This window comes from Cryptomeria japonica, chromosome 8 (assembly GCF_030272615.1).
Source record: "Cryptomeria japonica chromosome 8, Sugi_1.0, whole genome shotgun sequence".
In the NCBI taxonomy this organism is placed as follows: Eukaryota; Viridiplantae; Streptophyta; class Pinopsida; order Cupressales; family Cupressaceae; genus Cryptomeria; species Cryptomeria japonica.
The window spans coordinates 531,403,452-531,475,540 of NC_081412.1; positions in this window are offsets into that span (position 1 = coordinate 531,403,452).

The window sequence follows — 72,089 nt, forward strand, 5'->3', positions numbered from 1 at the left end:
GTGGCTTACCCCAGGTATGTTTCGTGGTTTGGCAAGTGTAGTCTGGGATAACATGTGCTAACCGACAGAAAAGAGAAGTGCATGATATGAAGGTTAATTAGTTGGTGTATACCGGTAGTATGTTTGGTCGATGATCTAGTTTGAACTGACATGATCAAGTGAGTTGGATGCCGACAGAGATGTCACGTGGACTCCAGGTGGTGAACATGCAGTGGTAGGCGAATAGTGCATTGACGAGGTAGTTGCCGATTAGGTCGATATTAAATGAAGACTGCGAGAATCACATATCAATTGCAAAGAATTGTGACTCGAAGCAGATCAAAAGGAAACAATTGGATTATTTATTGTAATCAACAAAATCAAGGCTGATGAGCGGGATCCAGTTTTTTAAATATAGTGAATGTGTATTGGAAGGATAAAAAATGGTGGTGATGTTTGATTTATTGCAGGTTGTCAATCCAAGAAATGAGATCTGATTTGATTTGGTATGGATTGAGTCAGTGAAGAAAACCCTAGGTGTGTAAAGTTTGAATTTTTGTTTTTGTGGGAAAGCATGTGTATAAATGTGCAGATAAAAGACTTAGTATGATTGATGAGAAAGTGTGATTATGCTAGATGAGAGTTTATCAGTTTGAGTGTTGATAGAAAAATATTGAAGTGATTGAGTGTTAGAAGAAGAATCGGCAAGAGGGGTTTAACCGACAGGGTTTAAGGTAACTGGTAAATAGTTACAGAGTTTAATAGTCCATCAAACTAGCAGAGATTGAACTGGTGAGGTAGCAACAAAGAGTGAAGGAGAGAAGAGAGAGTGTGAGAGGAGATTCGACAAAGCAGAAGCTAAGTTGAAGATGATTCAGAAAGAGAGAACTGAGATTCGGTAGAGAAGAAGTAGTGTGATAGAAAAGAGTTCAACCGACAAAGTGAATTGTTTGCAGGTGTTACAAAACTCATTTGTAACAAGGTGCTTATAATTGTATTGATTTTATATCTCATTGGATTTCACTGAGTGGGTGCTCACTGTAGGAGTTGGTGCTTCTTGATTTGGTGCTTAGAATAGATTAGGGGTTGGTGCTCCTTTGGGTAGGTGCCCATAAATTGTTAGGGGTTGGTGCTCCTTGGGTTGGTGCCCTAAACATTGTAAAAGTGTTATTTCATTGTGAGGCTGGATTGTAGCAATAGATCTCCAACAACATTTCTCACCGAGTGATCCGAATTATGGATTCAGATGACAACACTTGAGTGAGAACCTGCGGTATTGTAAATTCTGTTTACATGAACAAGAAAGCATAGAATTGAAGCAAGCCAAAAAGTGATCTATTCAATTAAAAAATCTAATATATATCAGTCCAAGGGATTCCAAGGGTCACCAACAACTCCTTGAGAATTGAAACCCAACAGTCACATAATAAAATCTAAAACTATGAAATTTTCAAAAAAACTATATAAAATTTTGTCCTAACTTTAACTAGGCATAACTTTCTGCACATGAATCAAAATTATGAGCCGTTTAACTCATTGGAAAGGTCTCCAAGAGTTGGAGGTGAATTCCTAAAAGTACTACCTATGGCAACTTTCTAAAGGATAGGTCAAACTTTCAAGGGCTAAAAATGCTTCGAAGGCCTTCAAAAATGCCAATTACTAATGTATAGAAAAACTAAAAAAAATATAAAAATATTTTTCCACTATTTCATATTTGCTTCTGATCATTACTTGCCCCTTGGAAAGCAATGGGCCCCATTGCATCAACACTATGAAAGAGATGAGGAAAACATTCTTGAATCTTCTCCCTGGTAAACCATTTTCCTTGTTGAGCAATCTGCCCTGCTTGAACCACTTTGTACAAGTAAATCTGCTGCTGTTTGAGTGTTTTCACCATGGTGTCCACAATCTGATCGCATTGGAATGGGGTAGCTTCATTTGGATTTAATTCTGTAGTGGAGATTGTTTCTACCACATTTGCAACATCTAATATTGGAGGAAAATATGACTTCAAGAGTTCCACATTGAAGACTGGATGAAGACCGAGAAATGGAGGTAAATTAAGCTCAAAAGCATTATCACCAACTTGCTTGATGATGGTGTATGGCCCATAATGCAGAGGACAAAGCTTCCTATTGGCACCCTGCAATCATTCCTTCTGGATATGCAACCACACCTTGTCCCTGACTTGAAAATTATGAGGAGTACAATGCTCATCATGTCTCTCCTTATCTTTCTTATTTGTGTGCTCCAAGATTTCATGAACTTGTTGCTACAGATGATGAATTCTATCAATGAACTGGGATGCCTCATCTTCCTCCTTACCAACACGTGGAACTGGATCAAGTTGAATAAGTGGTATGGCAACATCCATGGGTGCAAGTGGCTGATAACCAAGACAAACCAAAAATGGGTTGTGGCCAGTTGAACTGTGAGTTGCCTTGTTGTAGCTATGCTGAACATATGGAAGACTTTCATCCCATGTGCGGGGATGTTTTGAGTGGTACATTCGTAGGATGTGTATGATCATCCGATTCACTACCTCTGTTTGGCCATCTGTTTGAGGGTGGAAAGCAGTAGACTTTGTTAATTTTGTGTCCATATTTTCCCATAGTGTAGACCAGAACTTACTAAGAAACTTGTTGTCCCTATCCAAAATAATGGTATTCGGCAGACCAAAATGAACCCAAATGTATTCAAAGAAGAGCTTTACAGTGTCCTCTATAGAAATTGTTTTTTTACATGCCACTATTACTGCCATTTTTGAGAACCTATCTACCACAACATACACACAATCATGGCCTCTTTTGGTGGTAGGAAGACCAGACATAAAGTCCATAGAAATTGAGTGCCAAGGTTTTGCAGGAACAGGAAGTGGTGAATACAACCCAGATTTACGATTGACAGGATTAGCAATAGCACATGCGGTACAAGCTTGAATATATGAAATAAGATTATTTCATGATTTTGGTCAATAGAAATACCTTTGAAGTATAGCAGTAGTCTTACCTATACCAAAATGACCAGCAACCTTACTATAGTGAGCTTCCCATATCAACGTTTTGCATTCTGCATTGGGCACACAAATTTTGCCAAGGTGACAAAGCATTCCATCCTTCAAATAGAATTCATTTGCTTGATATTCCTTCACCAATTGATTATAAATATTTGAAAATTCAACATCATTCTCATACAAGCAAGCCCAAGCTTCAGTTTGATGACCACATGAGTTCAAAACCATACTTATCGCTGCAATTGGAGGCCTACTCAAACAGTTTGCTACTTTGTTAGTGGTTCCCTTCTTGTAGCAAATATTGAGGTGAAATTATTGAAGATATGCTGACCATCATTGATGTCGATCATTCTGCAACTTCCCTTGTGTTTGCAAAAATTGAAGAGGTTTGTGATCTGTGTGGATGATAGTCTCCTTACCCAAAATGTAATGTTTCCAATGCTTACAGGCTTGAACAATTGCATACAGTTCCTTGTCGTAAGTGGCATATCGACGCACTGTATCAGAAAAAGTCTGACTGTGATATGCAATTGGATGACCATGTTGCATGAGGACTGCCCCTAGAGCATATTTTGATGCATCTGTTTGTATTTCAAATGACTGTTGCAGGTTAGGAAGAGATAAACTGGTGCAAAACATAACCTTCGTTTTAGCCCCTCGAAAGCTTCTTGTTGATCACTTGTCCATTTAAAATTTGCTTGTGTCCCCCCTCTCAAGGACTGATTTAAAGGCCAAGACAAATGGGAAAACCCCAACACAAATCTGTGATAAAAGTTTGCCATCCCGAGGAAACTTTGTAACTCTGTGAGATTTCTAGGAGATGACTAGTCCTTAATCACTTGTATCTTCTTCAGATCAACATGGACACCCTCACTATCAATAACATATCCTAAGTATCTGATATTCTACATACCGAAGGAGCACTTTTCTTTGTTTGCATAAAGCCCATGATCTTGTAAGTTTGAGAGAATTTTTTCCACATTTTGCAAATGTTCCTCCCAAGTTTTGCTGAGGATGAGTATGTCATCAAGATATGAGTGGTCTAAGTATATCATTCATCATTCTCATGAATGCCACTGGAGCATTTGTTAGACCGAAAGGCATCACTAGCCATTCAAACAATCCCTCTTTAGATTTGAAAGTTGTCTTCCCCACATCGGCTGATTCAATTGGTAGTTGATGGTACCCTGATTTCAAATCAATTTTGGTGAAGAATCAGGCCCCTCTAAGCTAGTCCAAGAGGTCATCTATCCGAGGAAGTGGATACCTATTTTTGACTGAGATTTTATTCAAGGTCCTATAGTCAATACAAAGTCTCCAAGTTCCATCCTTTTTCTTTGCTAGAACAATGGGGCTGGCACAAGGTGATGCACTTGGATGAATATGTCCCTTCTCAATCAATTCTTGTATTTGCCTCTTAATCTCATTATTCTCTAATAATGACCTATGGTAGACTAGTTCATTAGGTAATGGAGTTCCTGGTATCAAATCAATAGTGTGTCTCACTTGTAAGTGTGTAGGTACCCCAGTTGGTAACTTAAACAGATTTTCATATTTCATCAAAATTTGATCCATTGATCTTTTCTGCAGTGTTGTGGTGTTTGTGATGGCATGGGAATTATAGATTGATTTCCTTTATTCTTCAGAATGAATCATCAATAATATGAATGTTCCCATTTTGGCAACCAACCTCTTACATTACTTAGCACTAATCAAAGAGGTAGTGTATGCAGGGCTTACCTTTGGTATTCAGTATTTCTGCTCACCTAATATGATTGTCATGATGTGAGGCCTGGACTCATAAACACCATGTCGCTGATACATATATGGTTGTCCCAACAGAACATCACAAACATCTAAAGGAGCCACATCATAGATTACCTCATCTTTGAAAGGTTTTATGGATTATGAAAGGCGACACTACTGGTGCACCTAGATATCTCTCCCTTGACTTACCCATCCCATTGAATAGGGTTGCAGGTGGGTTGTTGTTTTCAGATTCAATCTCTTCATAGTCTCTACTGATATTAGGTTCTTTTGACTTCTGCTATCAACGATAAAGTGCAGGGCTTTTCCTCCAACCCACATCAGTGAATGGAACAATCTCTCCTCATCCTCCTGGGGCAATATCTTTGCAGTAGCTACCATGGCATATGGATCAACCTCAATGACCTGTTCATGACTTTCTTGCTGGTATTTTGGTATGGTTTTGTTATTGATGTCAACACCTACTCTCAAGATCCAGCAACATTCACCGACAAGCAAGTAAACTATGCAATAGTTACTGGTATATGGTTCACAAGCAGGATATATTGTTCATCGGTACCTGGAATGATATGGAAGACACTTGGTAATGTCGAAGAAATCGTGTGGCCACTTTGTTTTGAAGAATTAATCATTGGCATATTCATATTTGCATATTTGCTTTTACCGACAAATAGGTCCAGGTTATCTAGGGTTACACCGATAGGTTTATCTTTTTCCAGATCAGCATGGCACGCTATGGAGATAATTTATTATTGTTGTACATGCATTAAGACGACATGTTTAATCGGTTATTGCATCGGATATTATATTATTTGTAAAATGTTTTATTGTAATATCTTGTAGAGTCGACCTACTAAAATTGGTCTTAGGGTATGGTATAAATATAAGATCTTATTTCTAAGATCAAGTGTGGAATGCGAAAAAGAATTAAGTGAAGGTATATGCGAGATCAAGCAGGGATATACATGAAGACATCATTTGAAGGTGAAGTTAGGTTTTTGTGAAAGCATATCAGCATTACACCGGTACTGAATCTAGCATATGAAGATGCTATTTTGTGCAGTACATTCTTATTGGTTTTAACCATCCAACTGTAGTCAGTGTGACTCCCATTTTGTTATTGAGCAGTGAGTTCTAGGCTGTTGGCCTTTCTGCATGTGCAAACCCCATTTATGTACACTTACTATCTGCAGTAATATCATCTGATTGTGGGTAAGGTTTCCCACCATGGTTTTTCCCCTTACAGGGTTTCCACGTACAAATATTGGTGTCATGTGTTGTGGATGACTTTATGTTTATGTTTCATGCATTAATCCTTACCGATATATCAATTTACTATTAACATTGTCTACTGGCATACTTATCTAGTTTACCAGTATTAAGCATTAAGTTGGTTAATTAGTTTTTGGTTTGAATTTATTAGAAAACTGATTCACCCCTCCCTCTCAGTTGTCTCCAGGACCTAACAATTGGTATCAGAGCCTAGTCCTCTTTTGTAGAAGTTTAACAACTTGAGGAGATCCAATGTCTACTAATTATTTCAAGAAGGACAGTCCTAAACTTGATGGAACCAACTATGGGATATGGAAGATTAGAATGGAGACACATCTGAATTGCATTGGTAAAGACATCTGGGAAGTTACTAAGAATGGTTATACTGCTACTGTAGCTGGTCAGACTGCTCCAACTACCTTAGCTAAAGATGAAGAGAATGATTGCAAAGCAAGAGAAGCACTTTTGAGCGCATTATCAGATCAACAAATCATGGGATTATCAGATAGGTCTACTGCTAAAGCTATTTGGGATCACTTGGAAACACTGAATGAAGGAGATTCCACTGTCAAAATTGCAAAACTTGAAAGCTTCCGAGTCAGGTATGAACATCTGAAAATGGAAGAAGATGAAAGGATTTCTGCTTTTATGGAAAGAGTAAATGAAATTGTTTTGGGTATTAAATGTTGTGGAGGAACCTTGAGTGAGGATGAAATTGTTTCAAAAATCTTAAGAGGTTTTCCACCGGCATATAAGATGAAGGTTACTGCTATAAATGAGTTGAGAACAATGCCTAATACATTAGTAACTAGGGATACATTAATTGGAAAAGTTTTAGCCTTTGAAATTGAGAAATTTGGTCTTGTTGCTACTATAAAGACTAATTTGGCCTTGAAAGCATCAACATCATCTGCTCCATCATTTGACAAATCAGACTGGAGAGCCTTTTGTGCAAGAGAACTTGAATAATCCAGAAAGGAGAATGAAGAGCTTGAAGAACTTGAAGCACTATTTGCAGGGAAAAATGCCTAAAGGTCCAATTAGAAGTGAGTATGAAGGTAAAGCACCCTTTAAATGTTTTAACTACAATAAGATTGGTCACATGGCTTCAAGATGCCCTGATAGACATGCTAGACTAAGAGAAGAAGCTAGAAGAACATACAAGCCTAATCCTTAATATCAGAGATACATATTTAAAAAGAACAAAGATAAATCTTGTTACATTGCTGATGAAGCTGCGACTGATGATTCTGATGAGGATCCAACAGACAACGGATGGGTTTTTGTTGCTATAACAGAAGATCAACCGACACCTACTGCTCAACTGGTAGAACAAGCCCTAGCAGCTAAAGTTGAAACAAAGGATGAATGGATCATTGACTCGGGATGCTCACATCATATGACTGGAGACAAAGGCAAATTCTTGAACTTTCAAGAATACAATGGAGGTTTAGTAAGATTTGGAGATGACAAAGCCTGTTCAATCAAAGGTAAGGGTTCAATATATCTTGATGGTAAGCATAACACTGACAATGTCTACTATGTTGAAGGATTAAAGCATAATCTTTTAAGTTTTGGTCAATTAGTTGAGAAGGGATTTCAGTTACAATTTAAAAATGGAAAATGTAAAATCATGAATAGAATTGGTTTGGAAATTGCAACCAGAAATCAGGCTAGAGGCAATATCTTTCATTTGAATAATAGTGAAAAGGCATGCTTAATTGCACATATAGATGAAATTTGGTTATGGCATAAGAGATTATGTCATGTAAACTTTGATTGCATGGTAAAAATCAGTACTTCTAAGGCAGTTAGAGATCTACCTAAAATTATGAAACCTCAGAATACAATTTGTAAGGAATGTCAATTTGGAAAATAAGTTAGAGCTAGTTTCAAAAGTATTCCAGAAAAATCCAATAATGCTCTTGATTTAATTCACACTGATTTATGTGGTCCAACTAGAACTAGAAGGTTACAAGGTGATAGATATTTCATGCTAATTATTGATGATTATTCTAGAATGTGTTGGGTTACTTTTCTCAGAGAGAAATCAGAAGCACTTGGAAAGTTCAAACTATTCAAAGAAATGGTTGAAAATAAAACTGGTAAGAAAATCAAATGTTTAAGATCAGATCAAGGAGGAGAATTCACCTCTAAGGACTTTAATACATTCTGTGAAGTGCATGGAATCAGAAGACAGTTATCAACACCTTGGACACCACAACGGAATGGAGTTTTTGAAAGAAAAAATAGAACTATCTTGGATGCAGCTAGAAGTATGTTATCAGAAGCAAGTCTACCACATGTGTATTGTAGAGAGGCAGTTAGCACTACTATCTATACATTCAACAAAATTCACATCAAAGGTGAAACTGGTCAGATCCCTCATGAACTATGGTTTGGTAATACTCCTACTCTTAAGTATTTCAGAATTTTTAGAAGTAAATGTTATATTAGAAGAGATGAGTATATTGGCAAATTTGATCCTAGAAGTGATGAAGGAATATTTCTTGGTTATTCATCTAAGAGCAAGGCATATAGATGTTTTAATAAAAGATTGCAGAAAATTATTGAGAGTACAAATGTAAAGATTGATGAACAATTAAGAGGAACTTCAAGATATATAGACTTTGAACCGGCAACATAAATTGTGACAAATTAACCTATACTGAATCCACCAGTATAGAATGAAGATCTAGTTACCTCGGTATCATCAGAAGATTCCACAATAATTGAAGAACAACAACAAACTAAGACACCCCGGTATGTAAGATTGAATCATTCTGAAGATCAGATAATTGGAAACAAATTTAAAGGAGTTATGACAAGAGGAAGATTGGCAAATGAAGAGGTATGTCTTATTTCTCAAATTGAACCATCATCTACCAATGAGGCATGTGAAGATAAATTTTGGATTAAAGCTATGGAAGAAGAATTAGGACAAATTGAGAAAAATAATACTTGGACATTAGTTCCTCGGCCTAAAGATAAAAATGTAATTGGAACCAAGTGGGTATTTAGAAATAAACTTAATGAAGATGGTAAGGTTGTCAGAAATAAAGCAAGACTAGTGTGTAAGGGATATTCTCAGAAAGGAGTTGATTACAATGAAACCTTTGCATCGGTAGCCAGAATTGAGGCAGTTAGATTATTCTTGTCTTTTGCAGCTCACAAGGACTACAAAGTTTAACAAATGGATATTAAATGTGCATTTTTGAATGGAGATCTTGAAGAAGAATTATATATTGAACAACCTGATGGATTTTCTTTGATAGATAACACTGATATGGTTTGTAGGTTAAGAAAAGCTCTGTATGGATTGAAACAAGCCCCAAGAGCTTGGTATGCAAGGCTGGATAAGTATCTTTTGAAGATTGTTTTTACTAAAGGAAATGCATATAGCAATTTATATTACAAAATAACAAATGATGACATCTTGATTATTGAAGTATTTGTTGATGATATAATCTTTGGAGGAGAAGATGGATTATGTAAGGAATTTTCTCTTGAAATGCAACAAGAATTTGAAATGTCTATGATTGGAGAAATAAAATTCTTTTTAGGTTTGCAGATTTCTCAGACTGATAAAGGTATATTTTTTAGTCAATCCAAGTACTTGAAAGAATTACTAAAGAAATTTGGGATGGAGAACTCTAAACCGGTAAGCACACCTATGACTACATTTGACAAATTATATCAAAGGGATGGATCTACACCTGTTAATCAAACTAGATACAAATCTATGACAGGAGGTTTACTGTATTTAACACAAACCACGCCTGATATTATGAATGCAGTATGTATTGTTTCTAGATTTCAGAGTAATCCTAGGGAAAATCATGAATCAGTAGTAAAAAGGATTTTCTGGTACTTACAAGGCACAACAAATCTTGGATTATGGTATCCTAAAGATGAAAATTTTGACCTATGTGCATACACAAATGCAAATTGGGCAGGAGATGTAGATGATAGAAAAAGCACCACTGCAGAAGCATTCTTTCTTGGAAAGAGATTAGTTTCTTGGTTGAGTAAGAAATAGAGTTGTACATCTTTATCAACAGCAGAATTAGAATATGTTGCAGCAGCAACTAACTGTACACAAGTATTATGGCTTAAGCAAATGTTGAAAGACATAAAGGTAAAATGCAAGGAACCCATTACTATATACTGTGATAAAACTGCAGGAATTGATATATCTAAGAATCCAGTATTACATTCTAAAACAAAACATGTTTCTATCAAACTAAATTTTCTAAGGGAAAAAGTTGAAGAAAAGGAGATAAAACTGGTTTATGTGAATACTAAAGAACAGCTTGCAGATATTATCACAAAACCTTTGCCTAAGGAGACTTTTGAATATCTCAGAGATTAGCTTGGAGTGATAACACCACCGGTAGAGTCTTAGATAGTTGATGATTGTCATCAACCAACAGAATTAAAAAGACAAATCTTTTACTACGGTATTTGATGAGGAAGCTACTTCTCAGGGGGAGTAGTTGGTATTTTGTATGAACTTGACTTTTGTGACTTTGTCTTTTGATGTCAAAGGGGGAGAGATATCTATGGAAAAACACATTATCTATTTGGGAGAGATTTTGAAAAACACATTTAAGGAGGGATTGGTATTGAAAATAAATCTTTGGATAAACACATGTTACTCCCAGGGGGAGAAATGGAGATTGTTGGTTTTTGTATTTGACATTTCTGTTTTGGCACTTTGATGGTTTTTCCATCTTGTGTTGCCATCAATGCTAAAGGAGGAGATTGTTGGTATTTTGGTATGGTTTTATCATTGATGTCAACACCTACTCTGAAGATCCAACAACATTCACCGGCAAGCAAGTAAACTGTGCAACAGTTACTGGTATATGGTTCACCAACATGATATATTGTTCACCAATACTTGGAATGATATGGAAGACACTTGGTAATGTCGAAGAAATCATGTGGACACTTTGTTTTGAAGAATTAATCATTGGCATATTTGCTTTTACCGAAAAATAGGTCCAGGTTATCTAGGGTTACATCGGCAGGTTTATCTTTTCCAGATCAGCATGACACGCTATGGTGATGATTTATTATTGTTGTAAATGCATTAAGTCGACATGTTTAATCAGTTATTGCATCAGATATTATATTGTTTGTAAAATGTTTTATTGTAATATCTTGTAGAGCCGACCTATTAAAACTAGTCTTAGGGTATGGTATAAATGTAAGATCTTATTTGTAAGATCAAGTGTGGAATGCGAAAAAGAATTAAGTGAAGGTATATGTGAGATCAAACAGGGATATACATGAAGACATAATTTGAAGGTGAAGTTAGGTTTTTGTGAAAGCATATCAGCATTACACCAGTACTGAATCCAGCATATGAAGATGCTATTTTGTGCAGTACATTCTTATTGGATTTAACCATCCAACTGTAGTCAGTGTGACTCCCATTTTGTTATTGAGCAGTGAGCTCTAGGCTGTTGGCCTTTTTGCATGTGCAGGCCCCATTTATGTACACTTACTATCTGCAGTAGTATCATCTGATTGTGGGTAAGGTTTCCCATCGTGGTTTTTCCCCTTACAGGGTTTCCACATACAAATATTGGTGTCATGTGTTGTGGATGACTTTATGTTTATGTTTCATGCATTAATCCTTACCGGTATATCAATTTACTATTAACATTGTCTACCGACATACTTATCTAGTTTACCGGTATTAAGCATTAAGTTGGTTAATTAGTTTTTGGTTTGATTTTATTAGACAACTGATTCACCCCCCCCCCCCCCCCTCTCAGTTGTCTCCGGGACCTAACAATTGGTATCAGAGCCTAGTCCTATTTTGTAGAAGTTTAACAACTTGAGGAGATCCATGTCTACTAATTATTTCAGGAAGGACAGTCCTAAACTTGATGGAACCAACTATGGGATATGGAAGATTAGAATGGAGACACATCTGAATTGCATTGGTAAAGACATCTGGGAAGTTACTAAGAATGGTTATACTGCTACTGTAGCTGGTCAGACTGCTCCAACTACCTTAGCTAAAGATGAAGAGAATGATTGCAAAGCAAGAGAAGCACTTTTGAGCGCATTATCAGATCAACAAATCATGGGATTATCAGATAGGTCTACTGCTAAAGCTATTTGGGATCACTTGGAAACACTGAATGAAGGAGATTCCACTGTCAAAATTGCAAAACTTGAAAGCTTCCGAGTCAGGTATGAACATCTGAAAATGGAAGAAGATGAAAGGATTTCTGCTTTTATGGAAAGAGTAAATGAAATTGTTTTGGGTATTAAATGTTGTGGAGGAACCTTGAGTGAGGATGAAATTGTTTCAAAAATCTTAAGAGGTTTTCCACCGGCATATAAGATGAAGGTTACTGCTATAAATGAGTTGAGAACAATGCCTAATACATCAGTAACTAGGGATACATTGATTGGATAACTTTCAGCCTTTGAAATTGAGGAATTTGGTCCTATTGCTACTATAAAGACTGATTTGGCCTTGAAAGCATCAACATCATCTGCTCCATCATTTGACAAATTAGACTGGAAAGCCTTTTGTGCAAGAGAACTTGAAGAATCCAGAAAGGAGAATGAAGAGCTTGAAGAACTTGAAGCACTATTTGCAAGGAAAATGCCTAAAGGTCCAATTGGAAGTAAGTATGAAGGTAAAGCACCCTTTAAATGTTTTAACTACAATAAGATTGGTCATATGGCTTCAAGATGCCTTGATAGACATGCTAGACTAAGAGAAGAAGCTAGAAGAACATACAAGCCTAATCCTGAATATCAGAGATATAGATTTAAAAAGAACAAAGATAAATCTTGTTACATTGTTGATGAAGGTGTGACTGATGATTCTGATGAGGATCCAACAGACAACGGATGGGTTTTTGTTGCTATAACAGAAGATCGAATGGCACCTACTGCTCAACCAGTAGAACAAGCCCTAGCAGCTAAAGTTGAAACAAAGGATGAATGGATCATTGACTTAGGATGCTCACATCATATGACTGGAGACAAAGGCAAATTATTGAACTTTCAAGAATACAATGGAGGTTTAGTAAGATTTGGAGATGACAAAGCCTGTTCAATCAAAGGTAAGGGTTCAATATATCTTGATGGTAAGCATAACACTGACAATGTCTACTATGTTGAAGGATTAAAGCATAATCTTTTAAGTGTTGGTCAATTAGTTGAGAAGGGATTTTAGTTACAATTTAAAAATGGAAAATGTAAAATCATGAATAGAACTGGTTTGGAAATTGCAACCAGAAATCAGACTAGAGGCAATATCTTTCATTTGAATAACAGTGAAAAGGCATGCTTAATTGCACATGTAGATGAAATTTGGTTATGGCATAAGAGATTATGTCATGTAAAATTTGATTGCATGGTAAAAATCAGTACTTCTAAGGCAGTTAGAGATCTACCTAAAATTATGAAACCTCAGAATACAATTTGTAAGGAATGTCAATTTGGAAAAAAAGTTAGAGCTAGTTTCGAAAGTATTCCAGAAAAATCCAATAATGTTCTTGATTTAATTCACACTGATTTATGTGGTCTAGCTAGAACAGAAGCTTACAAGGTGATAGATATTTCATGCTAATTATTGATGATTATTCTAGAATGTGTTGGCTTACTTTTCTCAGAGAGAAATTAGAAGCACTGGGAAAGTTCAAACTATTCAATGCAATGGTTGAAAATGAAACCGGTAAGAAAATCAAATGTTTAAGATCAGATCAAGGAGGAGAATTCACATCTAAGGACTTTAATACATTGTATGAAGTGAATGGAATCAGAAGATAGTTATCAGCACCTCGGACACCACAGCAGAATGGAGTTGTTGAAAGGAAAAACAAAACTATCTTGGATTCAGCTAGAAGTATGTTATCAGAAGCAAATCTACCACATGTGTATTGGAGAGAGGCAGTTAGCACTGCTGTCTATACATTCAACAAAGTTCACATCAAAGGTGAAACCGGTAAGACCCCTCATGAACTATGGTTTGGTAATACTCCTACTCTTAAGTATTTCAAAATTTTTAGAAGTAAATGTTATATTAGAAGAGATGAGTATATTGGCAAATTTGATCCTAGAAGTGATGAAGGAATATTTCTTGGTTATTCATCTAAGAGCAAGGCATATAGATGTTTTAATAAAAGATTGCAGAAAATTATTGAGAGTACAAATGTAAAGATTGATGAACAATTAAGAGGAACTTCAAGATATATAGACTTTGAACCGGCAATAGATATTGTGACAAATGAACCTATACTGAATCCATCGATATAGAATGAAGATCCAGTTACTCAGGTATCATCAAAAGATTCCACAATAATTGAAGAACAACAACAAACTAAGACACCCTGGTATGTAAGATTGAATCATTTTGAAGATCAGATATTTGGAAACAAATTTAAAGGAGTTATGACAAGAGGAAGATTGGCAAATGAAGAGGTATGTCTTATTTCTCAAATTGAACCATCATCTATCAATGAGGCATGTGAAGATAAATTTTGGATTAAAGCTATGGAAGAAGAATTAGGACAAATTGAGAAAAATAATACTTGGACATTAGTTCCCCGACATAAAGATAAAAATGTAATTGGAACTAAATGGGTATTTAGAAACAAACTTAATGAAGATGGTAAGGTTGTCAGAAATAAAGCAAGACTAGTGTGTAAGGGATATTCTCAGAAAGAAGGAGTTGATTACAATGAAACCTTTGCACCGGTAGCCAGAATTGAGACAGTTATATTATTCTTGGCTTTTGCAGCGCACAAGGACTACAAAGTGTAAAGCGGAAAATCGCGAGCGAACCCTAAGTGCTCCCTCCACCACTCCCAAGGGGAAAGGGGGGTCACTTAGGATTGTTGGTTTTCACTTAGGAGGAACTTTACATTCAAAAGAGGGGTTGAAACCCACAAGATCCAATCCCACGCAATGCAAGATTGGATTCTATATGAGTTTCAAGGGTTAAGTCATCAAGGATACCCTCTTTTGTAAAGAATGTGGATAGAATGATTAAGCTAGGAATACATAGAAAGTGAGAAAGATTCTCTTATAAACTGAGATAGGGATATAGGATGAAGCTGCGGACCTGGAATTAGCAGTAAAATGTTGAGACGGTGCTGTTCTACAAATTTGAGTGAAAGTTGACGGGACGATGGCACCCGGCATGCACAGGGTCCTCCGAAAAATCCGCAAAACGAAGGGGGATCTGCTCGTCTCTGCACAAGGATTCCAGATCTTCAATTACAACCGCATACCTGCAACCTGCACACAGAAAAGAGAGGATGATTGGGGGGTTAGGGATGAGGGGTTTGCCTTTAGGTCAAACCCCAGTTTTGGAATTAACCAAGAAATGAGAATGCTGTAAATGTAAATGTTTGTAATGTAAACAAGTACTGATACCTTGTTGTAAGAATGTTTGTATTCTTACATGCGAAGGTGTAATGTATGTAGTATGTAATGTGTTGTAAGTGATCTCCTCTTCAATGGTTGAATCCTTGTCTTGAATGCAACACTTAGCCTTGAATGGAGACTTAGAATGCTCAATTGCTTGAAGGAATGCTTTAATGCTTGAATGTTTGAATGCTTGAATATTGCTTTCACCTTGCTCCCATATGTCCTCCTCCCTTTTTGAGAGAGGAAAATGTAGTTTATATACTTGCCAATTAGGGTTAAAAGACTGATTTTCCCGACCTTAGGCCAACTAGGAAATGTTATTTTCCAATTTGCAAACATAAAGACCCGAGACCCAAAAGAGACCGGGCCCAAAAATAGGGCCAGGGACCAGGGCGCTGGGCACCATGGTCCTGGGGCACCAGGGTGCTGGGCGCCCTAGTCCTGAAGGACCAGGGTGCTGGGCGCCATGGTCCCACCTCCAGGGACAGTGGGGTGCAAGGAGGATCAGGCCAGGGTGCTGAGAAATGCAGTTTTTGATGTCATGAACAAGTTTCGGGGTCTCCATTCAGGTTCTGTGTTGCATCGCCATCGTGAAGACCCAAATGCAGTCGAAATTGCAAGTGTCACAATTTTAGGACGCTACACAAAGTTTATCAAATGGATATTAAATGTGCATTTTTGAGTGGAGATCTTGAAGAAGAAGTATATATTAAACACCCTGATGGATTTTGTTTGACAGATAACACATCAATGAATGGAACAATCTCTCCTCATCCTCCTGGGGCAATATCTTTGCAGTAGCTACCATGGCATATGGATCAACCTCAATGAACTATTCATGACTTTCTTTTGTGCAAGTTTCTGCCACCTTAGATTCTGCCTTGTCCTCATGTGTCTCCATCATTAATATTTTTATGGTTCTACAATCTTTTGTGTTATGAGAGGGACTCTTATGGAATTCACACCACATACCATTCTGTTGTGTCTTCTTCATACTCCATGTTTTTTGTTGTTGGTGAATTGGGAGAGGGTTCCTTAGAGGTTTGTTTCCTTGTAGTTTTACCACCTTCACCCTTCCATCTGTTGTTTGTGAAATTATCCCTCCTTCCTTTCTGTTTGAATTTCTCCTCAATTTTGGTAGCAAATTTATATGCACTAGCTAAAGTCTCAATGTTAAGGAATTCCATTTTGGTTTGGATATACCTATGGAGTCCACTCTGATATTTCAAAACTCGATGCTTCTCACAATATTTGATGCCAAGCTTTGCTGCTAAGGCATGAAACATATTAGTATATTCCTAAACAGTTTGGTCCTTCTTCTATCGAAGCAATTGCCACCGCATATATTTCTGTTCATATGAATCAATAGGAAAATAATCTTCCTTTATGTGCTCCATGAATTCTCCCCATGTGGGTTTTTGATAAAAAATAAAAGTACTGCCATTTTTTACTGCCTTGGATGCTAACTTCTCCTCCCATGAATCTTTCACATGATTTTTAGCTTTGAGGAGAGTGAAAGTTATCTTCTCTTCATTTGAGAACTGATTGATAGAGAAATACCTTTCCATCTTTGAAACCCAATCATCAACAACATCTGCATCGATCTTTCCTTGAAATGTGGGTATATCGAAATTCACTTGCACCTTGAATGACATATACCCTATGAATGGTGGGTTTGTTTGTGACCCACAACTTTCTAGCATTTTCTTGAACTACTCCATCATTTCTTCACGTTGTTTTGTTAGTGCATCTGCAACTATTGCTTTAATGTCATCGTCGGTCTGCAACTTAGTCATTTGTGATCGGGTGCATCTCAAAGGAATGTAGTTTGAAGGAATCCTTGTTTCCAACCCCAATATTTGATATGTTGATCGTGTGTGATGACATATAGGAGCAAACTTTTTTTGATACCACTGATCCAAATTATGGATTCAGATGAAAATACCTGAGTGAGAACCTGCGGTATTGTAAATTCTATTTACATGAACAAGAAAGCATAGAATTGAAGCAAGCCAAAAAGTGATCTATTCAATTTGAAAATCCAACATATATCAGTCCAAGGGATTCCAAGGGTCACCAAGAAATCCTTGAGAATCGAAACCCAATAGTCACATCTTGTTTATTTACATAATAAAATCTAAAACTATGAAATTTAAAAAAAAAACTATATAAAATTTTGTCCTAACTTTAACTAGGCATAACTTTCTGCACAAGACTCGAAATTACGAGCCGTTTAACTCGTTGGAGGTGAAGTCCTGAAAGAACTGCCTACATCAATGTTTTAAAGGGTAGGCCAAACTTTCAAGGGCTAAAAATGCCCCGAAGGCCTTCAAAAATGCCAATTACTAATGTATAGAAAAACTAAAAAAAAAATATAAAAATATTTTTCCACTGTTTCAGATTTTCTTCTAATCACCAAGTTTTTTCCCACATTGGTTTTTCCTTGTATATACAAGATTATGTTATGGGCTCTTGTGTGTGATTGCTTGTTAGTATTTTCATTATTCTACCAGTTGCACACACTATTTGAAATTGTTTATAATCACTGATTCACCCCCCCGCTTCCCCCCCTTGCCCTCTCAGTGATATCTTGTGTTCTACAATCTTAGGCCCATGTTTTGTATAATTACCTTATCTTACTCAACCATCTTACAAAAAAATGAAATTGAAGATCTATATTCTTAAGTTATGAGAATGATATATGAGATTGTTTAGTAAATATATATCACACTAACTATAACAACTAATCCTCACTTTCTTACAATGAAAATATGTAAACACAACTATAACCAAACCACCTACTTATATGTATGTGTAGTAGGCGTATACTTGGATTTTATGATAGATAAAGCAACTATAAGTTTCCTCTTGCTTACCCAACTATCAACACCTCCAAAAAAGACCATAACCACCAGTGGACCTTTTTCTATCTAAAGCACCATCCCAATTTGAATCAACAAAGTCATGTATAATCAACATTTTTTTAGACTTTTAATTAGTTTCATAAAAACATAAAAAGAAATTAGAAGTTCCTTACAAATATATAAACATCCTCTTGACATAATTCTAATGTTATCAACTAGAATTCGATATAAACCTAATGAGAAATCCCACTACTTGGACAATATTCAATCTATTGCATACATAAATATACTTACAACACAAGCATAAAGAACATTATACATAAATTATTCTATTGAAAGGGTTACACATGTGTGTTTATTGGTAAATAGATTTGTCACTGCAGATTTCAAAGTGACTCACTCAATGAGCAATGACAAATGTTCGAGGAGAGATTGCTTATGGAATCAAAATCTTCCTTTGCATTTGAGAGGGGTAACTCCCTTGTATGATGGGGGTTTTTAGGAGATTTTATTCATGATCTCAATTCATCTATTGGTAAACAAATGTCACTACAAATTTCAAAGTTACTCACCAACAAGTAATGACAAATGTTCCAACAATTGGAGAGATTACCTATGGAATCACAATCTTCCTCTGCATTTGAGAAGGGCAACTTCCTCATATGATGGGGGTTTTCATGTACTTTTAATTTGAAACTACAAAAAGAGAAAGAACTAAACTAAATGAAGGTGAATAACAAAAAATCTGTTGGTAGACATACGAATACCAAATAGGACTTCATGATTGATAATGACTAGAAAGGGGTTTTTAGCACAAAATAAGTTTTGATATGCAATGACAAAGAAATAAAGATAACAAATCTTGACATATGAGGAGATAAGTTAGTTTGATACATCCAAATCAAAATACCATGAAATGACTAACAAGGGATTACTGTTGGTGTAAATAATTATTCATCTTGGATATTATTACACCTTACTTAAGTTTACTTAGGAAATGCATTTCATAGTAGTTTGGGTATGAGACACTTGGGTGTTTGTGCCACATTGGGATAGTGTGTGTAGGAGAATTTCCACCTTTTATGGTGTTGATCTTGTTACTACTCTATCATATCCACTTATTGTGGAGTGATAATTCCACATTCGATGGGTGATCCACCTCATGTGGAATATTTTATTATTTCTCCTACCTACCCCTACTTTTTCTTACCTACCCTTGTTTCTCATTGAGCCACATGTCATGATTGTGTGCTCACATATCCATATGGCCTTGCCTATATATGCAGGCTCATATTCATTGTATGTAACGATTGATGATCTAGTTGATCACATTTTGCATCTTGATAGAATACAGTTTATTCCTATCATCTATTTTGTTCTCTCTTATTTGTGCTTTCCATTGCCTCTATATCTTGGAAAATTATCACATGATATCAGAGCCATTAGAGTGCAATTGGTTTGCCAATTGAGAGAAATTTGGGGTTTTCCATTTTGGAGCTTTCTATTGTAGGTTATTATTGGATCTAGTTGGGTCAAATTTGAGGTCACCATTGTATTTAGGAGGTTCAAGAAAGTCAGAATTGCCTTTTGTTTCGTCCAAATCCGACATCCGAGGCCAAATCTAGAGCCGTTTGAAGGTGGAGGGTGGTGACTTGTCCCAGCAACGATATGCAATATTGGAGCATATTTGGCCAAATCCGTCATCGCCATTATGCTCAGAAGGCCCAAAAACTCCAAGATCGACTGTCAATTCGTCGAAATCGGCTTATGTCCCTCCGAGTTGGAAAAATTCCCCCTCTTGGCCCGCTATACGGACTTGCAGGTACAGGTTTGAAATAAAAATAAATAAATTATTTTTTGTTTTTTATTTTTTCAGAATTAAAAAAAAATAATAATTTAATCCGAAATTGGAGGGCGAATTTATTTGTTTTTGGTTTTTAATCAAAAATTTTTGGGGGCTTTACATGCCCGCAGGTACACTGCAGTGTACCTGCGGTCCCACAGGCACTACGGGTAACCACAGGCACTACGGGTAACCACAGGCACTACGGGTAACTGCAAACATTGCGGCCTTGCAATGTACTTGCGGGTATCCACAGGGCTCTGCAGGCCCCTCCCCGTGGGGGGGTTAAAACCTTTTTTTTTTTTTTTTAATAATGAAAAAAAAATGATTGCCTTTTTTAATTTTTTCTTTATTTTTTAATAAAGTTTTTTTATGGGCTTATAATAAATTATTTTTATTTAGATTTTTAAAATATTTTAAAAACAAAAATATCATGGAATAAGTCAAATTGGGAACACAATTTTTTCTTGTCACTTCATACCTGTCTTGCAGTGCTTCCAACCGACAGTCAAGGGGGGAGTCGATTTGCTCCTTTATATCTCTTGGCCACATCCCAATCGGAGGCGTCTTTTTTTGGAGTATTCTACAGGGCTTCTTGGTGGCATCATTTTCATGTTTTTAGATTTGCACTATCATGTTGTATGCTCTTGCATGAACAATATTGTACTCACACTATCATAAAGTGCCACACCTCTTTGTATCTTGTCATTGTTGACATATTTGATGTAATCCTCTTGTACACGTAGATTAGGAATATCTTGTGAGACTTGGTGCATGGCTCCAGTTGAGACTTAGATTGTACACATTTTTGCATGGCTCCCGTGAGACTTAGATTGTACCAGTATTTTTGCTATTTACGAATATCCAGATGATGCTCAAAGCAGGTTGTCTCCATGCCTGATCTTTATCATGTTGCAGCGAGTGATTTATCGTCATCGACTTGGTACCTAGTTTTGTCACACTTTGACATTTTTGGTGCAGCATTGGCTCTCTTTTTTCCTTATGGGAAGGTATTTTGGTCAACATCATTGGACCATCCTTGTAGGAGATTCGACATTGAGGGGGGGCTTCATGGTCTATTTTTCTCTCTTATTCATCATTGAGAGCATTGTGTGCTTCCATCATCTCTCTTTTAGGGGGGAGTTTTTTCGCATTGGGTTTTTCTCTCTTTCCCCGCTTTGTGAGAGATTTCATTGCATTGGTTTTCATGCATTTGCATTTGTACATGGGTACCTAACATGGCCTCATAGCCGGAACCCATCTTGCATTGCTTAGTTGCATTGTAGACTTAAGTGCATTCCCCTAAGTTGCACTTAAGGGGGGGTGTTGGTGTAGATAATTATTCATCTTGGATATTATTACACCTTACTTAAGTTTACTTAGGAAATGCATTTCACAGTAGTTTGGGTATGAGACACTTGGGTGTTTGTGCCACATTGGGATAGTGTGTGTAGGAGAATTTCCACCTTTTATGGTGTTGATTTTGTTACTACTCTATCATATCCACTTATTGTGGAGTGATAATTCCACCTTCGATGGGTGATCCACCTGATGTGGAATATTTTATTATTTCTCCTACCTACCCCTACTTTTTCTTACCTACCCTTGTTTCTCATTGAGCCACATGCCATGATTGTGTGCTCACATATCCATATGACCTTGCCTATATATGCAGGCTCATAGTCATTGTATGTAACGATTGATGATCTAGTTGATCACATTTTGCATCTTGATAGAATACAGTTTATTCCTATCATCTATTTTGTTCTATCTTATTTGTGCTTTCCATTGCCTCTAGATCTTGGCAAATTCTCACAATTACCAACTTAACATATGAGAAATTAGCAGTAATAACTCAAAAAAATACAAATGTTTTCTTTATTATAATTGTGAGATCATACAATCTTAGAAACCCTTCTTTACAATAGTTTCAAACCAAATGTCATTAAAAAGTTTCTATCCAAATTTGTGCAGAGGGGAACCTCTATAAAAGTCCTCCCTTTACGTCATAGAATAGCCTATAATTATAGGCCTCCTTGATAACCACTTCCTAACTACATTTTTGAAATACAAAAGTATGAATCTTATTTAATTACATTTTACATAACTTTTCCGGAAATAAGGTTCCTCTTATAACCTTTAATTACAATGGCAAAAATCACTTTTACACAAAGATAAATAAAAAATTATAACTTTCAAATTATGAGTTTTTCATTGTATGAGATGTAGAGCCTTTGGTCACAATATTCCAGAATGTATTCATATCCTAAAACATCTTTTTAATGGTATTAAAAGTCTCCAATCCTTTCGATTTATCGCCAAAGCTATGAATCAGACCATTCCTCAAATTGAGATCATGAATAACAACTTCCAAAAAAATTCCTAGATGTTACATTTTCTAGTTTTATTATGAGTTCTTGCAATTTTGGATTTACATTTTTCATTTCTTTCATAAAACAATCATACGAATTTATCGATCAAGTCAAGAGCTCTTAAATTTTTTTTGATTGTGGCAAAAACAGATTTTGAAGGGACCCAAAATCTTTTGGATTTTTAACAAAGCCAATCCTGAGAAATCCATTTGCCTATCTTCATACAACCCTTGATTATGGCTCCATTCCAACAAGACAGCCACAAATGCTCTTTTTAAGTGAAAAAAGCATTCAAATATCACATTGTAAGAGATTTATCACCACATTGTCCACCATGAAGCAAAATCCAATACTTGATGTTGCATAGGCCTCATAATTCTATCATAAATCAAACTTTGTATACAATGTTTCCCAATCTTTTGTAGTCGCTTTAGATGCAGGAAGCATTACTACATCAACTCTCTTTTGGAAGCAAACATTCATCTTCTCACGCTACATTAATGGACCAAATTATTGAAGCACGTAATCCTCAGGATCCATGTGTTTTAATTCAGAATATGCAATGTTGGAATCTTCACAAAATCTCTTCATAAAGAGTTGTTTAGATATTGCATTATGAATTATAGATGGGAATGTTGTAGGGATAACCGATGCGATATGCTAATGAAGCATGAATGCAGTCACTATTAGCTTTTCATTTTTCACACTTGTTGACATCTATTTTCAGTTAAATCAAACCAACGTATCTCGTTTACCAAACTTGTTGAAAACATTATTTCTTAGATACGTGTAGTGAGTTGCTCCTCCATTAAAAACATTGCATTCTGTGAGATGACATCTCTTCGAGGTATTCTATAAAATAGGTCACATGCCATTTGCATTTGCTTGAAATTTTCAAAAGCCTTAATCAATAAATCTATTTTGTGCATTTCCTGCAATTATAAGATGGCATCTGTTTGAGGCATCATGTCCAATGAGTCGCGCATTGTCTATGCTTCCATAGTTTGCCTGCATGTCCTCCTCCTTATGCTTCAATGCAGGTCCATAGCATATTCCAGCATTCCCTACTTTGGTGTAGACATTGACGCATTTTGTCAAACATTTCACATGCATCTGTTCTTTTCAAAGCCTACAAGATGAGTGGCCAAGAACCCTTTGTCACCATCCTCTGTAATGCAAAATCTTCATCATTTTCTTTATCTTTACCCTTTCCCCATTTCTTATCAATCATATTTTCTCTTTTTCGATGAGATTTGTATACTCTCTAACCTCCCTACCAACCATCTTTTCTACTTGTCAATGCTTATTATTATGGCATGACTTTTATGCTTTGAATGCATTTCTTTTTGCCAAACAGTTCAGGTACTTAGTCTATGATTCCACATTTTGCATACGCGTGTTGGCCGAGAGTGAAGAAGAGAATAAGATTCGACTTTACGCCTAGAAATTGCATTTACTTAAAAGTTTCCAAAATCTGTTCAACCAAAACATTTGGGCAATCCTGTAATCATGGCGTAGGGTGATCAATACCCAAAATCCTTTCAAAATCTCCCATATTGGACATGGCTGGAGGTGTAATGGCAGAGGTTGTAGAGCTTTGGCACTGCCATTAATATTTTCTTGAATTTTTTTAAAAACCCTTTCAACAAATCAATTTGTGTGTACCCTGCAATAGTTGTATGCCATTTAAGCTTTTCATAGGTAGTTATAAGAACCAACTCTCCTTTGTAATGGTGAAAAACTATGAGGTGAGAAAGTTGGGCTGGCTATTCTGGCTCCAAAATGGCATGCCTCCATATGATGCCGAAGGCATACCATTCAAGTACGACAGGTCCATGAGAGCGACATTCTTGGGAACCATAGATGACATGGAATTCCTCACAACTGCGATGACGTGGATGATGTTGCCGTTTTGCGTTTGACAAAAAAGCTTCCTCGCGGTTAACACTTTCTCAGCTGTTGTCACCGCGATGTGACGGTTACATCGGGCAAGGTGGTCAACAGACCGCCGACCAAGCGTTTTACATTTTCAGTGACCGCCAATTTCAATTTTGCCATGTGGCAATTTTTTGGCTAACCCACTTTATTGCGTCGACGAGTCGACTAACATGACTAACATTAGGCGGCGGTCACGTGTTATGGGCACAGTTTTCAATTCATTTAAAAAAAAAATTTGAATGAAAACTTGATTTCGCGAAAATTGAAAATATATTTCGTCCGGTAGCTGCATGCAGAACGTAGTGGTGGAGGCGAAACAAAATATTCGACCGTGGAAATTCAGGCTGTAAATTCATGTGTCCGGTTGAATCACTGAGCGAAGGAGCTGTGCTTCAATTGTAGTTATAGGTATGATTTCTTAAAATATGCATGGCTCCGAAGGGGAGGAGAAAAGTCGACTGCATGCATAACCCAAGTTGTCTCGGTATATTGTTAGTTGTATTGTTATCGCTTGTTAACATGCGGGTTTTTTTTCATGTACAGGGAGGAGGTATCGAAGCGTACAGGGGGTGGTACGATTGAAGATTGTTGTGTAGGGTTATGGTGGCATCGGTAAATTCAAACCCTAACAGATAAAGATAGTTTTATGATTCCTTCGTCAACCCAGTGTTTGAAATTATAAATTTTTATATCATTTTTGTATCGTAGAGGAAGTTGTGAGTGTGCCCTTAGGAGGCGTGAAGAGGACAACGATTTGGGTGGAGGCTTAGGCGGCTGCAGTAATTTGAAACCCTAAGACATTCAATAATTTTTTTTTATTTCCTGTGTCATTTTGTGTTCTATCTGTGTAAATTAGGCATCATTTTGCAGCATGGTCGTGTCAGGATACCAAGGTTTCCTGTTTGATTGTTGACGGCTGATTTTTGGGATTTTGTTGAAAACTGTCAGGGTTTGCATTGTTTGTTTGCAGTTTGGTGTGTGTTAGTATATATATATATATTTCAATATGAAGTAACACACACACACACACACACACACACACACACACACTTGCAGAGAGAGAGAGAGACACACACAAACATGTCCTCTACAATACAGAGGAAAACAACAGAATAAAACATAGATAAAAGAAACTATGGAAATATTATGCTCTGTTTCCATTATTCTCAGGTGCTCATTAGATAAAAAAAAGAAAACCTATAGTCCCATAAATCCCCCTTCAACAATGAGCCAGAATAGATGGAGGCTGCTTCAACAAGGAGCCCTTCAACAATAATGTTTTCATTCGCGCATTAGTCTTACTTTTTCCACATTAGGTAAATAAAAAAGGTGCCATGTTTGCTATCATCAAACAAACAATAGATCAACTCCTAAACAAGAGCAGGTCACACACAGTCAAGGAATGGTTGTATGAACCAGTCAACAACCTAATTTTGAGGAGTCTGTTTGCATCAAAAGGCAAACCATAACATGTAAATGAGGTCAAGACCAAGTAAAAGAAGCTCAATTTGAAACAAAACATTTTACCTCACTTTGTCTTTCATGTAGCTATTAGGTGCCTGCCACTTGTATTTGCATATATATATATATTTATTCTCAAACATGTATGTTGATGCATGTCATTGGTACGATATGTCCTTTTTGGAGCCAGAACATGTATGTCGATTCATGTCGTTGTTACAATCTCATTTTGAAGCCAAAATAGACATGTCTGACACAAGTTAGAAGCACCTAATCACACTCGAAAAGTGCAGAATAAACATATATGCATATATATGTGGGAGGCTATCTATATTGTGGCTTGACAGTGGATGTATCATACCAACAACATGCATCGACATATATTTCTAAGACATGCATACCATGCCAACTTCTCGTGGTGCTTCGCCCCATGGTATGTGATGTGGAGTTGTTGTCGAGTTCTCAGTTTCAATCCTCGGCACCCACGCAAAATTATGTGGAAATACAAGAGGATGGCTGCGGCATGCTTCGTGGTTATTGCCGGTTTATTGTACATAACATGCACATTAAAAGCTTGTGAATGAAGGAATCACATTTGGAGGGCATCCTGGCAGGAAGAAGAGGCCGCAGGCTGCAAAAACTTGGTACTTTTGTCAGAGAAAACACTAGCATGAAACTCAAGTTACTCTCGCAGTGGGACGCCTCTATTGTGGCTGCAAAAAAGAAAATGGGGGGACTAACATCCCATGTTTGTGGCAGGTTTTTAATTGTAGGTTTTGCATTTGATGGTTGCTTCTGTCTAACACAACGTTGTTAGTCTGTATGATTTTTCTATTTTAGAACCAGAAGAGACACAACCTCTCGGACCAATGTTCATGTACGAGTTGTGATTTGATGCAGCTAACAGTGTTAAAGCCAAAGGCTAACACACGATGCAATTTACCATAGGAGATGGAGTTAGTCAATAACAAGGCCTGAGAATAGACAAATGGTACTGCGTGTTAGTGACATGTTATCCAATTGCATCCATTGAATGTAAAATATAGTGTTAGTCGTATTGTTATCGCCTGTTAACACGCGGGTTATTTTTAATGTGTAGGGAGGAGGTATCGTAATGTTGATTTCGAGTCTAAGTTGCGTGTTAGTCAGACCATAGCATTGATTTCGAGTCTAAGCTGCATGTTAGTCAGACCATAGCGTTGCTTTTGAGTCGGAATAGAGGTGTCTGTCCTTGAGCGCACAACAATAGTACAAAAATAGGTGGTTGATATAGACAACTCTTGTACAACTCTAGTGCTATGGCAAGTCGACATATATAATTTAGGTGATATAAATTAGTTAGTGGTAGTTTATATTGGATGTTAAACTACAATTTCATATATGAACATGTAGGTTCCTTTTATGTCTTTTGAAATGCATGTACTTCCCAATGTAGACTACCAGTAACATTAGTTATCCATGTAGGTTGTTGATTTTCAAGGACTATTGAGTAGTCCCCCGACAAACGTCCAGACGTTCCAAGGTTGTTGCTCTGTCTCCCTTGTTTAATACTACTTGCACTATAATGTCCCCTTATTAATAATCTTTGGGCTTGTGCAACTTTTTGAAAGGCTATACATATATATAGTTTGTTGTATATAATTTTTTTTATGCGGTACAAATGTATGTATAAATTTCAGTTCTTGATCATGTAATATTAATGTCCTTACTTTTACTAAATCTGATAATAATGAAAATGAACAATGCAATTGGCTGATGCGTTTTATTATATGCTATAGATGCACCATATTAGACAATAAGATATAATTTTTGAACCTGAATGCAGTACAATTGTTATTTATGGATCTTCGAGTCATGAAAGCAGTGTTGAATATATGAACCACAAATCCTGATTCTTGCAAACTATGTGTTATAAATTTGTATATATTCTGTTGATTTGCATGAGAGTGTTAATGTTCATCATAGTGTATTTGTATTTCTAGATTATTGATGTTCGTGATGTTTGAGAAGTACATGTGTTTGATGATCCATCTCCAATATGAAATGTGATTTGGGCTTCTGTTTGAGGTGTCTCAGGTTGGCATGATGAACTCCTCACGTGTCTATCCTTCAAAGTGTTTTTCTTTTTTCTTTTTGTAACTTAAGAGTACATTTTTAATAAATAGTACTATTCCCATGTCAACAAAGAGATGGAAGCTTTAGAATAGACACTCGTTTCAAAAGACTTGTGTCTTTTGAAAAATGAATTGGAGGTCTCTCATTAATTATCGTGAAAGACTTTGTTAATGGTAATGAATCACTATTTATTCTCTGACATAGATTGACCATCTTAATTGCTACACACTCATTTTACAGCATTGATTTTGCAATTAGCAGCTGCGATTGACTAACTTGTCAGTAACACGTTGTAGGAAAGGTCCGTTTTGGAGCCGGAATAGACACAACCAATCCGTTAAGCGTGTTTTGCATCCTTCTTTATCAATCCTTAAGAAAGTCTAGTTTTTGTGTTGTATTAAGGATGGGGAGAACACAGGAAGCCTTTTTAACAAGCATTGGCGATGGATCATAGTCATTATTTTGTTGCAATTGCAACCAAATATGTTCTAGAGAGGAATGTCATGGATATTTTATGGCTAAACTGTTAGCTGGGTTGTACATAACACAGCGACATGCTGACTTTGTATTGGAATGTGGGCATAACCGGTCGTGTGTTGGCTTTGTCATTTGTAGTGAATGTGTGGTGTTATTTATAGTGTGACGAATATGAATTGCATTTTTTTTATGTTTCAGTTCAATCATGTCAATTGCGTTGCGAAAAAGGTTGAGGGAAAATGCTGATCTTGATTATGGGTTGCTGGAGATAAAGGTAGATGATCTCCTGGGAGTTGGCTGCATTTGCTTCCCAGTGACACGTGACATCGGCCTGCCTGTAAGATAAGTAGTTTTAATGGATTATGTAACATGTAGTATTGCTTGGTGTTGTAACTCTTTAATTCTTGTGACTGGAGAACTAATTTGTATACCCAGGAGAGAGGTGGGCTCTCAAATGCGGGAAGAGTTCAACATTCATATCTGAAAGATTCAGGAATTGGGCTTTCATTGTTAGGCCCAATATGGAAAGCTAATGTACTGAGAGGGGAGGGGTGAATCAGTACTTTAAAACTTTTCTTGAATAATAACTTTACTATTATACATAAACAAAATAGTGCAGTAACATAAAATAAAGTTAAAACAAATAGATAACACTCATACATGATTCACTCCATAACACATATATTTTGGTTACGCAGAAACTCTTGGTTAGAGAGAAAACCATCAGTGGGGATGGCACCCACAACTGCACTACTACAATAATAAAGAGTGCTCGGTTAGAGCTACATTTTAGCTATTTCTGATAGCTTACCCTGTTAGGAGTAACAAGATTTGTTAGATCTACCTTGCTAAAGGATTTTACAACATTTATTTTGAATGCTGCACCTGGTTAGAGGCTTTACGATTTATAGACTTGATTAGAGTCTTTTACCCTGTTAAAGGTTTCTCTTTCAACTTCAAAATATTACAATAAAATCATTACAAATATCAGCAACTTTACATCTGAAATGTTATAGAAGATTCTATGTGCTCAGAATAAGATTACCTTGCTTATAGCATACCTCGGTAACCCATATAGTGACTCGGTAAACTCTTCTGTTTACTCTGTTCTTTGACTGTTCTCTAAAAACCTTCTCGGTGACCTCTGTGTCTCTGTAACAGTCTTCTTACACATATATATATACACCCTTAACTAATGTTGTATAAATAGATCTCTTAAGACGGTGATCCAATTCATTGCTTCGATCTTACAAACAAGATTCCTCGAATGAATACCTATACAAAATATTTCATTGGTTAGATTGATCTCAAAATCATACATAATCTTCTCGTGCAATTTCCAATGTAATAATGGTTAGATGTGCCTCGATCTTGTAACACGTTTTCATATGCATGTCCAGGTTCAATGTATCTGGTAATCTTTGCTGCTCAGTAGTCATAAGAAGATACTCGGTAGACAGCTCAATGTATACTGCATTCTATGACTGCTTTCCTCTGTAACCGACTAGACTGTGCATATCGACTTCTCTATATGTACCGGCTGCATGATTCGGTAGTGTTAACCAACTAGAGTATATAGTATGACTTTGAATATAAAAACTAATGGCAATTTGATAAGTAGTAACAATCTCCCCTTTTGACATTAGTTGAGATGTTTGACAAAAACTACTTTCAAAGTCATAACTCAAAAATCTATATACTTTGGAAAATGACTATACTTGATAGTATATACAATACTCAATGAAATAGTATATTCAGATATACTCCTCTTATCATTATACTATACATAACTCTGATTTTTTGCATGCTCGGTTCTGTGTTTGAGTGCTCTGCTTACTATCCTTGGATACTCTACATACTCTGCTCGGTATACTCCCCCTATATACAATACTCTGAATACTGTATCAAAACTGTATCACAAAAACTATATCACTCAATATATTGTATTACTCCCCCTTTTTGACAAACATCAAAAAACTTAATTTCCATCCGGGGGTGGTAACTGATCAAAAAAAAATTTATACTTCTTCCGAGCGTCGGTGAGTGCGATAGAGAGTGAATCTTCTACGCTTTCCATTAAAGAATTTTGTGCTTGAATATCAGCCAATAGTGATATTAAGCCATCAAGAGTGCTTCCCTCTTATGTAGTATATAGGCGTGTGGCTCGGTTAATCTATTCTTGAACTGATGAAAGATGAGGAAGGAATAATGTCTGGAGTGTCATTATATCCATCCGGATCTTATGTTCTTCATTTCTGAGTTCCAGTTGTTGAGCCATGAGCTATTGAAGCTTGGTATAAAAATTCTAAACTGAATTGGGCTCAGAAGTCAACTTATTTGAGAGATCGGTGATCTCTTTTTCAATTGCATCAGTTTTATTCTTGATATCTTTAATGAATATAGAAAATGTACAAAGTTTCTGAAATAAATAAAGAATATGCTTGAGTTGAGGGGACAACTTAGCAATGAATTTGACAAGTTTGACTTTCCCAATAGCTAGAGCTTTTTGTACCTCTTCAATCATTTTTTTAGTAAGCTCCTTGTCTTTTAGCTTGCTCAAGTACTCAGATGCATCAACTCCGGATGTTTCTATTTGATTTAGGAGTTCATCCAGTTGAATCTGGATGGCTGCATTGGTTGACACTGTAGCTGAAGGTAGCATATCAGATAGCAGTGTCTTCACCTTCTAAAGTACTTTATTCTTCTTTTGTATGGCCATTTGTTTTTCTTGTTCGGCCTTTGCTTTGCATAGTTCACCAAAATCAATGAGTGCTTGCCCCTTTAATTTTGATATATCCACATTGGGCAACACTATTGGTTTAGATAAATCAACTTTGAAGCTATGCTTTTTCACCTTCTTCTCTTTACCTTTGGTTGGTTGAACCAAGACAATAGCTTGAGAGGTTTGCTGACCCTCGGTAGGTTGCTCAGTAGAGGCAACACTTTGGTCAGTTCCTGTAGCTGCTATGGTGTCTTTTGGCGTCTCAGTACTAGGTGTCTCAGCTGCTACATTTTCGGTGCTCGAGGGTGCTTGAGAGGTCTGGTCTTGAGTAGTCTCTTCTCCTGTTGTAGAATTGTGACCTTCGGTGCCTTGTGCTATATCCTGAGGAGCTTCGGTAGAGACAGATTGAGTGATCGGTGGATAAGGCTGAACTTGTTCTAAAATGGATTCACTAGATACAAGTTTTGCATATGTAGTGCCTTCTATCATCTCCTGCTCCTGTTCCTCTGTATCCATGGCATCTTCATCAATTTGAATAGTGTCAGCCAGGTCTTGCTCGGTAGCATTAGGACCGTGCTTGGTGACATCAGGATCTTGCTCAGTGAAATCAACGATTTTAACTTTAGATTTTTCACCAGCATCTTTGATTTTGAAGATTTCCTGCCATTTTGCTTTTGTCTCATTTTCTACATCAATATATAGCCCATTCATAAGTTTTAAGGCTCTCTGTTTGACAAGAAATTTTGAATTGTAGGTTGTCAAGTGTTCCTTTATTTCTGCTACAGACATATCAAGAAATAGATGGACTAGACTTCTTTCTCTAATTTGTTTCTCTGAGTCCATTGTATGTTTCCACCTATTATCAATATGCAATTAAAGTTCATTTGGAAGTGACTTTACTAGTTCCAATGGAGCTAGCCGAAACTTTAGAAGTGTACAGATGACAACTTCTTCAATTTGTCTCTTCTCATCATTATTTCTTGTTTCATACTTGACATATCTAAAAGAACCAAATCCATCATATTCTTTTAGATTGGCACAAAAGTTTTCAACACTATGTATATTTACCTTCTTGCTCTTGACAATTTGGAATTTGTTGGCATCCTCAGATTTTGTATCACTAGACTCTTTTGCCAAAATGAGTCTTCGAGTAGATTTCTTGTAGGTCTTAGTTACCTTGGGAGCAGTAACACTCTTTTGTTTCTTACTCGGTGATGTAGCTGATGCTCTTGTATTAGGTCTCTTTGTTGGAGGAGTCGGTAGGGCCTTTGAAATGTCCTGTTTCTTTCTTTTCAATACTTTACCCTTAGGCAGTTTGGTGCTCAATGTTATTGCTTCCTCTTGAGCTTCTGATTCCTCTTCGGTGATGGCAAGAGTGCCTTTGATAGGTGTGTAGGAAGATTCTTCTCTGAATTTCTCCATTAAAACCTTTATCATCTTTGTTGCTTTCCTTGTAGCTTTGGGTACTACAATGCTCATTTTTACTTTTCCCTTCACCTCTTCATAGGTTCCATACCTCAGTTCAGTGGCATGCCTTGGTAATGAAAAATAGGCATTAATTTGCTATTGTGTGATATCAAAGTCAATCTTGTAACCCATAGGTGGCAAATATTGAGTCCTCAGTTCCACGACATTCACATAACAGTAATCAATATCTACCTCAAAGCATATATCATCTTTATATTTCTCCACTAGTTGGGGTGGAATTCGGTACCTGTTGTGCATCTTCTCTTGAAATTTGCTGAAATAATCATCCATTATGTCATTGAAATTATCACCTAGCATCTTAATAAAGTCATTAATCTGATGGGTGATTGGTCAGTGTAGCTCCCAAACTACTTTACCGACTGATGGAAAGAATTTTTCAAAGTAGAAAAACATGTATACAAGAAGTGAACCAAACTTTAGTGTATTTGCTGAGTTGTTCTTCTTTGGATTTCTTATTGTGCTCAGGTTCTCAAACAGGTTCTTCAGTAACACTTCACATAGATCAATTTTCATTCCCTTCTTCACAATTTTATAAGCTATGTCAACTGCGGCACAGGGTACACTATTTTCCTTTGCAGATTGGAAGAAACAGTAACCAATTACTCTAATGGCAAACTTAAGTTCTGCATCAATGACATTGTTCAGTTTCAGTCCTTTGAAATCAGATTCAACTCCAGTTAAACTGATTAATTCCTTCTATGATATCATCTTTTGTGCTCGTGCATGATCATAGATAGGATAACCGGTGATCACATGAATGATTTCCTTGGTGATTTTGAATGGTTTCTCTTCTAGCCACATCAAATCATCATGAACTCTGCTCAAAACAAACTTGACCCATTGCGGCTTGAACACACGAGGGTAGGTTAGGGCTTTAGTCAATCCTTTGATCTTGATGTGTTCATACTTGCTGTTTAATTTACCATCTATGCACAATTCATCATAGGTATCTCTTATCTCAACATGACCGAGTTCTTCAACACGGCATTTGGTGAAGAATCTAACATCTTCAACTAACAAGACTCGATCCGAGATGAGTGAAAAGGCGGTTTTGTCATCCAGTTCAGAGGCGACTTTAGGAGTCAAAGTGTATTTTAGTGAGGGCTTCTCTATATTCTTGACAACAATGGGAACTTGGATCTTGGGCGCCATTGTAGATTTCAGGTAAAACTTAGCAAACTATCCTTAGGGTTTGACGTTTTACAAACGACAGATGCTTCACACTCAGCAGATAATAACAATTTGATAAGATTGGTAAACCAGCTTAACAATGTGATGAGATTTGATGTAAATACCTTGGATTCGCTCTGAATGAGGTTTGATCGCCTTGATTCGCTCTGCTCTGCTCTTTCAAAAACTTGGTAAGTGTAAATAACCACGAAAATGCTTTTAAGTACACAAAATACCTTATCGGGCTCCGTGCGGGTTAGGTCAAAACATTAAATGCACTTGGTTCACCTTTAGCTGATTTACTCTTTTTTTCATTTTAACCGAATAACCAAATTTCCTTCATTTACCGACTTGACAAGCTTCCTGTATTCACTGACTTGACAGGCTTCTTGTATAGTACTTTTGATAGAATTTCAAACTTACTAATGCATCTTAACTATGAGATTTTGAATTAAGTACATAATAGAATAGGAACTATTATGATTTTAACCTTCAGAGAATGCAGTCCCTTCATACCTTTGCTGATTAATTTGGAATAGGTGCACCTAACTCGGTAGGTAAGGTGCTTTCTTCATTTGACACAATTTCCTTCTTTTTCCAAATCATCTTTAATTTTTCTTTTATTTCTTCAGTGTCTCCTCTAGGTTGATCTCTGCAATCTCTAGCTAAATGTCCAACTTTGTGACAATGAAAACATGCCATACCAGGATTTCTCCATGATCTTTGGTTGTTCATTCCAAACTTTATAAAATAGTTGGCACTAATATGTCCATATCTTCCACAACATTCACACCATATCCTTGTATTGTAATCTCATGGTACTGTTGCATATTGTCGGTAAGGATTTGTGTGAGTTCGATAACCTCTAGTGTTTGCTTGGTGTGCAGACCACATGTAGTTCTTTTGCTTAAGCTAGCACTTCTCAGTACTATGTCCATATCTATTGCAGTTTCTACAAAACCCTTTGAATTTTTCCTTCTGATAGTTGTTAACAGACTTTGTCCTACATTGATTAGATGTGTGACCATATTTATTACAATTGTAACAATAATCATTGGACTTAGTGATATTCGGTTGCTTACCTTTTCTAATTTGGCATATGTTGGCAGTGTGACCTTGATATCCATAGTAGTAGAAAATATGCTTCTTTCTTTTTATGTTATTCCTTTTTCTAGCTTGCTTTGATGATTCTCCTCTCTCGGTAGTATGAATTCCTTTCTTGGTAGAGTCTTTTCCTTTGTAACCAAGTCCTGCATCTCTGTTGGGTCTTCTTGTATTCAGTTGCTCATCCAACATCTTTGATGCTTCATAACTCTTCTTCAGTGTTTCTTTGGATTTCTTCTTTGTTTCAAGTTCATCGGTCAACCTTGATACTTCAAGTTTCAATGCTTGATTTTCATCATTCTTCAGAATTGCTTCATGATGTGCATAACCTAGTTGATCTATCATATTTTGTTGAATCCCAGTCAATCTTATGATTTCATCATTTTTATCAGATACCAAGACTTCAAGTCATTGTTTCTCTCTTTGTAGATCTCTTGCTTTATCCTCAGCTTTCCTTAATGCATCTAGATTTTTAGTCATTTGTGTGCTGAAATGTTCATCTTCTCTTTTCATTGCTTTTAGTTGATCAACCAGTGCTTTGTTCTTTTCTTTCAATACTCCAATATTTTCTTCAGTTTCTTCAGATATACTGTTCTCAGATGATGTCTCAATTTGTTCCACTAACTCTTGAGAATCCTGCAAGTCATCAAATAATCTTCTTCTTACTTTCAGAGATTTTTGCATTTGCCTTTGCATGTTTGCAATCACTTGATTAGCATGATCCAACTCTTCTTGCAGATATACAATCCTCCAAGATTGTTTGTAGCCTTCCATTGATAAGATCTTTCTCTTTAGGAAGTTAAACCCTTTTCCAAGATTGAAGCTCTGATACCAATTGTTAGACCTAATATGGAAAGCTAATGTACTGAGAGGGGAGGGGTGAATCAATACTTTAAAACTTTTCTTGAATAATAACTTTACTGTTATGCATAAACAAAATAGTGCAATAACATAAAATAAAGTCAAAAAAAATAGATAACACTCATACATGATTCACTCCATAACACATATATTTTGGTTACGCAGAAACTCTTGGTTAGAGAGAAAAACTGCGGTGGGGATGGCACCCACAACTTCACTACTGCAATAATAAAGAGTGCTCGGTTAGAGCTACATTTTAGCTATTTCTGATAGCTTACCCTGTTAGGAGTAACAAGATTTGTTAGATCTACCTTGCTAAAGGATTTTACAACATTTATTCTGAATGCTGCACCTGGTTAGAGGCTTTACAATTTATAGACTTGATTAGAGTCTTTTACCCTGTTAAAGGTTTCTCTTTCAACTTCAAAATATTACAATAAAGTCATTACAACTATCTGCAACTTTATATTTGAAATGTTATAGCAGATTCTATGTGCTCAGAATAAGATTACCTTGCTTATAGCATACCTCGGTAACCCATATAGAAATTTGGTAAACCCTTCTGTTTACTTTGTTCTTCGACTGTTCTCTGAAAACCTTCTCGGTGACCTCTGTGTCTTTGTAACAGTCCTCTTACACGCATATATACACCCTTAACTAATGCTATATAAATAGATCTCTTAAGACGGTGATCCAATTCATTGCTTCGATCTTACAAACAAGATTCCTCGAATGAATAACTATACAAAATATTTCATTGGTTAAATTGATCTCAAAATCATACACAATCTTCTGGTGCAATTTCCAATGTAATAACAGTTAGATGTGCCTTGATCTTGTAACACGTTTTCATATGCATGTCCAGGTTCAATGTATCTGGTAACACGTTTCACTTGGTGTATATTAACTCGGTGTGTCATCTTTGTTGCTCGGTAGTCATAAAAAGATACTCGGTAGACAGATCGGTGTATACTGCGTTCTGTGACTGCTTTCCTTTGTAACCGACTAGACTGTGCATACTGACTTCTCTGTGTACCGACTGCATGATTCGGTAGTGTTAACCGACTAGAGTATATAGTATGACTTTGAATATAAAAACTAATGGAAATTTGATAAGTAGTAACATTCATATCTGGGTGTAGTTGAGGATTTGAATCCAAAAGAGTCGGGAGTTGGGCTTTCAGATGCGCGACTAGTTGGAGATTCAAATCTTAAAGTTTCAGGAGACGGGATTTCATATCCAAGACTAGTTGAGGATTCAAATCTAAAAGGGTGAGGAGTTGGGATTTCAGATGCACGACAAGTTGGGGATTCAAATCTGGAATATTTAGGAGTTGGACTTTCACATCCATGAGTAGTTGAGGATTCAAATCTGAAAGACTCGAGAGTTGGGCTTTCAGATGCACGACAAGTTGGGGATTCAAATCTGAAAGATTCAGGAGTTGGACTTTCACATCCACGAGTAGTTGAGGATTCAAATTTGAAAGACTCAAGAGTTGGGCTTTTAGATGCGGGACTAGTTGGGGATCCAAATCCGAAAGAGTCAGGGGATGGGCCTTCAGGTCAGGGACTAGTTGGGGATTCAAATCTGAATGAGTCACCAGTCGGGTCTCCAATTTTGAACCCATTGTCAAGTCGGCATCTTAGCGACTACACAACCACACTGTTAATTATTTCTCATTGCATTATATATTTTTTCCATCATTGCATGGCATGGTTGGTGGAAGTTGGGATTTATAAGTGGAAATGTAGATATATACACAGGCATAAAATGGATCGATGATGTGTGCTATTTTATTGAACAACATTATGATAGTGGTTGTACTAGTGAGGAAGATGAGGCTAGTGGAAGTGTAGATGAGGCCGATTATACTGATGCTTGAGGTGGTGAGAGTGAAAAAGGGGACGTTTGTAGTGAGCACGAGGTGAGCATAGAGCAGGAGGCTGAATGGCAACGCGATTCTGTTAGCGGTCATGAACAGGAACAAGGAGGGGCAAGTAACAAGGAGGTCCACTATTTGTCATTATATGTTGGATTATCTTTATAATGCTTGATTAGTGCAAAATTGAATGTGACTCTTTGTCTCTATTGGCTATGTGTAGCAACAGGTTGATCACAAAAGAGAACATATTAATGGCAGGTTGCACTACTTTTTTCTCTTCCGTTATTGTTCCAAAAATGGAGGACATTAGTTTTGGGATCTGGGGAGGCTTAATATGCATAGAGCCAGAGAACATCAACTACCATTTTTGGGGATTGCACGACGCAGTCGTCAACAGTGTGGAAGTGGAAAGCGTAGTGCGGATCATAGGAAGAAATCGCCGTTGGAGTTGAAAAAGAGGGAGTCTAATATTGAATACCAAATGGGCGTACGACGCAGTATGCAAAAAAAATGTGTCACTGACTGGGTCTGTATGAAATATGGCAAGAAAACATGTGATGAGCTTCCTACCGAAGGGAAGGAAGAGATAAAGGAAGCAATGCGAGTGTACGACAACAGTCCGGTTAGGGAGGCGAGAAGGAAGAAGGTTTTAGAGTTACTGCAAAGAAAGAATATTGCAACAGAGGTAATTTTTTAGTGATTGTATTTTTTTGCAGTTTACTAAATTCCTTTAAACATGTGAAGAATGACTTATTGAGGTATCCTATCCTGGTGCCCAAAGTTTAAGTGATAGTGCAGGCCATGGTGAGGAGGTTCTGTCATCGAAGGCTAATCGTGAAACAAACGTGCCAATGAATGAGGCTGCATCTGTTTCATTGGGGAAGCCAAAAAAGAGGAATGCTGCGAAAAAATCAAGGTGGGCTTCAGGTCATCAAACAAAAGAGGGTGCACCTGTTTTGTCGGGGAAGCAAAAAAAGAAGAATGCTGTGGAAAAAAGAAGGTGGACTTCACATCCTGAAACAAATGTGCCAGCCAATGAGCCTGCATGTGATTCGTCGAGGAAGAAAGAAAAGAAGAATGCCACAGAAAAAACAAGTTTGACTTCAGATGACGTGACACGTTTGTCATCGAAGGTGACTATCTGTTGGCTTGTCCATATGTGTGTTTTCATTGTATAGTATGCTTTGCATTGCATTGTGTAGTATGTTGACTATTTCATCCATGTCATTGTAGACTGATGGGGTCCGTGGAGGGAGCATGGACTATCCCGTGGTATTGGATGACATAGAATGCAGTGTGCGAAAAAAATTAAGTCGAAAGCCTCGAGCATCTGTTATGTATAAGTCTGTTTCGTCAAAGAAGCTGAAGGAGATGTTGAATGAAAAATTGGGTACATGCAGTGCCGAGAAGATTGTGGAGCATTCTCATGACTTGGGCCAGACGATGGATGATACGAGCAAAGAATAGTCAATGCAGTTGCCTGATGACACCGTGTGTACTTGTAGTGTTCCCGAAAAACCAAGTCCAAAATCTCGGACATCTGTTAGGAGGAAGAAGGTGAAGGAGACAGTGATTGAAAAACTGAGTGCATGCAATGGTGAGACAATTGCAGAGCACTCTCCTCAACTGGGGCAGAGGTTGGAGGATAGCTACAAAGATGAATAGGTAATGCGGTGCCATTGTGCATGACATGTAGTGCTATATCATGACATGGTGTGTTATACTATATAGTAACTCTTTTTTTATGTAGTTGGCTGCGGTATTGGACGAGAAACTTCAGAGGTCTATTTCGAGGGAAAAGCTGAAGGAGACGGTGAATGGAAATTTGAGTGCATACAGTGGCGAGAAGATTGTAGAGGAGTCCACTCAATTGGGATAGACATTGGAGGATAAGAGTAGAGATGAACAGGTATTGTGCTCTTCTTTTGGATAACAGGCGGTGAGGGGCAGTGTTATACTAGAGAATTTTTTATGATGTTGTGGTTTGTGTCCATTATCTGTGTTCTTATTTTTGCCTTAGTCGTGTAAAATTCATCGGCCTTCATCCAGTACTATTTGTAGGCATATGGGTTTAATGTGTACTTACACTCTTGTACAATGTGTCACGTTTTGTAGCATAATTCGATAGAAACAAGCATTGAGAAAGAGTCTGGGGGAAATGATGATGGATGTACAAATGCAGACCGTGACCGCGATGGGGGCAATGGGCCGGGAGAGATAGCTACTTTGGTACTGTTGTACTACATTGGCATGAATTCATTTGACTATGTTTGATCGAGATGTGTAAAGAATTTTATTTAAGCAACTGTGTCCACTCGTTACTGATGCAGGCAACCATGGAAGACAAAGAAGAGTGCGCCAATGAAGATGCTCACGCTGTTGTTGTTGGAGTTGAATTCCACTACTTCTGGATGGGGCAGTGGTTGGGGAAGGCGTTGTTGATGACCTAGGGAAGGGTGTAATGTGTCATACTATTCCACTCCCATGACATTGTGCTAAAGTTTGCATCATCAAAGTCTTTGATGCAAATGCCCAGTTGCCTTTCCCAGGTCCTTTTGCTGATGTCTTGTCGGATTCCCTAAACTTGTGGGCAGTGTGGCCCATTGAAGACCTGGTCTGTTCCCCACCCTTGGTAAGTTTTGAAGATGATAAGATCCCTTCCTCCATCTTCTCATTCCATCCTTTACCTTATTTCAATGGAATGAAATAGGCAGCACTTGTATGATGTCGTTTGTATGTGGCAGGATAAAGTTGGCGAAACTGTCCAGCCACAAAAAGAGGATGTTAAACGCGGTCCTGTGATTAGATGGGTAAGTCACAGGCTGCGATCACTTGGCATCACCCCTCCCGAGTTGCATAAGAATGAGAAGAAGCATAAAGTATTTTATGGTGCCGTCAACTCCATTGCGCAATCCAAACAGCGGAGGCGATAATATTCTTTGATCATAGTTGTTGTTCCTCTTTCCAAATATTTAGAGCGAGATACTGTGGTGGAATTTCAGTCTTCATAGACTTTATTCAGATGGGATTTGGAGATGTTATATTGACATGGCTTTTACCTTAGCATAGTTTAAACCCTCTGAATTATTGTTTGTCTTAGATGAATTATACATTATTATTCAACCTTTCTTGCTATTTTAAGCACCTTTCCTATTATTTTAAGCAAAATAATTGTAAAGGCTTGATTTCTTGGACTCTTTCGTGGTGATCCTGCACCATCAACTACCCTTTAATAACTTCACAAACCTTTCTTTGGTGCACAACATTTTTAATAATGATAGTGGATGGTACAATAAAGTCGATGATAGTCGTTTACTGTTCAAGTTTTGTTCAAGGTCTCTTATATGTTGCATATGCATAGGTTTTGTTATTGCGTACCAATTAGGTCCCTGCAACTCTTTTACGTATACAGATGAAGTGGAATGTTTGATTGAAATTGTGAACCATGTGCTCTTTCCACTATAGCTTATGACAGTTGAATATACCATTGTTATTGTTTGTTTTTGAACATTGAATCTGAAATGAATTAACAACAAAAAAATAACCAAAAAAAACAAAAAACTATTAAAATACACCAGACTTCCGTTATAGTTTCATGGCATACGTGTAATAAGTTGGATGTAGGATGAGGAGTGCTGACTGATGGAGTTATCTTCCCAAAACATGGATTCCCAATTGGCAGGTAATCTAGCATCCAAGTGCCCAATTTAGTGAACATGTCAACCTTACCGAACATGTTAACTTTTTGTATCGTGCATAATGGTATTCATTCCAAAAAATGCAATAGATAGTAGTTCCTTTCTTGTTGGCATAAATTATTGTTTCCTGCATTTTTTATGTTCTCTTGCCCACCTGTCTATAGATACTTTTTTTTGGCATTGTTTGCAGGGATGGCAATGGGAAGACCACGGACAAGAAAAAGAAAGGGTGTGGAAACATCTGTTCCGCAGAACAGAACGCCTGCTACGAATTCAAAGGTGAATGGGATGGCCGATATTCTCACCTTCGAGGACAATTTAGGGAAGTCTGCAAGACAACCACCACTGCCCTTTGTAGACTGGAATGATGGGATAGACACAATGAAGTTTGACGCCATGCAAGTAGAACTGCTAACACAGAAGGTCAAAATTGCCCATACTGAAAATGAAAGGCTGAAGGGGATTGTTTCTGATCTTGAATGGAGACTCACTAAAGTGAAAAAGAGATGCACCGAACTCAATAAGAAATGCACTAAACTCAATAAGAAATGAATGGAACTCAATAACAAGGTCATAGACTTGGACAATAAGAATATAGACCTTGAGCTGGAAGTGCATTGTTTGTAGATGGCAAATGAGAGACAGGAGGTAGTTCGTGAGGCGTGTGCTAAAAATAGCAAAATCATAAGTGACCAGATGCAGGGGATGCTAGATGTTTGTGCGCAACATGCTTAGTACTGGAAACAGAGGTACGCGAAGGTGTTTTCCTCTGTAACCGATGAAGATGATGGGAATGATGTGCCTCCCCTTACTCCAACCACTGGGGGAAACAAAAGTCATTTAAATACTCAACCTCTGCCTCTATAATAGGCTTGCACTATTACGAAAGTTTTCCTCTTCAATAAAACACCAGCAGTGGTGCAGACTTTTTGTCATCAGACATATTCTTTCATTTAGGAAGACACTTTGTATGCTTCATGAATGGTTATTTTCAATAAACTTGATTGACCGAAGTTTTTCTTTTTGGTTCTTTTCTTCAGGAGCCCTTCTTGAACCAGTCACTTGAACCAGTTGTAAAAATATATTAAGTGGCCATGGCACCTTGTCAAAATAAATAAAAAATAAATAAATGTGATTGACTTCACTTAAACAACAATGGTTAATGATTGGTTTGTTGTACACTTTTTCATGCTTTCTGAATGGTTCTATGTGGCTTCTATGATGAATGGACTTCTCTTAATAAGTTAATATGACTTCCCAATAAGTGTTTGCAAACCAAGGTGGGTGAATCTATACCTAAAACGTAACTTTAGGTTAAAAGATTTTTTATAGCGGATTTAAAAGAACCACTAATTGTATGATGGCAATTTTTTTTTATAGACTGAAAAAATGCTTATTTATAAATGATGGATAAACTGAATCACAAGTACATAAGATAGACTGCTCAATGACTATTATTCTTCATAAATATTAAATATAAATCAATGGGTATAAACTATTAAAGCTTTACGACACGAAAGGTCTGTAATTATTAATCTTGCTTGCAGTCTTTGCTTGTCTTCATCACTTTAAATATAGATCAATGAGTATTAACTATTAAAGCTTTACGACACGAAAGGTTTGTAACTATTAATCTTGCTTGCAGTCTTTGCTTGTCTTTATCACTTTTTTTCATATAACCTCTTATATGTAGAGTGCTCCCTCAACATAAACTCTATTTGATCTTCATTCAGTTTAGCCACATCTAAGTTTAGTTTTCTAGTGATTCTATGGTCAGTCTTTCCAACTTGTGTCCAAAAGCTTATTCTCTGTCAACCAGTGTGGGTGTGTATCTTGGCTTTAGGATAGATAGCCCATTGTAGAAGGGACGCATCTATTCTGCCTCCAAAAACATGCATGTTAGTCATGCATTTTACAACTCATTTTTGTAGTTAATGCCTGTGATTGACTAACCTGTCGCGTGTTAGTCATGCGTTTTACACCGTCGATTTTGCAATAAACGACTGTGATTGACTAAACTATCGCTAACATGTTCTACGAAAGGTCTGTTTTGGAGGCAGAATAGCTTCAGTCGTTAATTGCAATATCAACGGTGTAGAATGCTCGACTAACATGCGTGTTCATCAATCTATACTGTCATTTTCGAGCCAGCCAGTACTGGACTTGCAACCATTAGTTTCGCATGTTAGCTAAAGGTTAGTCAATCAAAATCGTAAATGTCACATGTTTGTGCACAGTTAGTCATTCACAGCCATAAGTTTCGCGTGTTACTGATAGGTTAGTCAATCACAGCAGTAAATTTCGCATGTTTCTGATAGGTTAGTCAATTGCAGCAGTAAATTTCATGTGTTTCTGAAAGGTTAGTCAATCGTAGCAGTAAATTTTGCATGTTTCTGACAGGTTAGTCAATCGCAGCAGTAAATTTCACATGTTTGTGACAGGTTAGTCAATCACAGCAGTTAGTTTTGCATGTTTGTGACAGGTTAGTCAATCACAGTAGTTAGTTTCAATGGCGTGTTAGTCTAGCTCACCGTTTTGCATGGCAAAAGGAAAAGTCCGCTAGCCACTAGTCAAATCGCAACCGTTAGTCAACCGCAGCCATTAGTTTTGTGTTTTTTGGTAGGTTAGTCAACCGCAGTCGTTAATATCTCATTTGTGTGATAGGTTAGTCAATCGCAGCCGTTAGTTTTTCTTTTTTGTGATAGGTTAGTCAATTGCACCAGTTAGTTTCACGTGTTAGTGAGAGGTTAGTAATCAGCCTTCACAACCGCTATTGCAAAATCGACGGTGTAAAATGCCCAACTAACTTTTTTGGAGCCAGAATAGACGCGTGTTGTTTAGAGAAAGGATTATTTTTATTAGATTTAAATTAAAATATAAAGTGTATTGCTTTGTAGACAGAGTGCATAGAAACAAACATATAAATTGTAACCATAACCGAGACAAACATATAAATTGTAAACATAACTGAGACAAACATATAAATGGTAAACGTTTGAGACAAATGACGTTCAAAGATTGGCTATGTAACCATAGAAATTAACTATTTTATAAATAATAGCATAGTCATATAGGACCAGTTATACAATTTTAATTAGAGGACCTCCTCTATGATGGGAATCTACTCTGTATCCTCACAAACCTCCCTGCTGGCCGTGGACTACCATAACCCGTGAAAATGGGGGTGTAGTCCATAATAAGCAGGTTCCATGGAAAGAATGCCATGACATCCTCGATACTGTCATCAGAGAAAGGCACCAGGGACCGTCCACGTCTCCAACGGGGTCTGTCAACACAGATTATGTGAATCCGAGGGAGAGTGACTGGCCAGTATGCAAGGGCAAAATACACTAGCCATAGTCGCCTATACAAAGCGACCATCAACGGAGTCGACAATCTGGTGAAGGAGATCATGTCTTCTATGTGGACCATGTACATATTATCATCGGTATAATATCTACCCATTCGAATGGTCCACTCAGCGGCCCATCTGGGAGTTATTGTTTGGATAATATCCGAAACAATGATATCCGAGAGGCGTTGAAATAAGGCAGACTCCTCGTCATTCTCTGCCAATATCTCTAGCAGTGTGCAGATACATACAATAAGAGTGTTAGTAATATAACTATAGCATTCAAGAAATGTAAGACATAAGAGTATCAAGCACTCAAAAAATGCAAAACATAATCACACCATAAGAGTATTAATTATTTAACTAGAGCATTCAATAAATTGAAGACTAAAAGGGTAATACTAAAAATTAAGTTGCATAAAACCTGCGCTTGTCACCCGACATGTATGTGAACGCCATTTAGAGATAAAATAGGGCAAAAAAACAACGGACCTGCATACAAAGATACATTATAAAAGATGGTTAGGGACAGTTATAGTAAACATTACAATGCAACTACAATAAACAAAGTTGTTCCATATTACGCAACAGGTTGAATGAAGAATGGCTAAATATCAAGGGACATCAAGCACATATATGACATAGTTACAAATAGAAAGTTTGATCTGAACAAATAATACCAAAATTAGTATCAACGAGGATCATTGTGTGATCCCTCTCCACGTAAAAGACCATCAAAAGCCAATCACTGATGAGGAGTCCTATGGCTAGGTGTTGAGGGGGTGTCGAACACTGTCACAGATAAGTGTGTATCACTTTCACCGACTACAAGACACAACGACTAAATAAACGCGTGCAACATTCACATGTTTAGAAACCACTTACAGGTGACACTAGAGTACCAACCTGTATTAGAGACAACCGATGCAGTGGCAAGGACATGCGGTTCCCGTTCTTGGTCCAAATGCCTCTTTCCCCTTCTCCTCCTAGAAGTCTCAAAGGGAAACTCAAAGGTGAGAGGCTGTTGAACATCATGACAGATCTCACTCCTACTACTATGCCTATGTTGTCACCGATTGCGACGACGGAGCCGACTTGCACTGAACCAAGGCTGCATATGTTCGGTGGTTGTATTGGCTAGATCGGTAGATGGTCTAGAATCAAATGACATGGCACCGACATTCTGAAGATCAGCCATGAACTTATCTAGATAGCCTACAAATTCCATTAGTTTATCGCCTGAAACCGACATTGTTTGCGACAATATGTTTAACTTTCTGTTTGCTTCGTTCCACATTACGGTGTCCACATCCTCTAAATTTGTATGTGCATTATAAATGGTGTTAACGACAAGTTTAGGTGTTGGGTTTTCATTAGTATTAGCAGATGTTAGAGTCGACATACAAATAGGATCTGTATGAAACAAGATCTTAGGTGAAGTACACATCTTTTAAGTTAGCAAAAATCAACATTCATGAACATCCACTTACCCGGAACATGTGAATCGTGGAATGAATTGTTCATCATTGCAACAACCTTCAACACATGCTTGCACATGTTTCCTCGCAAACTCCACGCACATTCACAGATGTAGAAGTGATCCCCAAATTTCCTAACCACATACCAGTTGCACGAGGACTGACTTTTCACCCAGTACCATCTAGGAGTAGGGTTGTTTGGAACACAATCGGCATCAGGAATTGCCTTTTCCCTCTCCATACTAGTTTGCAAATGTGCCAACCTGTAGTTTTTGATAAATCCAAAATGTTGCAATTCTCGCTTATGCTGGTAGAATGGTTCCACTTTATACACAAGTATAAAATACAGATTGTCCATCCTTCTCGAGCACGTCTTTTTATCATCTCTTAGGTGCAGTGACTTCAATTTACCATGGTATGATTCGATGGCATTATTTGTGTCCTGGTTAGCATGAGCGAAATTCCTAAAGTTTTTTGCCCACATAGCTGGCAAAAATAAAAATAAAATTGAAATAAAGAAATTAAAAATAGGAGTAGGATGTCAACTACCAAACGACAACCAAAATGGGTAACAAGTCATAAAGCCACCACTCAAATGTAATGTCAAACTCACCGATACGGCCTTCTCCTTGACACCATGTGCTGTAGAAGTACTCTAGAAAATGTGGCTGATCACTAAATTCGGCAAAGAAAGTGTGCAGCTCCTCCACCGTGCTCTCTTCACTTTCATGCATTGCCATCATTATCGCCCCTAGATGGTGAAAAATGTCCATTTCTCTTTCCTTCGTTGCATACTTGTATATGTTCTTCAACCATGCTCGACACACGTGCCAAATACAAAGTATGACACGACATTCAAAAATCATCCTATTATGAACAAAATGTTTAATTGGGCTGAGGCGGGAGCGTGGTCATTTAAAATAAAACGTAAAGCAGTGCACCATACTGTTTGATTTCATGTAGCCAAAATATCACTCTTGCACTTACTGTATGGCTTGAATCTCTGCACTCGCATCATCTGTGATAAATGCATTGATCCTCCAGTCAAGCCTCTTTTCCTTTCCTCATCTCCACAACTCCATCAACCACATTTGGATATCCTCGATCTTGTTCCTTGATGTCACAGCCCATGCAACAGGAACCCCCAATTGCTGCTCGTCGAAGATGAGACATGAATACAATTGATACTATTTTAAACAACAAACATGAAGATCATGATCATCCAGGGATCAAATGGGCTGCATGAAAATAGGTTAAGTTCGAAGAGACGTACCCCATATTTGTTTGTTGCGAATGTCGAATCCATTGAGATGATTGAGTCATGCGAGAATTGTACCATCATGTCAAGCATCCAAGCCGTTTGTATTCCCATAACGAAAGGTCTGTTGGCACCTTGTGGCTGCTGGAAAAAAAAGAAATTTGCCTCATCCTATTTTTTCCATTCTAAGATGCTAGTGGCATCATGCACATGCTTTCGTGACCGAATAGAATGGACCCTCGTCACCGCGTTCATAACATCCTTGCACATCACGAATGAATCTCTCTTCTTCAACATGTCATGAAAAATGGGATCATCAAGATGTCGGTCCACAATAGCATCAACACTCACATCCATCAACAACAACCTCTCTATATATTCTTTGCATTCATCGAAAAGGTTTGGTGCAAATTGAGAGCGCAGCTCATTGCTGGTATCATCGACACCATGACAAGCTTCACCATTATTGTCTACATGCAACGGTTGCTTGAATATCAAGATGGCCACATCTGGCCTACCATATAACACCTTAACAATGAGGTGGCATGTACATCCTCTTTTTTTTCTGATATGCCTGCGCACGCTTCTTATTCGGTGACTTCTTCCTGTTGTCTTGTGGTCCATATGAGCACCAATACCTTCAAAAAACAACTCTCCTATTAACAACAACAATCGTTATGTCATTAAACATAGACAAAGAATATGAAAGAATGTGTCTACAAACCTGCTATACATCTTTGTTGTGTGCGTGTTGTGCAAAGCACTATCATGCTCACTATGTTGCTTTCGGAGGAATTGGGTTTCAACATCTTCGTGCAACGATTCCCCTCTCATGAATGCATCCAATCTATCCAGTGGAATTGCTACACAGAGGTCTGTCATTGAATCATTTTTGACACAAATTGGCATCCACTGAATATCCCTTGAACAGAAATGACGCAAACCTTCACCACCATCTTGAACTTCCAATACCATAATGTCCTTCCATTTTCGGTGTTTTCCCATTCTTGTCCTGCACATATCGCAGAAAGAAAGAGATATTGTAAACAATAAAAAGCCACAGTGATTATATCTTCAGTGTGATACTGTTTTGAGATATTGGTTGATGTCAAATGTGTTTGCCATGATATTGGTCGCTTCGCACAAATGACCAAATCTACTTTACTATTAGATCTTCATCCTACCCATCCTGTTAGCACATTTATTTACAAAATAGTTTTGTGCTATATGTGGACACTTTTAGTTTCATCATAAGAGCATTTAGTGGTGATATCTTGTAGTATCTTCATGAAAAAGCATCACTTCAGCATATTTAAGGGAATGTTGAGTGATATGTTGAGTGTTCAACAGATCTTATTTGGAGCTATAGTAGCCGAGGCTGTTTGAAATATGCCTCCAATCCACTTGACCTTTCTTCATACTCATCAGTTTAAATCTGACCGATGAAATAGTGTGAAGAAAATTTGTGATCTCTATCGGTAGGCACAACCTCTATCGGTTGAAGGTGGAGGTGGATGGTTCATTTGTTCAAAAATGTAAAATTTTAATTATTGACATAAGTACTCTCCATGAAACAACACTGGCAAGCAAAATATAGAATATCGACATAACATGTACCGATAAATCAGAGTGCGGATTCATTGGGAAGAGGCACTTATGAACCTATTGTTGTAACTTGTAAGGATAAGGCAATGCGGATCATGGAGTTATAGCATCGGCAGATCGGAAGTAATGAGAAAAGTCTATCCCAATACCTGATGACTGAAGGGAACTGAAGGCGGGCCCATTGGAGAAAAAGACCATATCGGGATAGTGCAAAAAATAGTTAGATCAATTCCTGATGACATGGAGAATCGGAAGGCGGAACCATCGGTATTACCTAAACTGATTAATCAAACTCCGAAGCATAAAGCATAAAAGTGCATCAGAGACTCATCAGGACTTCGGGAGGAATAGGAAAATGCTATTCTGACCCCCTATGAAGATAAAAGCACCTGCGGGGATATCGGTGTAAATTATACCGATAAAGTAAAAATGCATTAGGACTCATCGGGACATCAGAAGAATAAATTTTATGCTATACCGAGTCCCGATAGGACTATTAAGGTGGATGTAGAGTTGCTAGGAATTCTTCGGAGTGATTTATGCCGATAATGCGGGTGACTTGGTCACAATGCGGACTGGTATATTGAGATCATCAAGGCATTGGAGGGACATAAATTGAACTATGCCAATACACGATGGGACATATCAGACTATGTTTCAGCTATCGGGAGGGGTCGGACGAGGCTATTCTAGCTCCAAAAGCTCCAAAAAGGTAGTACGGAGGGACTAACATGCATGTTAGTCACGCGTTTTTAACCATCGATTTTGCATTTAACGGCCGTGATTGACTAACCTGTCACTAACACGTTGTACGAAAGGTCTGTTTTGGAGCCAGAATAGCCACGGCCCTCCAAAACAGACCTGTCACATAGCATGTTAGTGAGATGTTAGTCAATCGCAACCGTTAACTACAAAATCCACGGTGAAAAATGTGCTACTAACATGCGTGTAAGTCAATCCATATCTGTCTGGGCTGCGTCTATTCTGAAGGTTTAGGGTTTTTTGAAATTTATGCTTTTTATATTTTGAAAAAAGAGTGGCGGGCCCGGAATGAAGGTTAACATACAATATCTTTTGGTCGATCCAACGGCCCACATTGTTTCATAAAGGAAAGATGGTCGGAGTTTATCTTTCGCGAAGCAGTGAAAGGGAAGTGGGCCCAGTGAGAGGATGACGTGGAAAGTAAAGAAGGTGCATCTTGAAAAGGATCCAATGGTCTGCGTTAGTTCGGTGGGCGAAATAGCGTGGAGTTTATCTTTCGCGAAGTGGCGAAAGGATGGTGGGCCCGATAGATTGGATGGACTAGGGATTAAAGGTTTTACATCTCGAAATAGATCCAATGATGAGCGCTGTTTCGCAGCTCGGAGATGCAAGGTTTTTAAACTTCACGAAACAGCGAAAACCCTTTGCGGTGAGGACTTCATATGGTTAGTGAAAAGGGTTTGCGCTCACCATGGAGAGTACAGATTGAGTGAATGCGCGGTTTTCAATCTTCGTGAAATAGTGAAAAGCCATGACAATGAGATTTCCTTTGTGGTCCGTTGGAGGTTTTCTTAAATTCAATTGCGAATTCATTGGCGAAGCCTGTAGATTAATGTCACAATTCAACACTCTGTTGCCCTATTAAGCCTCACATCAATTCAAGTAATTTTGTAGAGGAAGCATTGCACAGAGTGAATTTCTTCAAGCAACAAGTAAGTTCTGCACTCATTTTAAAAGTTATAGTTCGAATTGGTTTCATCGGGTGTTTAGATTTTGAGAGGTCTGTTTGAGTTTTAAATTGAAATACCTATAATTCAAGATGGAACCACGAAGAGATTTTATAGGGAAAGTGAATTATCAGGATAGAGCTATATGTGATGATTTCTTGGAACAATTAACCATGTCTACAAATGTCGCTGCTAAGATCAAAGAATTAGTGCCCAAGGCCCCCCGTTTGAGAATTGGAGATGGTTTGTATGACAAAGGCAACTGGTTGAGGGATTCACAGATAGGGCTATCAGGGCTAGGGCTTTTCAAGGTGGGTTTTGGCCAAAGATATTCCACTGCTCCAATGAACAGTTTGTGGGAATTAGATGTGGGAAAGCTCATAGTCCCTGGGGTTTTTTATGGGTGTAGATTTATTAACCTAGGTTGCAAATACTTATGACCCTATTGCTAAATGTGTGAGAAATGTGAATGGGGGAGCCTTAATTAAGATTAACGATGATGAGTTTAGGAAGGTGTTTAAGCTCAGTGAGGTATCAAACTACTTAGAGCCAATCAATTTTGATACACTTGCAGAGGTCTACAATGTCCAGAGAGATCATCTCAGGAGCGGTCCTTTGAAAGATTTTTTTTTCAAAATAGGAGGGTTAACTGTTGTAGGCCCTAGTACCATGGAACCCTTCTCTGTGAATTTGTTTACTCTGAGGGCTAAAGGCATGTATTGGTCACTCTGTCAGATTTTTAGGGAAGATGCCCAAACCAGTATGCCAACTCACTATATGCTAATGATAGCACAGATCTTAAACCCCTCTCTGGCAGTAAATTTGATTATGCATCTTATCTCACTGATGCAATCCATGCAGGGCTGATAGGGATTAAAAATGGTAAGGTAGATAGACCTTTTGGGTGGTATTCTCTTCTCATGCATATGTTTTTGTTTAAAGGTGCTGATTACTTCACTAATGGAATGGATCTGGTTAAGGAAAAGGATGGTGAAGAGATGCTTGTGCAATTATGGAGCACAATTTTGTCTTGGGATAGAGAGGATGCCAGTTACTTGAAGTTTGACAGATGCTTTGCATCTAGGCTTCAGATTCTCTTGTGCCAAATAAATCCTAGGATCCCTAAGGCCCTCATAGAGTTCCTTAGGCCTAAAGAATTTGTTGAAGGTATCAAGATTGTGCACAACTAGGGTGATGTATATTTATACCCTGTCTCTATGGTGTTTAGAGTTTATGGATTCGGAGGAACTCCATATTTGCTTCCTTATCAAGTCCCATTGAAGATAGGAATTGCAGAGATCCTAAGGAAAATTGGGGGTCTCCAAGAGGCAGAGTTAACAAATAGGGGAAAAGGGACCATTTTCCCTACCATCACCATTGCTCGTCAATTTGCAATTACCAAGGGTGGCTGGAAACACTTTGATGATTTCTTTCAACCATATAGGTTGCCTACTGTAGTATCAAGATTTGCAGAGTTCAGAAAGAGAGCAGTACGTAAATGTAGACCACATCAGTTCCATTTTCCTGGGGATTTGATCAGAAATGAATTCAATCTAGATGAGAAAGAATTGAGGAAAGAAAAATGGGTAGCATACAAGAAGGCTCTTGATTTTATTCACCAATTTGATGGTGGTTATGATCCTCTATCTAGTTTTACTCCCTTTCAAGAGAAAATTAAATTCTTAATTCTTCATTTTGAACACCTAATGCAGAAATTGAAGGAGAAGAGGGAGGTTATAATGAGGAATGATCCTCAAAGGGCTAAATTGGTTTTAGCCAAGCCTGCCTTTGCCAAGGCCATCCCTCTGGGTGATTATGTGATGCATAAGAAGTGAAGGTATAGTGTGCTAGTGCCAATAACTGGTGAGCCCTCTATTTCAAAAGGAAAGAGAGCAATAGGAGATGTCACTGACATCCAAAACTCCCCTAAAAGGCAAAGGGAAGGCAAAGAGGTGCAAACAGGTGAATCTCTTTACTCTCCCTCCCAATCCCCTATCCATGTGGGAGATGAATTGGTAGCCGTAGACCAATTGTTGCAGTTAGGAAGTCTCGGTGAGATTGCGTACACTTATGAGGAAACACAAGAGGGAATGCCCGAAGAGAAATCGACTACTGAGATGAATTTGACTGCAGATGAGTTCAAAGGGAAGGAGCTAGACCTTGCTATCAAACAAGCCAGTGACGAGTTCCTGGCTGATAATAATTTTGTTACAATAGGGTCCTTTATGCAATTTGTTTGGAAACAAAACATTGAGCAATATAAAGCAAAATGTGAGAAGAGAAAGAATGAACAACCCCAGAAAGATGCAAATACAGTGGAGGAAGAGGTGAAGCAAGAAATGATGGTAGAATTCAAAGCCATTACTCCTCAAAAGGGGAGAGAAATGGTGTCAAAGGCTGGTGTTTTAATCCTTCCTGAATGGGACATAGTAGATGCCTTAGTGCTTGAAGTAGCAAGGAAAGAAACCAAGCCCCTAGAAGGAGTGACATTCACTAAGGATAATGTTGCTTTGGTTATGTGGTCCCTAAAGAGGGATGAGAGCAGAAGGAGGAAGGACACCTCATAATCCAACTACCTAGGAGGTATGATAGTGAAGAGAGTTCAGGACACTAGAGTGGTGGAAGCTGCCAGCATAGTTCTAGAGACTGCAAAATTCAGTGTGGTAGTGGCTGAGAAAGAAGCTAAGGAGAGAGCTGATCTCCAGGTAAAATTGGAAACAATTTTAAAGGCTTATAATGAGGCCAAAGGAGAGATATCCAACCAAGATAGCATCATTGCTAGTTTACAAAGTGAATTGGTAGGGCAATACTAGAAAGGTGAGTTGTCTACTTTAATGATTGCATCTTCTCCAGCAAGACCCCCACCCACCAGTCCTATCATTGAATTTCCCCCTTCTCCTATGACATCTGGTTTCGAGGCTACTAAAACTTTAGAAGATGAGATGGAAAAGTTTAAACGGGGGCACGCCTTACTTAGAAGCAACTATGAAGAAAAGATGAGAGGTACAATTTTGAAAATTGGTGACTCAGTTAGAGCCTCTATTGTATACATTAACATGAAAAGAATTTTGAATATTTTGACTAATTTGAAAGAAGATAAGGCCACTTTAGAGCCAATTCTGATTAAGTGGATGCCTAGGGGAGTGGAGTTGGAATGTGTTCATCTCATGTGCAGAGGGTGATGCCAATATCAAAACCACTTGTGAGTTAATAAAAGGGATGACTGGATTAGTAGAAGAAAGGGTAGGTGTGAAGACAAAAGCCCACATATATAGAAAAGAATATTTTGATCATAAGTATGAGTTGTTTCCCAGAGGTTTTGTTGGTCCAAATTAGCTGAAAGAGGAAAAGGCATGGCTTGATGAGTTGGGATGTAACTTGATGGAGAGGGTAAACGAGGTTATTAATACAGATGACATGACTTTATTTATTAAGACAGTTGAGGAGATTGAGAAAGCAAAGTCACATTATGGTTTTCTGGAGACAGAGGTTGCAAAATTGAGAATGACATGGAAAAGGTTAAATAAGATGAAAAAGAAGATCGTTAGCTTCTCCTGGCCAGGTGATGGCGTGTTCGAAGAGTGGAAAAAGAAATATGTAGTTCAAGAAGAGGAAGTCCCACAACACTTGGAAGATGCTGCAGCCGAACAACAAGCTTAAAAGGTCGTTAGGATATAAAATGACTGTATTTTTCTTTCCTTTTCCAGCTGGAATCATGGTTCTAACAAACTTTTCCTACAAAAGTCTGAAGCTTGTTTGCAGTCATATTGTTATAAATGGATACCAGGACTTAGGAAAAATCATCACAAGAATTTGTAAAGAAACTCTGCTGAAATATATCTGCTGTGTTTTTGGTTCTCTCTGGAATTACATTGAGTCTAAAATTATCAAAATGAATATAAATATACACATGAAAGTTTCAGCCCTAAATCTTCTTTCTCTTCTGGTGTGCATTCATTAGTTCTTTGCATTCATTCTTTCTTGGGATCAAATACTAAAAATGAGCATAAGTTTTCTTTAATGTTACAGTTTCTATTTTCTTTGAAACCTTCTTATATGTTAGTCTAGAAATCTATTTTCTTCGTGTCCTCTTTAGCAACAAACATAGTTATTAAATTTTCTTACAGGGAGGAATAGGGCTGGGCTGAAGCTATCCTGGATCTACCTATTGTACAATGTGTTAGAGACAAGTTAGTCAATCACAACCGTTTCTTGCAAAATCGATGGTGTAAAACGCGTTATTAACATGTGTGTTAGTCAATTAATACTGTTGTTTTGGAGCCAGAATAGACGCGTCCGTGTTAGCGACGGGTTAGTTAATCACAGTAGTTAATTGCAAAATCGATGGTGTAAAATGCATGACTAACACACGTGTTAGTCAATACATACTGTCATTTTGGAGCCAGAATAATGCATCCCGCACTTAGCATGGTCCTATCGGGTCTCGACATAACATAAAAGTTCTTCTTCTGATGTCCCGATGAATCCTCATTTGATGCACTCTTTATCGGTATAACTCACACCAATACTCCAGCCAATGCTTCTATCTTCATCGAGGGTCGGAATAGCCCTTTTTATTCCTCCTGAAATCTCGATGAATTCCCGATGCACTTTTTTGTGTTATATGCTTCTGAGTTTTTTTATCGATATAGGTAATACCGATGGCTCGAAATTCTGATTCTCCATATCATTGGGGATCGATATAGCAATTTTCGCACTACTTCGATATGAATCTTCTTTTCGATGGTGTCGCCTTCAGTTTCCTTTAGTCATCGGGTATCGGGATAAAACTTTCTTATTACTTCTGATCTCTCGGTACTATGTTATAAGCTTGGCCATTTCATTACAAGTTATACCGATGCTTTCATAGGTCATGGATATAGCAATTTATATGCTTTTCCGATAAGCCGATGCAAGGCGATAGAAAGCAACCACCTACTTCTTCATCAGAACAAGATTTCTCGATGGAACGATCTTTTGAAAAGTGCACACCAAGTTGAGTATTTTTTAATGTGCTCCAATGAGTCTGCGCTCTGTTTCATTGGTATAAGTGCTGCCGATAATCCTCCTTTGGCTTGCCAATGTGGTTTCATATGGAGCTTCATTTTAGCTAGACGTAGGCCAGCCATACCTTAGTGGAAGGACAAACCGGAGACCTCTGTGTTTTTTCATGCGCTTTGGCAGATTCACATCAGGCCTCAGATAAAGTACGTAGGAGCAGAGAACTTGACGGCTAGTTCTCATAATAGTAAAGATATGTTGTTCGGATGAACCTTGATTGGAATTCAGGCCTCTTCTGGTCAGTATGTAGACTTCTCTAGAAAGTTTGAAACTTTATATAAGGAATGGTTTAGATTGCAGTCTTAAGCCTAGAAGTCTCGATCTGAACCGATGGTGCATCATTTTGGTGTCAGTTGCCTGTGTAGAGAGGAATCGATCCAGGCCCAATGCAGCCGGCTATTTCAAGCAAACGATGTGTTCTGGAATGCTGTATGGTAGGTGGCTAATGGTATATTGGGTGCTAATCAACACTGGTGTGATGGGTTTGTTTATGAGGCTATCATTTGCCCTATGGTTGACATATTCGATTCAAAGGAAGTGACCATATAGAGGATCGACGGCTTTGTCTACTCGTCTGATGGGCAGGCCCTGGGAAATGCCATTCTAGAGTTGGATTCTAATTGTTGGGTAAGCACCCTCCACATCTATTTTAACCACACCAACTACATCTCCTCTGAATCAGAGGAGTCAGACACTGAAGATGAGGAAATTGCCCAAAAAAGGGCAGCACGGGAAAGGAGAAGGAACTTCATCCAGGAGGCGTGGGAGGTGTATAGGGTGGGGGTGAGGAATGGGAATCTGGATCCCTTCCGCAGACTACTGAACTCCGATGATAACTGGCTCTCGGCACCAGACGCTGTCAAAGTAATGGAGATTGGAGAGAACATGGGTGTCATACTCCAATACATTGGGAGTTAGTTTTGTTGTTTATCTATAATTTCTTGTTTTGCATATGTCACTCGCTACACTTCTATGACCCTATTGCAGACAATAGGATTAATTTTGTAAAATTAGCAGTAGCACTATTTTAGGTAGTTACTGGACAAGTTATAAAACATCTTGTCATGGTAAATAGGAGAAAGTGTCACCATTGTAGGTGCATGGAGCGCCTTTGATGGTCATTTTGTAGCCAATATTTTTATGTTTAAAGATATCATTTTCATCTACATGTACTGATGAGGGATGGCTGGTGGACATTACAATTTGTAAAGAACCAATGCTTCTTACACACTGCTGCCAATTTTTTAACACAATGTTTGTTAAGTATTGATGTATTCAAATACAAATTTTCTGTCACATGAAGTATTGATCTATAGTTGTTAGTTTTTCCTTTTCTGTACTTTAATATTGCTTCAATCTCTCTATTAGCTTCAAACTGTTATTGCAAAATCATTTGCAATAAACAACTGCGATTGACTAACCTATCGCTACCACACAGCACGAAAGGTCTGTTTTGGAGCCAGAATAGCTGTAGCCCTAAAGGATTACTATATCGGTATAACTTTCACCGATATCCCCGCAGGTGGTTTTATCTTAATCATGGGTCGGAGTTGCATTTTTCTAATCCTCCCGATCTCACCATGACTAACATGTGTGTTAGTAGTTTGTTTTACACCATCCAACAGGCATTTCATACCGTGTCTTAGCGACAGGTTTTTCAATCACAACCGCACGTTATCGACAGGTTAGACAATCACAGAATGTTGGTCCCAATATGGACGGTGTAAAATGGACTACTAACACGCCTACATAGTCCTATCGGGACTCGACATGGCATAAAATTGCTTCTTCTGATGTCCAGATGAGTCGTAATGCATGTTTACTTAATCGGTATAGTTTACACCGATATCCCCGCAGGTGCTTTTATCTTCATCAAGGGTCGGAATAGCATTTTTCTATTCCTCCCGAAGTCTCGATAATCTCCAATGCACTTTTATGCTTAATGCTTCAAAGTTTGTTTTATCGGTATAGGTAATACCGATGGTTCCGCCTTTCCCATTCTCCATGTCATATAGTGTCTTAGTGACAGGTTAGTCAATCTCAATTGCGCGTTAGCGATAGGTTAGACAATCGCAGAATGTTGGTCGCATTATGGACGATGTTACTCATTACTGACCAGGTATTGGTATAACAGACCGAGACCGCTCCCGATAGCCAAAACATAGACCGATATGTCCCATCAGGTATCGACATAGTTCAATTTATGTCCCTCCAATGCCTCGATGAGTCCGCATTGTGACCAAGTCCCTCGCGTTATCGGCATAAATCACCCCAAAGAACTCCTAGCAACTCTCCATCCACCTTAATAGTCGTATCGGGACTCGGCATAGCAAAAAATTACTTCTTCCAATGTCCCAATGAGTCCTAATGCATGTTTACTTTATCTATATAATTTACACCGATATCCTCGTAGGTGCTTTTATCTTCATCGGGGGCCAAAATAGCCTTTTTCTATTCCTCCCAAAGTCCCGATATGTCTCCGATGTACTTTTATGCTTAATGCTTTAGAGTTTGTTTTATCGGTATAGGTAATACTGATGGTTCCACCCTCCCCATTCTCCATGTCATCGAGGATCAATATAACTATTTTTGCACTATCCCGATATGGTCTTTTTCTCCGATATGGCCGTTTTTAAAAAAAAAGCAGGACTAGTCTGATATGCCGGGCCCACCATCCTTTCACTGCTTCGCAAAAGATAAACTCCATGCTATTTCGCCCAATGAAATAACACAGACTATCAGATCCTTTTCAAGATGCACCTTCTTTACTTTCCACGTCATCCTCGTGCTGGGCCCACTTCCCTTTCGCTGCTTCGTGATAGGTTAGTCAATCGCAACCACTAACTTCAGAATCAACGGTGTAAAACGTGCGATTAACACGCGTGTTACTCATTACTGACCGGGTATCAGTATAGTAGACCGATACCACTCCTGATAGCTGAAACATAGACCGATATGTCCCATCGGGTATCGGCATAGTTCAATTTATGTCCCTCGAATTCCCCGATGAGTCCTCATTATGACCAAGTCCCCAGCGTTATCAGCATAAATCACCCTGAAGAACTCCTAGCAACTCTCCATCTACCTTAATAGTCCTATCAGGGCTCGGTATAGCAAAGAATTGCTTCTTCCAATGTCCCGATGAGTCCTAATGCATCTTTACTTTATCGGTATAATTTACACCGATATCCCCGCAGGTGCTTTTATCTTCATCGGGGGTCGGAATAGCCTTTTTCTATTCCTCCCGAAGTCCCGATATGTCTCCGATGCACTTTTATGCTTAATGATTTGGAGTTTGTTTTATCGGTATAGGTAATACCGATGGTTCCGCCTTCCCCATTCTCCATGTCATCAAGGATCGATATAACTATTTTTGCACTATCCCGATATGGTCTTTTTCTCCGATATGGCCGTTTTTAAAAAAAAAGTAGGACTAGTCTGATATGCCGGGCCCACCATCCTTTCGCTGCTTCATGAAAGATAAACTCCATGCTATTTCGCCCAATGAAATAATGCAGACTATCGGATCCTTTTCAAGATGCACCTTCTCTACTTTCGACGTCATCCTCATGCTGGGCCCACTTCCCTTTCGCTGCTTTGTGAAAGATAAACTCCGACCATCTTTCCTTTACGAAACAATGCGGGCTGTTGGATCAACCGGAAGATATCGTTCGTTCGTATATTGAGATCATCAGAGTATCGGAGGGACAAAAATAAACTATGCCCACACCAAATCACTCAAGTAAAAAGAAACCAAAGGCAAATGCAATGGAGAGAGCTATGCCGATGGAGCGTTAAAACAAAAGGCAAGGAGGAGACTGAAGTGATGCCCATCGCGATGAAATGAACCATCAAGATAAAGAAAAAATAGGTATTCCGAGACCCGATAAGTGGGTCAAGGTAGTTTGTTCCGATCAAAAAACAAAAAGTGGTAAAGTAATAATGGACAACCGGCGGCAAACATTTGAATCATCGGGAGGAGTGTCGCCGATTAGTTGTTGGTTTTCATCATGAGAAGAACTGACTGTGACAACATAGTTTCCATTAAATGCAAAAATTGAGTACATTCGTTGCCGCACAAAGCAAATCTATCAAATATTGCAATAATCAATTACAAAGATTGCAAGAAAATCTGTCCCAAATAGCTGGTATTGCAGAGGGAGCATCATTTCTCACGAAGTAATTGCAGAAAGATATTAAGTGCTTGTCGAGAAAATTCTTGAGTTACTGACTATAGAGTGAAATAATTTGCAGAAATGGAGGGGTCAAGCTCAAAAGGGAAGCGAAAAGCTACCGAAGTATCGAGTACCGCAACAAAGAAATCGGGTAGAAAGCTAAATCAGGACATGATAGACCAAATGGGATCTCCAGGAGCTAGGTCACGTAGAGCTAAGACAAATTTGCCTATCTGCAAGCAATTAGAGGACAGATACAGAGGGATTGGGGATATATTCACCACAGTGCGAGGGTACGAGTTGTTCCTTTTCCATTACTTCCATAGGGATAACCCCATGCCAATTTCGAACCCATGGAAAATGGGTCTCGGTAAACTTGTAGTACCCAATGTGTTTGTGAACATTCATTTGTTAATGCTTTTAGTAAGAAATTATAATGCAAACAAGCGATGCATTATGTTGCCTGATGGGACTGCTCTAGTGCATTTTGCAAAGGCTACGATTCAGGAAGTTTTTGCAGTAGATTTGGAGGCGGAATTGCCTTTGTCTTTTGTATATTTGGAAGAAGAGTACAGGAAGATGGACACTACATACCAGGGCTAGAACCTCATTGTCCATAAAGTAGAGAAGGGGAGGCTAACAGATGAAGAAGGTCCTCCATATGACATCACTATTTTTAAGAAGTATCTGCAATATACATATATGGCTTGTGGTCAGGTGGAAGGAGTTGAAGCTCCTGATGTGGCAAACATTGGACCACTTGCTCTAGTAGCAGAAGTGCAGAGGCATGAGCCTAGGGCATTTGACTTCGCTTCTTACCTGGTAGATAGATTGCATGAAGGTTTCTTAAACCTGAAAGACAATCCAGACAAATATTTCAAGCACTACTTACTGTTAATGCACATCATTTTATTTTATGGGAGACTTAGAGGGTTATGGCCAGAAGAATTGAATGTGAATACAATTGGGAAAGATGGAAAGGAGCAACCAGTGCAATTATGGGTTTCCCTTTGGGATTACAGGTTTGATAGTTCTCGTTACCACAAATTTGAGGAGTTCTTTGTGAAACCACTTTTCTTGCTCTTTGGTGAGCCTCGGCAAGGATCATTTTCAGAGGAGGTTAAGAAGTTTCTCAGGCCTCACGAGCACCAAAATCCAAAGGTCAATCACAACTGGGGTGATTGGTACTTGTGCCAAAAATTCACTTTTGTTCGATGCTATGGATCTGAGGGTTATCCATATGTTCTCCCGAGGCCTGCACTAGACAGGATTGCCTTCTTGGAAATTGTAAGGCAGTTAAGTGTGTCTAATGCCAAACATTTCAGAGGAGCACACAAGCAAGCTTTCCTCCCTAGCACACTTCACTTTCAGGACTTTAAAATTGTATCAACTAGGGCATACGAGGCCATTGACAAGAAGCTGGTGGATGAATACAATTTGTTTCGACATGTATCTAGAGCACACTATGATCCTGAGGGTTACATCCATTCAAGCAAGAAAAGATAGGATTTGGGAGACGACCTCCATGAGGAGGATGAATTTGAAGACATGTGCAGGAATAAGGAGGTGGAAGAGCTTGCAAGAGTTATGGAGACCTTGGAGAAGAAGCTAGAGGAAAGAAGGCAGAGACTAGAAAACATGGAGGGAGAACCAGCCCAAAGTGATTCAAGGGAAAATGAAGTAGTCTCCAAGCTCCATGCCCCTGAGAAGGAGAAGGATTCGGAGGCAAAAGATAGGCTTATTGTTGCTCTAAATGCAGAGACAGATGAAAAAATGGCAGAACATGTTTCTTTTGTATTTGATGATCACTTCATAAAGTCTAAGGAATTCAAATCATTCCTGTACCACTTCAAGGGTAAGAAATTGAGGGAAGCAATGCCAAATGTGATCCCTGATAATGAAGCAAAAATGATGATGAGGTTGAAGGAAGACATTGACAAAGAAATTGAGACTATGACCCTACAAAGTGGTAGGCAATTGCTTGTAGATGCAGGAATAATTGTGTTTCCAAGATGGGACCTGAGTGCTTCATTTATTTTTGATTCTTTGTTACATTGAAATAATAAGGATATGAAGTTAAACATCCAAGGAGTGCACGATATTTTTATTGGATCAAGATATGATCCAAAGGAGAAATAAATGTTATTGTGGGCCTTATATCCTCCTAATAAGAGGCCAAAAATCATTGATGTAGATAAAGCTTTTGGTCACATGATGTGCTTGAAGGTTGGAGAAGTAGATCCTATAGTCACAACTGACATGGGTATCAATATTTCAAAGTTTAATAAGGCCCAAATGAAACATGAGATAGTAGAGAAGAATAAGTATAAGGCTTTGTATGAAGAGACCCTTAAGATGAGTGGGCACCCTGTTCCCCAAATTACAGATTCAGGAGGCGATTGGAAGAAAAAATTTGAAAAGATATCTTATGAACATAACAAGTTGAAAAAACAGATGAAGAGCATTAGGGCCAATACGGCTTGCGTGTTGCTAAGTAGGATGTATGACAATATGGAGAAAGCATTGAATGAATTCTGGGGTGAATATTAGAGGAACATGGACAATATGATTTCACACACCAGAATTTGAGATAGACTCGACATGATGTTACAGGATGCAACGAGGAAAGAGAAAGAAAAAAAGAAGTTGCAGGGTCTGCTTGTTACACATGATGGAGTTACAGAGGCATTGAATTCTGAATTTGATGATTGTTGAGAATGGGGTTCCCAGTCTGCTAGATGATGCAGGTGTGATCAAAGACAAAACCGTATAGATCGCTGAGTGCAAGTCTATGCTTAATGTAGCCCAAGCCATTGCCAGAGCAGATGTCCTTGACATGAATGACATGGTCGATCAATTGGAAAAATTTTATGCGATTGAGATTGCAGCCAAGGATGCCATCTTCAATGCTACAACATATAAGGATCCGGCCTACTTGGGGCAAATTAAAAAATGTGGACGGTGGCTGGATCGAAAGTCCTAGTGTGGTGTTTGACTTTATGTAATGTAATTGATATCTTGGTTAGGCATTTTAATTTTTGTTCACATAGTTGTTAAGATAATGAAAGGGCGTGTCCTTTCATTCTTGTCTTTCAACATTTGTATTTGTATTGAGTCATCTTGCGTGACAAAGGGAGTTTTTTTTGGGGGGGTTTTGGAACATCATTGCTGTAAGGACTGAAAGTCATTTGTATTATTAAATTTTATAGGAAGCAGAAGTGTCATTTTGTGTAAGAAAATTGCAATGAAGTATCTCCAAGTGGGTAGCTTCTGTGTACTATCATTTCTTAGACATTAATATACAAGATTCACTGTTTCTACTTCAAATGTACTGATTACTTTCTTTGTTGATGATACATGCTTTGTCCTCTTTATAAATCTATTTAAGAATATGTTGTAATGTGAATCACATTCTGTTACATTAAATGTGAGATTGGGTTCTTATTGTTTATGTGAGACATACTGAACCATTATATTGATTATTCATATTGTCTCTTCAGTTGATAATGTTATCTGTCCACAAAGTATCATTATATTCTGAGATAGAGGCACTGCTTTGTTGTTAATTCTTTGAGATCCTGATTTAATATGCATTAGCTCCTTGATAGATAAGTATTATTCTAAAACCTGGGTTTAGTGGAGTCTAAAGTGCAGAGGGATTTGGTCTTCGACCATCCCTATTCGTTGCCCAAGGCCGATCGCACTACTTCATGGTTAGGAAACTATTTACCATTTTATATGCATTTTCCACATTTTGAGCTGATGATCCTATTTTGGATTAGGTGTTTGAATAATGGAATACTCAGAGCTCCACATGTGTGTTTGATAGTCATTTCAAGGATGATTGTCCCCTAGGTTGCTACTTTTGTCAAATCTGGCCTATGAGCCCTTGTAAGCCCAAAAAAGCATAAATTTGCATTATGATCAAAAATGACTTCTAAAACCTCATTAGGCATTTAGGCATATTGGTTTAATGTTAGGAAGTCATGCTAGGAGGTTCAATATAAGTAAAAATGCATAAAAGGCAAAAATGCACATTTGACCAAAAGTTGTCATTGTTGCTTGACAACTTTTTGAGAAACTTTGTATTTTTTTAGCAAATCGGTGGTTGGGCAACCGATGAAGTATTGGTTATGACCAAAATGGCATATAAAATGCTTCGAGAATGACCAAAATGACCAGAATAGAAACTCAATTGTCCTACAAGAATTTAATTGTATTTGTAGTCATATATATTGAAATGCTTGACTTTGATGTTATACAACAATTTCATGCACATACAATAAAAAACATTTGTTTTTCCACCATATATAATAAAATGTTAACAACAATTTCAAAATAGAGAAGATAAGAGTACCAGTTGGTGTCAACAAAGTTTTTATTTGTCTGGTAAAGCTATATTTTATATTAATTCTGAAAATGTTTACATTCTGCAAGATAAACCTCGACGGCTAGCCAACTAGACCATCGAAGTCAGTTGACAGTATACATAATGGTCCATACATAACACATTCAGAAACATTTAAAAAAAAAAACACAGTCCTTGCTTCAAAAAGGGTTGTATGTGCCATCTCGCTACACCACATGAACAGTGACCGTGCCCTCTTCCACGTCCAGCACTTCCATGTTCCTAACTTGGTTAATTTCTATCTCCTTGCTAGAGCCTTCACCGAATTGCAGCACACGACCCTTCTTAGTTGTTCTTCCACAAGGTCGACCCCATCATTTTGTGCCTGCAGGAACTGTTCATTGCACAAGTGCTCTATATTCCGACCAAGGTCCCCATTTTCCCATCTCCACACGCACTTCCCAGACATCGACCATCTCAAGGTATTGCACAATACCATACATCCTAGCCTATGCTACACTTCTTATGGCCTCTTTATCGAATGTCGCACTCCAGAGCAAGAATGATCGCAAGGGAGGACTTAATTCACTCACATGAATCCATGCTCCGCCCACACTTTCAAAGCCCTCCATGTCTCGTGCCAATCCTAATAAGGCTTCCATTCTGCCTAGCTATTCCTTCTTCACACACCTGTTCATGATTTCTCTGACTTTCAGAATAGGTCAGAGATCGAGACACCATGCCATAAATAGAGACACTATGTCCACATTCATTCTGTACTTCCATCCACCTTCTACATACTCAGGCCCAAGGATCAACTTCACCGTGGACATGAATGAGGTGTCTTCATAAATAAACAGGTTCATCAACCTCTCATTGCTTATTCGTCCCCAAAATGTGACCTGTGTTTTGGTTGTCTCTAAAGAAAAGTTGGCCTCCATGTTCAAAATCAAGATACCTATTATTCCAAAACGAACATGCAAATATGTCAGACTAACAACAACGTCTATAAATTATTTCAATTTTTATCAACCTATGCCTTAATTTTTTAGTGCTTTCTAATAACTAAGTTCATCCACCACATGTTCCATGTTATTCTACAATCTAAATTTCTGCACAATAATCTGTGGACATTTTTTTAGACTTACACATTTCCATATGATGCACACAGCTAATCAAAAGTTTCTTTGATTAACGGGCAACAATTGACTAACACTACGGATTGACTAATAGTCATGTTAGTCGCACGTGTTAAATCGTTGGTTTTGTAATAAACTGTTTGCGATTGACTAACCTGTCACTAACATGTTGTCCAAAAGGTCTGTTTTGAAGCCAGAATAGCTTCAGCCATATTGCCTCTGGAAGGGACAGCTATTCTAGCTCCAAAACAGAATTGTAGTATAGCGTGTTAGTTAGAGGTTAGACAATCGCAACCGTTAATTGCAAAATCGATGGTGTACAATGTGAGACTAACACACGTGTCAGTCAATCCATAGTATCTATCTGAAGGTTTAGGGTTTTTGAAATTTACCATATCGGGATAGTGCAAAAATAGTTATATTGATCCTCGATGACATGGAGAATGGGGAAGGCGGAACCATCGGTATTACCTGTACCGATAAAACAAACTTGGAAGCATTAAGCATAAAAGTGCATCAGAGATTGATCGGGACTTCGGGAGGAATGGAAAAATGGTATTCCAACCCTTGATGAAGATAAAAGCTCCTGCGGGGATATCGGTGTAAACTATACCGATAAAGTAAACATGCATTAGGACTCATCGGGAGATCAGAAGAAGCACTATTATGCTATGCCGAGTCCTAATAGGACTATTAAGGCGTGTTAGTAGTCTGTTTTACATCGTCCATAATGCGACCAACATTTTGCGATTGTCTAACCTGTCAGTAACGTGTGGTTGAGATTGACTAACCTGTCGCTAAGACACTATATGACATGGAGAATGGGGAAGGTGGAACCATCAGTATTACCTATACTGATAAAACAAACTTGGAAGCATTAAGCATAAAAGTGCATCGGAGACTGATCGGGACTTCGGGAGGAATGGAAAAATTGTTTTCCGACCCCCGATGAAGATAAAAGCTCCTGCGGGGATATTGGTGTAAACTATACCGATAAAGTAAACATGCATTAGGACTCATCGGGAGATCGGAAGAAGCACTATTATGCTATACCGAGTCCTGATAGGACTATTAAGGCGGTACTCCATTTTACACCATCCATAATGCGACCAACATTCTGCGATTGTCTAACCTGTTGGTAACGCGTGGTTGAGATTGACTAACTTGTCGCTAAGAGACTATATGACATGGAGAATGGTGAAGGCGGAACCATCGGTATTACCTATACCAATAAAACAAACTCAGAAGCATTAAGCATAGAAGTGCATCGGAGACCGATCAGGACTTTGGGAGGAATAGAAAAATGGTATTCTGACCCCCGATGAAGATAAAAGCTCCTACGGGGATATCGGTGTAAACTATACCGATAAAGTAAACATGCATTAGGACTCATCGGGAGATCGGAAGAACCACTATTATGCTATGCCGAGTCCTGATAGGACTATTAAGGCATGTTAGTAGTGTGTTTTACACCATCCATAATGTGACCAACATTCTGCAATTGTCTAACTTGTCGATAACATGCGGTTGAGATTGACTAACCTGTCGCTAAGACCTTGTATGACATGGAGAATGGGGAAGGCGGAACCATTGGTATTACCTATACCGATAAAACAAACTCAGAAGCATTAAGCATAAAAGTGCATCGGAGACTGATCGGGACTTCAGGGGGAATGGAAAAATGGTATTCCGACCCCCGATGAAGATAAAAGCTCCTGCGGGGATATCGGTGTAAACTATACCGATAAAGTAAACATGCATTAGGACTCATCGGGAGATCAGAAGAAGCACTATTATGCTATGCCGAGTCCCGATAGGACTATTAAGGCATGTTAGTAGTGCGTTTTACACCATCCATAATGCGACCAACATTCTGCGATTGTCTAACCTATCGGTAACGCGTTGTTGAGAATGACTAACCTATCGCTAAGACACTGTATGACATGGAGAATGGGGAAGGTGGAACCATTAGTATTACTTATACCGATAAAACAAACTTGGAAGCATTAAGCATAAAAGTGCATCGGAGACTAATCGGGACTTCGGGAGGAATGGAAAAATGGTATTCCGACCCCCGATGAAGATAAAAGCTCCTGCGAAGATATTGGTGTAAACTATACCGATAAAGTAAACATGCATTAGGACTCATCGGGAGATCGAAAGAAGCACTATTATGCTACGCCGAGTCCCGATAGGACTATTAAGGTGTGTTAGTAGTCTGTTTTACACCGTCCATAATGCGACCAACATTTTGTGATTGTCTAACCTGTCGGTAACGCGCGGTTGAGATTGACATCTCTAACCTGTCACTAAGACACTGTATGACATAGAGAATGGGGAAGGTGTAACCTTCGGTATTACCTATACTGATAAAACAAACTCCGAAGCATTAAGCATAAAAGTGCATCGGAGACATATCGGGACTTCGGGAGGAATAGAAAAAGGCTATTTCGAACCCTGATGAAGATAAAAGCACCTGGAGGGATATCGGTGTAAATTATACCGATAAAGTAAACATGCATTAGGACTCATCGAGACATTGAAAGAAGTAATTTTTTGCTATGCCAAGTCCTGATAGGACTATTAAGGCGAATGGAGAGTTGCTAGGAGTTCTTCGGGGTGATTTATGCCGATAACGCAGGGGACTTGGTCACAATGCAGACTCATTGGGGCATTCGAGGGACATAAATTAAACTATGTCGATACCCGATGGGACATATCAGTCTATGTTTCGGCTATTGGGAGCAGTCTCGGTCTGCTATAGCAATACCTGGTCAGTTATGAGTAACACGCGTGTTAGTCACGCATTTTACACCGTCGATTCTGAAGTTAGTGGTTGCGATTGACTAACTTATCGCGAAGTAGCGAAAGGGAAGTGGGCCCAGCGCGAGGATGATGTGGAAAGTAAAGAAGGTGCATCTTGAAAAGGATCTGACGGTCTACACTATTTCGCTGGGTGAAATAGCATGGAGTTTATCTTTCACGAAGCAGCGAAAGGATGGTGGGGCCGACATATCAGAGTCGTCCTTCTTTTTTTTTTAAACGGCCATATCAGAGAAAAAGACCATATCGGGATAGTGCAAAAATAGTTATATCAATCCCCGATGACATGGAGAATGGGGAAGGCAGAACCATAGGTATTACCTATATCGATAAAACGAACTCCGAAGCATTAAGCATAAAAGTGCATCGGAGACATATCAGGACTTTGGGAGGAATAGAAAAAGGCTATTCCGACCCCCGATGAAGATAAAAGCACCTGCGGGGATATCGGTGTAAATTATACCGATAAAGTAAACATGCATTAGGACTCATCGGGACATCGGAAGAAGCAATTTTTTGCTATGCTGAGTCTCGATAGGACTATTAAGGTGGATGGAGAGGTTCTAGGAGTTCTTTGGGGTGATTTATGCCATACCCGATGTGATTTATGCGGACTCATCGGGGCATTGGAGGGACATAAATTGAACTATGCCGATACCCAATGGGACATATCGGTCTATGTTTCGGCTATCGGGAGGGAAACAGGGACCAAAAATAGTGTGTTAGCGATAGGTTACACGTTTGGCCACAGGTCCAAAACAAACATTTTTTTTGTTATTTGACTATTTTATGCAACTAATAGTAAATCATATTAAAAAAACCAGACAAAAATCCCTATGTAAAATTAATTACAAATTTATATGGGTATTTCTACATATTCATTTGAATCATTTGAAGATAATTTCAATATTACTGTTAATTATTAATCGCCCAAGGAGTAACATGCCTAATCGCGTGTTACTCAGTGTGTACGATGGAGTCAGCAAGGCCGTGGCTATTGCGTGACTAACAACGCATGGAAATCCATCGGAGAAGCGGCAAAACCGATAACAACGCATGGAAATCCAAGGTCGGACCTATCGACATTACTCTCGCTGATTAAATTAATAAGGCAACGACAGTTACATCGGAGAACCGGCAAAAACCAAATATTTTCTTGTCGATAACCGAAAAGCAGTACAGAAATGGCAGACCAAAATGACAGTACAGAGATACTAACAGACACCAAAAACCCAGCAAAACGGTAGTACAAACATACTAACACGCATTTTACAGCGGCTTTTTGGAGCCAGCAAACACGCGTTGAGCCCTATATCTAACCCTAACCTGAATAATTTCAGGCTACAGAAAAACAAGAATAACCAAAGTAAAAACAAGACTATACTTTTTGCACAATGTATACAAATCTGAAAGAACGACTACTCAAAAAAGCAATAAAACATTCAAATTTTCCAACTGTAACTCAACATACCTGTTAACCTTCACAAATGAACGCAAGCTGCCCTTCAAAACTAAGTCCTCGCTGCCTCCTTCAAACCCTTCTTTTCCTTCAAAAACACCTTCAAAAATAGCATTCAAAAATGCCTTCAAAATAGCATAACACTAGAACAACAAATGAGGGCTTTGGAGTCCTTTATCTAATCGCGCATTAGTTTGTCTGTCCCTTTATGCTTGTCCCCTTTTTTCCACAACAAGCAAAAAATGGTGGGAGGCCCAGTTGTACGGTTCACCTAACATGCGGAGCCCTAACACGCGTGTTTTTCCACATGAGGCCGTGGAGCCGCAGAAAATGGCGGGACGCGTCAGACGCGTCTATTCTAGCTCCAAAAAGATAGTACAGATTGACTAACACGTGTGTTTGTCTCGCTTTTTACACCATCAATTTTGCAGTTAACGGTTGCGATTGACTAACCTGTTACGGACTAACACGCTGTACGAAAGGTCTATTTTGGAGTTATGGCGTCGGTTTTCATTGAATGGTTGTGATTGACGGATTGACTGAGTAAGGACCCACCTATCAGTAGCACGTGCGAGACAACCACCGCAGTTTGGAAGCCCGCGGCCTCTTTTTCCTGCCATTTTGGCGTCCAAACACGGTCATCAACACTTGCCGCCAGATGTTTATTTTCTATGGCTTTTAATGTGCATGTTAGGCACAACACATCGGCGCAAGCTGCGGCCCACGATCCGCCATTTTTTGGTATGTCCATGTAGTTTCGTGTGGGCCCCAATGTTTGAAACAGCCGACTCCAGGACAACTCCATGTCATTTTCGGTGTGTCCGACGCCTGCACCAAATGGGAATGGTATGCATGGGCTATGCATGTCTCAAACATGTCTGTCGATGCATGTCGTTGGTACGACAGGTCACTGTTGGAGCCAGAATAGACGCGTCCAGAAAGTTGTATCAAAACATATGTTAGAAATTAGGGCAAACGTGTCTAGTTGAACATTAATTTCTAACTTTTGCCCCTTTTTTAAGCCACGGTTCAAGTTTTGAGATTAAACAATCTTGTGCAAGTTAAGGTTATTAATTTTCATAATTCTTATTTTTCACAATTTTGCTTCATATTGACTTGTCACGACTAACAACCTTTTGCAAACTTTGCATTCATTTTTTACAATTCACAACTTTTTGAAAACTTTGTATTTTTAAAACAAAATTTTACTATTTTCAACCACCAAAAGCTCTCACAAGACAAATATTTCACTATTTTTAAAACTACCAAAAGCTTCGACAAGACAAAAATAGCATAAATTTACTTAAAATTTTAACAAATAAAAAATAGAGGCACTCAATAATCTCATCTTCAAAATAAAGTTCTCAAAATGTGCATACCTTGCTTATTTTACCTAAAGTTGGTGATTGGCGGTTCACCATGAACCAAGAACCAATTTGCAGTTCGGTTCGTGGAATTGCTTGAAGTTTGTCTTCTCATAAATTCTTCATTTTTGCTCAAAATTTAATTAAAATACAAATGAGAGAATCCATCAAGATCTTCTACAAGATAGTCTTGAAAAATGTAGGCGCCTTGCCCAAAACTAGTCCTATTAGTGGTTTTGGCCCCATTAGGAACTAAATTAATGAACTATAAGGAATTAGGAATATGGACATGGTTTCAAGAAATAATCGAATGATTGAAAAACTTTAATTATTTGAAAAATATGCCAAGGCGTGGAAGAAATTAGCGGCCAGTGATATACAAGGAATTGGGAACCTATTGGCAGTTCCAACGGTTTTAGAAACTATTGTTGGTGCTGATGGAGGTTTTTGGTATCACCAAAAGCTTTGATTAGTCGTAAATTCTAGATAATTTGACTCTAATTTTTCTCAAATTTGAAATATAAATATCCATTTGGGAATTTTACAAGATTTAAGGCTTAGAAAATTCCCAAAGATATCCAGATTTTAGAATTTTTAACATTAGGCAAATGAGTAAGGACATGGGTGGGGAACAATCAACGAATCACACATTTGGACAAGGTGACACTATTGGACTATTTCAGATCGGTTATTGATTGGGGATCATGAAATGGGCACATTACATGAACACAAAAGAAAATGACTAAAATAAAAAGACATCATGGAATTTGAGTCTCAACACTCTATATAGATTTTAAAGGCAAGTACATCTTTAGTGAAATAAAGCAATGGTGTAGAAGACATTGTCTACACTAAAATTAATGGGGTGGTATGTAAACAATAA